Source organism: Coregonus clupeaformis, unplaced genomic scaffold (assembly GCF_020615455.1).
Source record: "Coregonus clupeaformis isolate EN_2021a unplaced genomic scaffold, ASM2061545v1 scaf0002, whole genome shotgun sequence".
NCBI classification, from domain to species: Eukaryota; Metazoa; Chordata; class Actinopteri; order Salmoniformes; family Salmonidae; genus Coregonus; species Coregonus clupeaformis.
The window spans coordinates 1,697,512-1,767,500 of NW_025533457.1; the positions used below are offsets into that span (position 1 = coordinate 1,697,512).

Sequence of the window (69,989 nt, forward strand, 5' to 3'; positions counted from 1 at the left end):
CTACACCGGGTACCCTACCACCGTACCCCAAACCATTACCCTACACCGGGTACCCTACCACCGTAAACCAAACCATTACCCTACACCGGGTACCCTACCACCGTACCCCAAACCATTACCCTAAATCGGGTACCCTACCACCGTAAACCAAACCCTTACCCTAAATCGGGTACCCCACCACCGTAAACCAAACCATTACCCTACACCGGGTACCCTACCACCGTACCCCAAACCATTACCCTAAATCGGGTACCCTACCACCGTAAACCAAACCCTTACCCTAAATCGGGTACCCCACCACCGTAAACCAAACCATTACCCTAAATCGGGTACCCTACCACCGTAAACCAAACCATTACCCTAAATCGGGTACCCTACCACCGTAAACCAAACCCTTACCCTACACCGGGTACCCTACCACCGTAAACCAAACCATTACCCTAAATCGGGTACCCTACCACCGTAAACCAAACCCTTACCCTACACCGGGTACCCTACCACCGTAAACCAAACCCTTACCCTACACCGGGTACCCTACCACCGTAAACCAAACCCTTACCCTAAACCGGGTACCCCACCACGTAAACCAAACCATTACCCTAAATCGGGTACCCTACCACCGTAAACCAAACCATTACCCTAAATCGGGTACCCTACCACCGTAAACCAAACCCTTACCCTACACCGGGTACCCTACCACCGTAAACCAAACCCTTACCCTAAACTGGGTACCCCACCACCGTAAACCAAATCCTTACCCTAAACCGGTACCCCACCACCGTAAACCAAACCCTTACCCTAAACCGGGTCCCCCACCACTGTAAACCAAACCCTTACCCTAAACCGGGTACCCTACCACCGTAAACTAAACCCTTACCCTAAACCGGGTACCCCACCACGTAAACCAAACCCTTACCCTAAACCGGGTACCCCACCACGTAAACCAAACCCTTACCCTAAACCGGGTACCCTACCACCGTAAACCAAACCATTACCCTAAACCGGGTACCCTACCACCGTAAACCAAACCCTTACCCTAAACAGGGTACCCTACCACCGTAAACTAAACCCTTACCCTAAACCGGGTACCCCACCACCGTAAACCAAACCCTTACCCTAAACCGGGTACCCTACCACCGTAAACTAAACCCTTACCCTAACCCGGGTACCCCACCACCGTAAACTAAACCTTTACCCTAAACCGGGTACCCTACCACCGTAAACCAAACCCTTACCCTAAACCGGGTCCCCCACCACTGTAAACCAAACCCTTACCCTAAACCAGGTACCCCACCACCGTAAACCAAACCCTTACCCTAAACCGGGTACCCCACCACCGTAAACCAAACCCTTACCCTAAACAGGTTATAGGCTGACACACTGTGGTTATAACCAGCAGCTTTGCGGCGCCGGGTATTGCAGGAGGTGTTAAGTGATCGCCCATAGTTACCAATCCAGTTCTGTCATTTGAAAGGAAAGCATTGTCGTTAATGTAACTCAACTAAAAAAAAAATCAACACTGTATAACTTGATAAAATGCTGTTTACAGTACTGTAATTAAACATGATTTTACACTGTTGCCTGATCCTGTTTTAGGTGGTGGATTGTTTCTTCTTTATTTCATAATATCCTGGGGTCGTCCAGTGGTCTTGTGCTGTGGTGGAATGTCTCCCCATCATGCTTGCACCAATCCAATGCTTTTTAATAGCATGAGGTGAAATGAAAGCGTGAACACTTGTGGATGCAGGGGTATCAGAACGCAGCCTATTTCTTTCCCCTCTCTCCCCGAAATCAATTTGTCCCCCCCAATCCCTCTTGCACCAACCCTGTAGTCACATGTCCCTAATTCCAATTGATGTTTGCCCTTATGAGGTGTCTTCCTACAACAACAATAACAACAACTACAACGATATACGAAATATGACATTGTAACATGGGTGTATGTAAGTGTTCCCTAGTCTTTGAACAAGAGCCTTCAGGCCTTTTGCTCTAACTGACAGGGGATTAACCTTTGCCAGCAAGACCAAAAGCCCTTGGGTCAGGGTAGTAGGAGACAGTCTTTTCATTATACTGCCCTGACACAGAGAGCCTACTGCAGGTTACAATGTCAAGCGAATGAAAAGCGCTTAAAGCGGCAATCAGCAGCAGAAACAATAAAGCATCGTCCATGTCCCTGTTTTTCGGGTAAAATGGGACGGGGCTGGAGACATGTTACCACTCTCAAATTCATAGCCAGAGCTGCGAGGACTGGCCATGCATGATATAGCTTGAGGCTATACAGTGTTTGTTTACAGTTACATGTTAGTCATTTAGCAGACGCTCTTATCCAGAGCGACTTACAGTTAGTGAATACATACATTTTCAAGGCCTAATGGATCGCGCATCACACAATATGAATGGTGTGATTGGTAAGATGTTTCCACCTTTTAACCGGGTGATTGTCGTCTAATCCGGTGCACAGTAACGTGCTAGCTGGGTACTTACTTGCATGTGCGTGCGTGTGTGTGCTGATCACGTTTTGGTGGCGTGATAGATAAACCAATCACGATCGCAAAAAAAATGATATCAACCAATGACTGCCTGAACAGTCCTCCCTTGGCATGTGAGATTGGCTAATAGGAAATGCTGAATGAGCCTCTGCGGTTTTTGGATGCTGCTCGGTGATGAAACAGAGAGAGAAGAGGCGAATCCGCATCACTGGGAATCTGATTTTACGGAGCAGGAAGCAACAGCCACTTCACAGAAAGAAACACAATCACTTTAAACATGGAAAAGAAACAGACCATCAACTTCGGTGCTGGACCTGCAAAACTACCACAGTCTGTAAGTTGACTTTTTACTGTGCATTAGAAAACCGAAGAAGTAAATGCTTGTAGCCTGTAACATGAAGAGAAACCGAAATGAATGGTATGGATGCTACTTTTTCCGTAATGCAAGTTGCAAAAGTGCAACGTTTTTTTTTTTTTTTATCTTTGATGCGTTTTATTTGATAAGAGCATGCAAGCGATTGCGCTGTTGCATCCCTTCGTCATTGAAACAGCATGATAGATTTATATTTTTAAACTGACGATTTGATCACTGTGAACAGAAACAACGTGTTTAAACATGAGGAAAAATCTTGGCGTCATGCAAGAGTAGGCTGGGAGGCGAGTCGCTTGGTGAAACTAGATGGTTGAGTTGCATCAGCCGCGTAACCGTTCATGTGGAAAATCCTTTAAATCTATGCTTCGGTGCCAAGCGATGCTATTCACCTCTGGGTGCTAGAACCACTGTCAAGTCGGGTAGGGCTCATCCAAAAGTTGTTGATTTATCCGGCTGCCACCAGTTCATTGTGTTCCCCCGGCTAACCCTGCACCTTAGAGGCTGCTGCCCTATATTCATAGACATGGAATCACTGGTCACTTTAATAATGGAACACTAGTCACTTAAATCATGTTTACATACTGCTTTACTCATCTCATATCTCTTATGTATATACTGTAATCTATTCTACTGTATTCTAGTCAATGCCACTCTGACATTGCTCGTCCTAATATTTATATATGGCTTAATTCCATTCTTTTACTTTTAGATGTGTGTATTGTTGTGAATTGTTAGATACTAATGCACTGTTGGAGCTAGGAACACAAGCATTTCGCTACACCCGCAATAACATCTGCTAAATATGTGTACGTTAACAATAAAATGTGATTTGATTTAGAATGACCTGTATTCAAACTAAAATAAATGTATTCAAGACTTGTAAGGGTTTTCATTGAAGTGAATGATTTGAATTTAAACGTGAATGTGCTGTGTCCCCAGGTGCTGTTCCAGGCGCAGAGAGAACTGCTGGACTATAATGGCAGCGGGATCAGTGTCCTGGGTTAGTGTCTCTCTCTGTCTGCTCCAGTGGGCACACACTGGTTGAATCAACATTGTTTCCATGTAATTATTATTTTATATATACAGTGGGGAAAAAAAGTATTTAGTCAGCCACCAATTGTGCAAGTTCTCCCACTTAAAAAGATGAGAGAGGCCTGTAATTTTCATCATAGGTACACGTCAACTATGACAGACAAAATGAGAAAAAAATAATCCAGAAAATCACATTGTAGGATTTTTTATGAATTTATTTGCAAATTATGGTGGAAAATAAGTATTTGGTCAATAACAAACGTTTCTCAATACTTTGTTATATACCCTTTGTTGGCAATGACACAGGTCAAACGTTTTCTGTAAGTCTTCACAAGGTTTTCACACACTGTTGCTGCTATTTTGGCCCATTCCTCCATGCAGATCTCCTCTAGAGCAGTGATGTTTTGGGGCTGTCGCTGGGCAACACAGACTTTCAACTCCCTCCAAAGATTTTCTATGGGGTTGAGATCAGGAGACTGGCTAGGCCACTCCAGGACCTTGAAATGCTTCTTACGAAGCCACTCCTTCGTTGCCCGGGCGGTGTGTTTGGGATCATTGTCATGCTGAAAGACCCAGCCACGTTTCATCTTCAATGCCCTTGCTGATGGAAGGAGGTTTTCACTCAAAATCTCACGATACATGGCCCCATTCATTCTTTCCTTTACACGGATCAGTCGTCCTGGTCCCTTTGCAGAAAAAACAGCCCCAAAGCATGATGTTTCCACCCCCATGCTTCACAGTAGGTATGGTGTTCTTTGGATGCAACTCAGCATTCTTTGTCTTCCAAACACGACGAGTTGAGTTTTTACCAAAAAGTTATATTTTGGTTTCATCTGACATTCTCCCAATCCTCTTCTGGATCATCCAAATGCACTCTAGCAAACTTCAGACAGGCCTGGACATGTACTGGCTTAAGCAGGGGGACACGTCTTGCACTGCAGGATTTGAGTCCCTGGCGGCGTAGTGTGTTACTGATGGTAGGCTTTGTTACTTTGGTCCCAGCTCTCTGCAGGTCATTCACTAGGTCCCCCTGTGTGGTTCTGGGATTTTTGTTCACCATTCTTGTGATCATTTTGACCCCACGGGGTGAGATCTTGCATGGAGCCCCAGATCAAGGGAGATTATCAGTGGTCTTGTATGTCTTCCATTTCCTAATAATTGCTCCCACAGTTGATTTCTTCAAACCAAGCTGCTTACCTATTGCAGATTCAGTCTTCCCAGCCTGGTGCAGGTCTACAATTTTGTTTCTGGTGTCCTTTGACAGCTCTTTGGTCTTGGCCATAGTGGAGTTTGGAGTGTGACTGTTTGAGGTTGTGGACAGGTGTCTTTTATACTGATAACAAGTTCAAACAGGTGCCATTAATACAGGTAACGAGTGGAGGACATAGGAGCCTCTTAAAGAAGAAGTTACAGGTCTGTGAGAGCCAGAAATCTTGCCTGTTTGTAGATGACCAAATACTTATTTTCCACCATAATTTGCAAATAAATTCATTAAAAATCCTTCAATGTGATTTTCTGGATTTTTTTTTCTCATTTTGTCTGTCATAGTTGACGTGTACCTATGATGAAAATTACAGGCCTCTCTCATCTTTTTAAGTGGGAGAACTTGCACAATTGGTGGCTGACTAAATACTTTTTTCCCCCACTGTATTTGTGTATGTATGTATGTATGAATGTATGTATATATGTGTGTATATATATATATATATACATGCATACATACATTACCAGTCAAAAGTTTGGACACACCTACTCATTCAAGGGTTTTTCTTTTTTTAAACTATTTTCTACGTTGTAGAATAATAGTGAAGACATCAAAACTATGAAATAACACATATGGAATCATGTTGTAACCAAAAAAGGGTTAAACAAATCAAAATAGATTTTAGATGTTAGATTCTTCAAATAGCCACCCTTTGCCTTGATGACAGCTTTGCACACTCTTGGCATTCTCTCAACCAGCTTCACCTGGAATGCTTTTCCAACAGTCTTGAAGGAGTTCCCACATATGCTGAGCACTTGTTGGCTGCTTTTCATTGGGTCATTGTCCTGTTGGAAAAATAAATGATAGTCCCACTAAGTCCAAACCAGATGGGATGGCGTATCGCTGCAGAATGCTGTGGTAACCATGCTGGTTAAGTGTGCCTTGAATTCTAAATAAATCACAGACAGTGTCACCAGCAAAGCACCATCACACCTCCTCCTCCATGCTTCACGGTGGGAACCACACATGCAGAGATCATCCTTTCACCTACTCCGCATCTCTGAGCCAAGTAAAGCCCCCCCGGCCAAACCCTCCCCTAACCCAGACGACGCTGGGCCAATTGTGCGCCGCCCTATGGGACTCCCGATCACGGCCGGTTGTGATACAGCCTGGGAATCGAACCCAGGTCTGTAGTGACGCCTCTAGCACTGCGATGCAGTGCCTTAGACCGCTGTGCCACTCGGGAGGCCCGTTTCCACGTAATCTCAATGAAATTAAAACCAATGTGGAATAGCCGTCTTTGCCCAGTGGGGCCTGTCTGTCATGTTTTAATGACATGGTGTCTTTATTAGCTAGCTAATTTATTTTATTGTATTTTATTCTGTCCGTGCAGAGATGAGCCATCGGTCGTCAGACTTCACCAAGATCGTGAACATCACAGAGAACCTGTTACGGGAGCTGCTGTGAGTGTACACACAATCCTACTGATTCTGATTTTCTCTGATCATCTCTTCTTCTGATCATCTCTTCTACTGATCATCTTTTCTACTGATCATCTTTTCTACTGATCATCTCTTCTTCTGATCATCTCTTCTACTGATCATCTCTTCTTCTGATCATCTCTTCTACTGATCATCTCTTCTACTGATCATCTCTTCTACTGATCATCTCTTCTACTGATCATCTCTTCTACTGATCATCTCTTCTACTGATCATCTCTTCTACTGATCATCTCTTCTACTGATCATCTCTTCTTCTGATCATCTCTTCTACTGATCATCTTTTCTACTGATCATCTCTTCTTCTGATCATCTCTTCTACTGATCATCTCTTCTTCTGATCATCTCTTCTTCTGATCATCTCTTCTACTGATCATCTCTTCTACTGATCATCCTTTCTACTGATCATCTCTTCTACTGATCATCTTTTCTACTGATCATCTCTTCTACTGATCATCTCTTCTTCCCTCTAGCTTTCTATTATTTTCTTCCTCTGCTACTGGATCATATTTCTGTTTAATTCTGGAGTGTTTAAGAAACCACTGGAGAATGTTATCAACTGTCTGGGAGAATGTGTTGGTGTCTGCATGTGTTTTAATCTGTCTGGGAGAATGTGTTGGTGTCTTTGCATGTGTTTTAATCTGTCTGGGAGAATGTGTTGGTGTCTTTGCATGTGTTTTAATCTGTCTGGGAGAATGTGTTGGTGTCTTTGCATGTGTTTTAATCTGTCTGGGAGAATGTGTTGGTGTCTTTGCATGTGTTTTAATCTGTCTGGGAGAATGTGTTGGTGTCTTTGCATGTGTTTTAATCTGTCTGGGAGAATGTGTTGGTGTCTTTGCATGTGTTTTAATCTGTCTGGTAGAATGTGTTGGTGTCTTTGCATGTGTTTTAATCTGTCTGGGAGAATGTGTTGGTGTCTTTGCATGTGTTTTAATCTTTATTTTGCTTGAACTCGTGACATTTTACCCTGGCTGCCTTTCAGACGAGTTGTGCATTCTAGAAAACCCCAGGTTATTGGCGAGGCAACAGTGTATCTTTCTAGAACACCCCACATCGTTGGCTAGGCAACATCATTGGCTGTTGAATGCAGAACTAGCTCGGCTTCGAGTCCTGGGCCCGTTTCCTGGTAGCGATGGATCTTACGCTTACAAGTGTTTTTGACAACGCATCGTTCCTATAATGGCCGAACAACTCGCATGCGTTTCCCAAAACACTGCGAAGGGAGAATTTTCACTAAGTGCATCACTGGAACATGTGTTGATACTGATAAGATGGAAGGAAAGGCAGCACTGATCTCAGATCAGCTTTCTCCATTCAACTCTTACCATAACATTATAATTATTCCATAATACTCACAATGGATCAGCTCCTAGAGAGATATCAGCCTGTCACCTACAGCGGGGGAGAACAAGTATTTGATACACTGCCGATTTTGCCGGTTTTCCTACTTACAAAGCATGTAGAGGTCTGTAATTTTTTATCATAGGTACACTTCAACTGTGAGAGACGGAATCTAAAACAAAAATCCAGAAAATCACATTGTATGATTTTTAAGTAATTCGTTTGTATTTTATTGCATGACATAAGTATTTGAAATTACAGACCTCTACATGCTTTGTAAGTAGGAAAACCTGCAAAATCGGCAGTGTATCAAATACTTGTTCTCCCCACTGTATGCACGCACCACCACCTATCTCCCCACTGTATGTATGTATGCACCACCACCTATCTCCCCACTGTATGTATGTATGCACCACCACCTATCTCCCCACTGTATGTATGTATGCACCACCACCTATCTCCCCACTGTATGTATGTATGCACCACCACCTATCTCCCCACTGTATGTATGTATGCACCACCACCTATCTCCCCACTGTATGTATGTATGCACCACCACCTATCTCCCCACTGTATGCACCACCACCTATCTCCCCACTGTATGTATGTATGCACCACCACCTATCTCCCCCACTGTATGCACCACCACCTATCTCCCCACTGTATGTATGTATGCACCACCACCTATCTCCCCCACTGTATGCACCACCACCTATCTCCCCCACTGTATGCACCACCACCTATCTCCCCCACTGTATGCACGCACCACCACCTATCTCCCCACTGTATGCACCACCACCTATCTCCCCCACTGTACACGGCTGCAAATATTGAGGCTGTTTATTCTACCGCTGTAATAATAATATAATAACGCTCTCAGTCACAGATTTAGGACGTTGTTACACTTGATGAAATATATCGAGGAACAAATTAGACTAGCCTTTAATTGGCAAAATATACTGAACAAAAATATACTGAACAAAAATATACTGAACAAAAATATACTGAACAAAAATATACTGAACAAAAATATACTGAACAAAAATATACTGAACAAAAATATACTGAACAAAAATATACTGAACAAAAATATACTGAACAAAAATATACTGAACAAAAATATACTGAACAAAAATATACTGAACAAAAATATACTGAACAAAAATATACTGAACAAAAATATACTGAACAAAAATATACTGAACAAAAATATACTGAACAAAAATATACTGAACAAAAATATACTGAACAAAAATATACTGAACAAAAATATAAAATGCAACATGTAAAGTGTTGGTTTCATGAACTGAAATAAAAGATCACAGAAATGTTCCATGTTGATAGATTCCTCAATTCTTTTCATAGATTTTTGCATTCTTCATCAAACCATTTGTCATTGTTGTTAATTTTCTTAGGTTGTCTGGTTGACATTTTTAGATTTGACTCTCTCTCTCCCTCTCTCCAGGAGTATCCCAGACAACTACAAAGTCATGTTCCTCCAGGGGGGCGGGACAGGCCAGTTTAGTGCCGTCCCCCTCAACCTGATTGGTCTAAAGGAGGACAGGTGTGCTGATTACATAGTGACGGGCACCTGGTCGTCCAATGCTGCCAAGGAAGCTGAGAAATACGGCAAGGTCAACGTGGTGCACCCCAAACTGGACACCTACACCAGTAAGTGTGTGTGTGTGTGTGTGTGTGTGTGTGTGTGTGTGTGTGTGTGTGTGTGTGTGTGTGTGTGTGTGTGTGTGTGTGTGTGTGTGTGTGTGTGTGTGTGTGTGTGTGTGTGTGTGTGTGTGTGTGTGTGTGTGTGTGTGTGTGTGTGTGTGTGTGTGTGTGTGTGTGTGTGTGTGTGTGTGTGTGTGTGTGTGTGTGTGTGTGTGTGTGTGTGTGTGTGTGTGTGTGTGTGTGTGTGTGTGTGTGTGTGTGTGTGTGTGTGTGTGTGTGTGTGTGTGTGTGTGTGTGTGTGTGTGTGTGTGTGTGTGTGTGTGTGTGTGTGTGTGTGTGTGTGTGTGTGTGTGTGTGTGTGTGTGTGTGTGTGTGTGTGTGTGTGTGTGTGTGTGTGTGTGTGTGTGTGTGTGTGTGTGTGTGTGTGTGTGTGTGTGTGTGTGTGTGTGTGTGTGTGTGTGTGTGTGTGTGTGTGTGTGTGTGTGTGTGTGTGTGTGTGTGTGTGTGTGTGTGTGTGTGTGTGTGTGTGTGTGTGTGTGTGTGTGTGTGTGTGTGTGTGTGTGTGTGTGTGTGTGTGTGTGTGTGTGTGTGTGTGTGTGTGTGTGTGTGTGTGTGTGTGTGTGTGTGTGTGTGTGTGTGTGTGTGTGTGTGTGTGTGTGTGTGTGTGTGTGTGTGTGTGTGTGTGTGTGTGTGTGTGTGTGTGTGTGTGTGTGTGTGTGTGTGTGTGTGTGTGTGTGTGTGTGTGTGTGTGTGTGTGTGTGTGTGTGTGTGTGTGTGTGTGTGTGTGTGTGTGTGTGTGTGTGTGTGTGTGTGTGTGTGTGTGTGTGTGTGTGTGTGTGTGTGTGTGTGTGTGTGTGTGTGTGTGTGTGTGTGTGTGTGTGTGTGTGTGTGTGTGTGTGTGTGTGTGTGTGTGTGTGTGTGTGTGTGTGTGTGTGTGTGTGTGTGTGTGTGTGTGTGTGTGTGTGTGTGTGTGTGTGTGTGTGTGTGTGTGTGTGTGTGTGTGTGTGTGTGTGTGTGTGTGTGTGTGTGTGTGTGTGTGTGTGTGTGTGTGTGTGTGTGTGTGTTGTGTGTACATGGTGTTCTGTGTTAACAGTTTAATGTAGCAGAATTACTCTCCTCATGTCTCCTGTTGACACTAACTATCCGCCTCACACCACAGACCTACGCTAACATCACGTGACTGATTCCCACACTAACTGATTCCCACACTGGTCCTCTGTAGCTCAGCTGGTAGAGCACGGCGCTTGTAACGCCAAGGTAGTGGGTTCGATCCCCGGGACCACCCATACACAAAAAATGTATGCACGCATGACTGTAAGTCGCTTTCGGATAAAAGCGTCTGCTAAATGGCATATTATTATTATTATTATAACAACATGACTGATTCCCACACTAACAACATGACTGATTCCCACACTAACAACATGACTGATTCCACGTTACATCCTATGGTTTAGAAAGTCATAGAATTGCGGTGCTCGACTCAATAGCTCATTATTAAAAGTATTTTTGAGTGCAGGGTTCAAAAGAAAAGCAAAACCAGCGATCACTGAAATAGTCTTTCAGTTTTCATGTTCTGTGGAAGTTTCTTTAATAGATGTGAACATGTCCTTTGTGCTGTTACTGAAAAAGAACACCACCAACTGGTGGGGGTCGCGAAAGAGGTGCCGTTTTATAAGATGGGTACAACTGTCACAGCGTCCCGGTACAACTGTCCTGGTGTCCCGGTACAACTGTCCCAGCGTCCCCGTACAACTGTCCCAGCGTCCCCGTACAACTGTCCTGGTACACCTGTCCCAGCGTCCCGGTACAACTGTCCCAGCGTCTCCGTACAACTGTCCCAGCGTCTCCGTACAACTGTCCCGGCGTCCCGGTACAACTGTCCCAGCGTCCCCGTACAACTGTCCTGGTACACCTGTCCCAGCGTCCCGGTACAACTGTCCCAGCGTCTCCGTACAACTGTCCCAGCGTCTCCGTACAACTGTCCTGGTGTCCCGGTACAACTGTCCCGGTACAACTGTCCCGGCGTCCCGGTAAGAGGACTGAAATGACCAGTAGGAGGTGAACTCATGTTTTATTACCATGCTCAAGACAGGCACACACAGCAGACAGGCAGTGGACTAGTGGAAGTGATTTCTGTAGAGAAGACAAAGCATATACAGTAGGGAGAACAAGTATTTGATACACTGCCGATTTTGCAGGTTTTCCTACTTACAAAGCATGTAGAGGTCTGTCATTTTTATCATATGTACACTTCAACTGTGAGAGACGGAATCTAAAATCAAGAAAATCACATTGTATGATTTTATATAGTAATTAATTTGCATTTTATTGCATGACATAAGTATTTGATCACCTACCAACCAGTAAGAATTCCAGCTCTCACAGACCTGTTAGTTTTTCTTTAAGAAGCCCTCCTGTTTTCCACTCATTACCTGTATTAACTGCACCTGTTTGAACTCGTTACCTGTATAAAAGACACCTGCCACACACTCAAACAGACTCCAACCTCTCCACAATGGCCAAGACCAGCGAGCTGTGTAAGGACATCAGGGATACAACTGTCCCAGCGTCCCCGTACAACTGTCCTGGTACACCTGTCCCAGCGTCCCGGTACAACTGTCCCAGCGTCTCCGTACAACTGTCCCAGCGTCAAAACTGTTCGCTGCTCTGGCACCCCAATGGTGGAACAAGCTCCCTCACGACGCCAGGACAGCGGAGTCACTCACCACCTTCCGGAGACATTTGAAACCCCACCTCTTTAAGGAATACCTGGGATAGGATAAAGTATTCCTTCTAACCCCCCCCCCCAAATTGTAAAGTGGTTATCCCACTGGCTATAGGGTGAACGCACCAATTTGTGAGTCGCTCTGGCTAAGAGCGTCTGCTAAATGACGTTAATGTGCCCTTGAGCAAGGCACTTAACCCTAATTGCTCCTGTAAGTCGCTCTGGATAAGAGCGTCTGCTAAATGACTAAAATGTAAATGTAAATGGATAAAATTGTAGACCTGCAGAAGGCTGGGATGGGGTACAGGGCAATAGGCAAGCAGCTTGGTGAGAAAATGGAAGAAGTTCAAGATGATGATCAATCACCCTCGGTCTGGGTCTCCATGCAAGATCTCACCTCGTGGGGCATCAATGATCATGAGGAAGGTGAGGGATCAGCCCAGAACTACACGGCAGGACCTGGTCAATGACCTGAAGAGAGCTGGGACCACAGTCTCAAAGAAAACCATTATTAACACACTACGCCGTCATGGATTAAAATCCTGCAGCGCACGCAAGGTCCTCCTGCTCAAGCCAGCGCATGTCCAGGCCCGTCTGATGTTTGCCAATGACCATCTGGATGATCCAGAGGAGGAATGGGAGATGGTCATGTGGTCTGATGAGACAAAAATAGAGCTTTTTGGTCTAAACTCCACTCGCCGTGTTTGGAGGAAGAAGAAGGATGAGTACAACCCCAAGAACACCATCCCAACCGTGAAGCATGGAGGTGGAAACATCATTCTTTGGGGATACTTTTCTGCAAAGGGGACAGGACGACTGCACCGTATTGAGGGGAGGATGGATGGGGCCATGTATCGCGAGATCTTGGCCAACAACCTCCTTCCCTCAGTAAGAGCATTGAAGATGGGTCGTGGCTGGGTCTTCCAGCATGACAACGACCCGAAACACACAGCCAGGGCAACTAAGGAGTGGCTCCGTAAGAAGCATCTCAAGGTCCTGGAGTGGCCTAGCCAGTCTCCAGACCTGAACCGAATAGAACATCTTTGGAGGGAGCTGAAAGTCCGTATTGTCCTTCTCCGTGGCCGACGTGATTAAGACATTTAAGCATGTTAATCCCTGCACGGCTGCCGGCCCAGACGGCATCCCTAGCCGCGTCCTCAGAGCATGCGCAGACCAGCTGGCTGGTGTGTTTATGGACATATTCAATCTCTCCCTTTCTGCTGTTCCCACATGCTTCAAAATGGCCACCATTGTTCCTGTACCCAAGAAAGCAAAGGTAACTGAACTAAATGACTATTGCCCTGTAGCACTCACCTCTGTCATCATGAAGTGCTTTGAGAGACTAGTCAAGGATCATATCACCTCTACCTTACCTGTCACCCTAGACCCATTTCAATTTGCTTACCGCCCCAATAGATCCACAGACGATGCAATCGCCATCACACTGCACACTGCCCTATCCCATCTGGACAAGAGGAATACCTATGTAAGAATGCTGTTCATTGACTATAGCTCAGCATTCAACACCATAGTACCCTCCAAGCTCATCATTAAGCTCGAGGCCCTGGGTCTGAACCCCGCCCTGTGCAACTGGGTCCTGGACTTCCTGACGGGCCGCCCCCAGGTGGTGAAGGTAGGAAACAACATCTCCACTTCGCTGATCCTCAACACTGGGGCCTCACAAGGGTGCGTGCTCAGCCCCCTCCTGTACTCCCTGTTCACCCATGACTACGTGGCCAAGCACGCCTCCAACTCAAACATTAAGTTTGCAGACGACACAGCAGTAGTAGGCTTGATTACCAACAATGACGAGACCGCGTACAGGGAGGAGGTGAGGGCTCTGGGAGTGTGGTGCCAGGAAAATAACCTCTCACTCAACGTCAACAAAACAAAGGAGATGATCGTGGACTTCAGGAAACAGCAGAGGGTCCACCCCCTATCCACATTGACGGGACCGCAGTGGAGAAGGTGGAAAGCTTCAAGTTCCTTGGCATACACATCACCGACAAACGCAGACAGTGTGGTGAAGAAGGCGCAACAGAGCCTCTTCAAACTCAGGAGGCTGAAGAAATTCGGCATGGCACCTAAAACCCTCACAAACTTTTACAGATGCTTAGGGTCATTGTCCTGCTGGAAGGTGAACCTCCATCCCAGTTTCAAATCTCTGGAAGACTGAAACAGGTTCCCCTCAAGAATTTCCCTGTATTTAGAGCCATCCATCATTCCTTCAATTCTGACCAGTTTCCCAGTCCCTGCCGATGGAAAAACATCCCCACAGTATGATGCTGCCACCACCATGCGTCACTGTGGGGATGGTGTTCTCGGGGTGATGAGAGGTGTTGGGTTAGCGTTTTCTTTGATGGCTAAAAAGCTTAATTTTAGTCTCATCGGACCAGAGTACCTTCTTCCATATGTTTGGGGAGTCTCCCACATGCCTTTTGGCGAACACCAAACATTTACTTATTTTTTGTGGCCACTCTTCCGTAAAGCCCAGCTCTGTGGAGTGTACGGCTTAAAGTGGTCCTATGGACAGATACTCCAATCTCCGCTGTGGAGCTTTGCAGCTCCTTCAGGGTTATCTTTGGTCTCTTTGTTGCCTCTGATTTAATGCCCTCCTTGCCTGGTCCGTGAGTTTTGGTGGGCGGCCATCTCTTGCCAGGTTTGTTGTGGTGTCATATTCTTTCGATTTTGTAATAATGGATTTAATGGTGCTCTGTGGGATGTTGAACGTTTCTGATTTTTTGTATAACCCAACCCTGAGTTTCACTTAACCTTTCACACACATTGGAATTGAATGTTTCTTACAGAACAAATATTAAATGCATAACCATGGTAGCAATTGAAAGGGAACAGTTTGGAGATCATGGGGAAATTATTAGACCAAAGGCGAGGACACAACAGTTCACCTGACAAGACTGAATCCAAACATTACACTTGATTGTATTTACATTTTCTGTACTTTTGGCCGCATTTGTTGATAACAAAATCTAAATAAACTCTGGATACATTCAGTAACATGATAAGAATATTCCTTTTAAATGTGGTGTAGGTGCAACATAAGACAAAAAGAAGCATCAGAATTGAAGGAATTATGGATGGAGCTAAATACAGGGAAATTCTTGAGGGAAACCTGTTTCAGTCTTCCAGAGATTTGACACTGGGACAGAGGTTCACCTTCCAGCAGGACAATGACCCTAAGCATACTGCTAAAGCAACACTCGAGTGGTTTAAGGGGAAACATTTAAATGTCTTGGAATGGCCTAGTCAAAGCCCAGACCTCAATCCAATTGAGAATCTGTGGTATGACATAAAGATTGCTGTACACCAGTGGAACCCATCCAACTTGAAGGAGCTGGAGCAGTTTTGCCTTGAAGAATGGGCAAAAATCCCAGTGGCTAGATGTGCCAAGCTTATAGAGACATACTCCAAGAGACTTGCAGCTGTAATTGCTGCAAAAGGTGGCTCTACAAAGTATTGACCTTGTGGGGGTGACTAGTTATGCACGCTCAAGACGTCCGTTTTTTTTTGTTATTTCTTGTTTGTTTCACCAGAAAAAATATTTTGCATCTTCAAAGTGGTAGGCATGTTGTGTAAATCAAATGATACAAACCCCCCCAAAATCCATTTTAATTCCAGGTTGTAAGGCACCAAAATAGGAAAGATGCCAAGGGGGGTGAATACTTTCGCAAGCCACTGTATATCGACTGAATGGGTGCCGCTTTGTTCGGTATTTCAAAACGTTTGGTGGTGATAAATACAAACAATTAAACTGTTCTTTAGTTTAAAAAGCCTGTGGTGTTTAAGAGGGGCCACTACCTACGGTACCTAGGGATCAACACTTCTTCAGGTGGGTGAGGCGGTTTTGGGAGGGGTATTTATTGGTAGGAAAAAAACAACCGTTTGTATTGCTATATAGTATATTAAATCAATGGCAAAAATGTAGGCTATTTTTGGGCATAATTAATATATCATGAATCTACTTTAAATTATTAGGTGTATCACTTTTTGTGTCATCATCACGGGGCCCCGTGTAGCTCAGTTCGTTTCCCATGGGGGGCCAGTATGAAAATGTATGCACTCACTAACTGTAAGTTGCTCTGGATAAGAGCGTCTGCTAAAATGACTCAAATGTAAAACTGTAAATGCATTATGTCCACGTGGTTGCATTGTGTTTTTTAAATTGGCAAATAAATCAAATTAAAATCACAACAAAATGCAAGGTATTTATAGAAACAACAGAAACAGCTTGTAGCCTTTGGCTGGCTGTGGTTAGCTGGAAGGTGGCAGGCCCAATTTGAGAAATTCCTTGCTATTGTGTTTCAAATTAGCTCATGGCTAGATGGCTTGCCAAGGGCTTATAGCGGTCCAATGAGTGGAGGCTACCCGCCAGAGATGCAAATCATGTCTTGAATGGCAAACTCCATTCGCCTGCTGGCGGTATGAATTTATAGTCTTGGGTGTAAGGAAGGTGACAAACAGCAGGTGGGAAGACATGTTTTGCTATCTGGGAGGTGGACCCTGCAGACCTACTGTGGTTGTGAGTCTACTGTTGTTCAGACTCTGTGGACGCCTTGTTGTAGTTTTTGTTTGCCCCGTCTGGTCGTGCTTCGGTTGGGATTCCATATTTATTGGGGACCATATGTTCATATTGTGGTTGTTATGACTGGACGGTGGTTGTATTGTTTTGACCTTGTGGTCCTCCTGTCGTTCTGATTCTAGTGTTTTGACCTTGTGGTCCTCCGGTAGTTGTGATTCTAGTGTTTTGACCCTGTGGTCCTCCTGTAGTTGTGATTCTAGTGTTTTGACCTTGTGGTCCTCCGGTAGTTGTGATTCTAGTGTTGTTTTGACCTTGTGGTCCTCCTGTAGTTGTGATTCCAGTGTTGTTTTGACCCTGTGGTCCTCCTGTAGTTGTGATTCTAGTGTTTTGACCCTGTGGTCCTCCGGTAGTCGTGATTCTAGTGTTGTTTTGACCTTGTGGTCGAATGATTCTGACTGTGTGGTCTAATGATTCTGACTGTCCTCCTGCGGTCCTCCAGAGATCCCTGACCCCAGCAGCTGGTCGTTGACCCCTGGAGCGTCCTACGTGTATTACTGCTGCAACGAGACAGTGCACGGCGTGGAGTACAACTTCACCCCGGACACCCACGGAGCCGTCCTGGTCTCTGACATGTCCTCTAACTTCCTGTCCCGACCCGTCGATGTTTCCAAGGTAAGGATGAGCATTTCACTTGGTTCCAACGACACAACCATGCTGCAAAGTCAAAATTGGCTACATCATTAAAATGTATGAGCATGGAAATTAGCTTTGAGGTGTTGATTATACAGTACCAGTCAAAAGTTTGGACACCTACTCATTCCACCTACTCACTATTATTCTACATAGTATTTTCTACATTGTAGAATAATAGTGAAGACATCAAAACTATGAAATAACACATATGGAATCATTTTCAAATAGCCACTCTTTGCCTTGATGACAGCTTTGCACACTCTTGGCATTCTCTCAACCAGCTTCATGAGGTAGTCACCTGGAATGCATTTCAATTAACAGGTGTGCCTTGTTAATTTGTGGAATTTCTTTCCTTCTTAATGCGTTTGAGCCAATCAGTTGTGTTGTGACAAGGTAGGGTTGGTATAAAGAAGATAGCCCTATTTGGTAAAAGACCAAGTCAATATTATGGCAAGAACAGCTCAAATAAGCAAAGAGAAACGACAGTCCATCATTACTTTAAGACATGAAGGTCAGTCAATATGGAACATTTCAAGAACTTTGAAAGTTTCCTCAAGTGCAGTTGCAGAAACCATCAAGCGCTATGATGAAACTGGCTCTCATGAGGACTGCCACAGGAATGGAAGGCCCAGAGTTACCTCTGCTGCAGAGGATAAGTTCATTAGAGTTAAGTGCACTTCAAATTGCAGCCCAAATAAATGCTTCACAGAGTTCAAGGAACAGACTCATCTCAACATCAACTGTTCAGAGGAGACTGCGTGAATCAGGCCTTCATGTCGAATTGCTGCAAAGAAACCACTACTAAAGGACACCATTAAGAAGAAGAGACTTGCTTGTGCCAAGAAACACGAGCAATGGACATTAGACCGGTGGAAATCTGTCCTTTTGGTCTGATGAGTCCAAAGTTTAGATTTTTGGTTCCAACCTCCGTGTCTTTGTGAGACGCAGAGTAGGTGAACAGATGATCTCTGCATGTGTGGTTCCCACAATAAAGCATGGAGAAGGAGGTGTGATGGTGTGGGGGTGCTTTGCTGGTGACACGGTCTGTGATTTATTTAGAATTCAAGGCACACTTAACCAGCATGGCTACCACAGCATTCTGCAGCGATACGCCATCCCATCTGGTTTGGGCTTAGTGGGACTATCATTTGTTTTTCAACATGACAATGACCCAACACACCTCCAGGCTGAGTAAGGGCTATTTTACCAAGAAGGAGAGTGATGAAGTGCTGCATCAGATGACCTGGCCTCCACAATCACCCGACCTCAACCCAATTGAGATGGTTTGGGATGAGTCGGACGGCAGAGTGAAGGAAAAGCAGCCAACAAGTGCTCAGCATATGTGGGAACTCCTTCAAGACTGTTGGAAAAGCATTCCTCATGAAGCTGGTTAAGAGAATGCCAAGAGTGTGCAAAGCTGTCAAGGCAAAGGGTGGCTACTTTGAAGAATCAAAATATAAAATATATTTTGATTTGTTTAACACTTTCTTTGGTTACTACATGATGCCATATGTGTTATTTCATAGTTTTGATGTCTTCGCTATTATTCTACAATGTAGAAAATAGTCAAAAAATAAAGAAAAACCCTTGAATGAGTAGGTGTGTCCAAACTTTTGACTGGTACTGTAGGTTATGGTTATGCAGCATAAGGTAAATGAAAGTTTACCAACTACTGCATGCTTTTCTTTGTTAGCACTTTATAACCCAGTTATAACTTCCTGTATGTTGGTGTTTATTCAATGTGTTGTTTATAGTTTGGGCTGATCTTCGCTGGGGCTCAGAAGAACGTGGGCTGTGCTGGTGTTACTGTGGTGATCGTGAGAGAGGATCTCATTGGCCGTGCCCTGACGGAGTGTCCCATTGTCCTTGACTACCAAGTGCAGGCTAGGAACAACTCTATGTACAACACACCACCCTGCTTCAGGTAACATTTTTTCATTTTAGTCATTTAGCAGACGCTCTTATCCAGAGCGACTTAAAGGAGCAATTAGGGTTAAGTGCCTTGCTCAAGGGCACATCGACAGATTTTTCACCTAGTCGGCTCGGGGATTAGAACCAGCGACCTTTCGGTTACTGGCACAACGCTCTTAACCACTAAGCTACCTGCCGCCCAAAAAAGGTAACACACAGTGCCTTGCTTCAGGTGACACACAGTGCCTTGCTTCAGGTAACACACAGTGCCTTGCTTCAATTACAGACAAGCTTTTACAGCAGGTTTGGGTGTGCAGGCTTTTGTTCCAACCAAGCATTACAGCTCTCTCTCTCGCTCTCTATGGCCAGGCTGTCCTTTCATTTGGACATTTTAGTCATTTAGCAGACGCTCTTATCCAGAGCGACTTACAGTAGTGAGTGCATACATTTTTCATACTGGTCCCCCGTGGGAATCGAACCCACCACCCTGGCATTGCAAGCGCCATGCTCTCCCAACTGAGCCACATGAGAGTGGTCCTCACTGGGCAGCCAGGTTTGCCTGTGATGACCGGTCTCTATGGCCAGACTGTGCTCACTGAGTCTGTACCTAGTCAGTGTTTTCCTCAGTTTTCTGTCAGTCACAGTGGTCAGATAGTCTGCCACCATGTACTGTCTGTTTAGAGACAAAGCATTGAAGTTTTACTTTGATTTTTTGTGGCGTCTTTCCAATAGGTGATATATCTTTCTTTTTGCTTTGTGATGATTTGGTTGGGCCATATTTTCTGAGTGCTGTCCTGAGGCTTTGTTGGGTTGGTTTGGGTTAGTGAACTGAGCCTCAGAACCAGCTGGCTGAGGGGACTCTTCTCTATGGTCACCTCTTGGCATTTGAGGGTATTGTAATGGTAGGACTCGGGGTCACTAAATTATTATACAATTTGGTGGCTCTTTTTGGGATATGAATCAGAAGAGGGAATTGTCTTAATTCTGCTCTGCATGCGTTTGGAGTTTTTCTCTTACAGAATTCCGCAGGGTTTCAGTTGGGCCTTTGTCCCATTTGTCCAGCTCTGTAAGCTCTGCCATAGAGTGCTATTGGTTCTATTATTGATTAGAATATTTAGAGCCAGATCCTAATTGGTATGTCTAATTTAATAGATTGTTTAATGGAATAGAAAGCCCTGCTTGTTTTGTCTTTCAGTTCATTCACAGCCAGGTTGAAGTTCTCAGTGGAGCTCATGTTTAGTCCCATTATGTGTAGGAGTGTGTGTTCTATATGAGTGGAGCCCAGTAAAAAAGGAGATTAGTTTCCCTGACATCTGGACCTTTTCTGGAATATCAAAGACTAGGGAGGTTTCCAATGCCTCGCAAAGAAGGGCACCTATTGGTAGAAGGGTAAAAAATGAAAACCAGCAGACATTGAATATCCCTTTGAGCATGGTGAAGTTATTAATTACACTTTGGATGGTGTATCAATACACCCAGTCACTACAAAGATACAGGCGTCCTTCCTAACTCAGTTGCCGGAGAGGAAAGAAACCGCTCAGTGATTTCACCATGAGGCCAATGGTGACTTTAAAACAGTTACAGAGTTTAATGGCTGTGATAGGAGAAAACTGAGGATGGATCAACAACATTGTAGTTACTCCACAATACTAACTTAATTGACAGAGTGAAAATAAGGAAGCCTGTACTAAAACTATAACTAACTGTCATCCTCACCATTACGTCAGTACTACAACTACCATCATCATTACATTTTACATTTACATTTTAGTCATTTAGCAGACGCTCTTATCCAGAGCGACTTACAGTTAGATTACTACTACTACTACTACCACCACCATCATTAAACTGCCATCATTACCATCACCCCTACTACCATCATCATTACTACTACTACTACTACCACCATCATTAAACTGATATCATTACCATCACCCCTACTACCATCATCATTACTACTACTACTACTACCACCATTAAACTGCTATCATTACCATCACCCCTACTACCATCATCATTACTACTACTACTACCACCACCATCACTAAACTGCTATCATTACCATCACCCCTACTACCATCATCATTACTACTACTACTACTACCACCATCATTAAACTGCTATCATTACCATCACCCCTACTACCATCATCATTACTACTACTACTACCACCACCATCACTAAACTGCTATCATTACCATCACCCCTACTACCATCATCATTACTACTACTACCACCACCATCACTAAACTGCTATCATTACCATCACCCCTACTACCATCATCATTACTACTACTACCACCACCATCACTAAACTGCTATCATTACCATCACCCCTACTACCATCATCATTACTACTACCACCACCATCACTAAACTGCTATCATTACCATCACCCCTACTACCATCATCATTACTACTACTACTACCACCACCATCATTAAACTGCTATCATTACCATCACCCCTACTACCATCATCATTACTACTACTACTACTACCACCATCACTAAACTGCTATCATTACCATCACCCCTACTACCATCATCATTACTACTACTACCACCACCATCACTAAACTGCTATCATTACCATCACCCCTACTACCATCATCATTACTACTACTACTACCACCACCATCATTAAACTGCTATCATTACCATCACCCCTACTACCATCATCATTACTACTACTACTACTACCACCATCACTAAACTGCTATCATTACCATCACCCCTACTACCATCATCATTACTACTACTACCACCACCATCACTAAACTGCTATCATTACCATCACCCCTACTACCATCATCATTACTACTACTACCACCACCATCACTAAACTGCTATCATTACCATCACCCCTACTACCATCATCATTACTACTACCACCACCATCACTAAACTGCTATCATTACCATCACCCCTACTACCATCATCATTACTACTACTACTACCACCACCATCATTAAACTGCTATCATTACCATCACCCCTACTACCATCATCATTACTACTACTACTACTACCACCATCACTAAACTGCTATCATTACCATCACCCCTACTACCATCATCATTACTACTACTACCACCACCATCACTAAACTGCTATCATTACCATCACCCCTACTACCATCATCATTACTACTACTACCACCACCATCACTAAACTGCTATCATTACCATCACCCCTACTACCATCATCATTACTACTACTACTACTACCACCATCATTAAACTGCTATCATTACCATCACCCCTACTACCATCATCATTACTACTACTACACTACCACCATCATTAAACTGCTATCATTACCATCACCCCTACTACCATCATCATTACTACTACTACCACCACCATCACTAAACTGCTATCATTACCATCACCCCTACTACCATCATCATTACTACTACTACCTACCACCATCACTAAACTGCTATCATTACCATCACCCCTACTACCATCATCATTACTACTACTACCACCACCACCATTAAACTGCTATCATTACCATCACCCCTACTACCATCATCATTACTACTACTACCACCACCACCATCACTAAACTGCTATCATTACCATCACCCCTACTACCATCATCATTACACTACTACTACTACCACCATCACTAAACTGCTATCATTACCATCACCCCTACTACCATCATCATTACTACTACTACCTACCACCATCACTAAACTGCTATCATTACCATCACCCCTACTCAGCCATCATCATTACTACTACTACCACCACCATCACTAACTGATATTACTCTACTACCATCATCATTACTACTACTACTACTAATCACCCACCATCATCACTAAACTGCTATCATTACCATCACCCCACTACATCATCATTACTACTATACTACACCACCATCACTAACATCATACTACTATACCATCCCCTACTACCATCATCATTACTACTACTACTACTACCACCATCACTAAACTGCTATCATTACCATCACCCCCTACTACCCGTACCACTACTATTTGGAATAATAATCACAACAATAATAATAATAATAATAAGTAAGTTACTGGTTACTATGCAGATGTTGTTGTTGTTATTCAGTGTCCCTCAGGCTATGGCTCCATCGCCCATTAGTATTTTTTGTTTTTCCTTCATTTTACATTTACATTTTAGTCATTTAGTAGACGCTCTTATCCAGAGCGACTTACAGTTAGTGAATACATTTTTTTTATTTTTTTATACTGGCCCCCCGTGGGAAACGAACCCACAACCCTGGCGTTGCAAACGCCATGCTCTATCAACTGAGCTATATCCCTGCCGGCCATTCCCTCCCCTACCCTGGACGACCCTGGGCCAATTGTGCGCCGCCCATGAGTCTCCCGGTCGCGGCCGGCTGCGACAGAGCCTGGATTCGAACCAGGATCTCTAGTGGCACAGTTAGCACTGCGATGCAGTGCCTTAGACCACTGCGCCACTCAGTTACAGTTAGTGAGTGCATACATAAAAATAAAAAAATCATACTGGCCCCCCGTGGGAATCGAACCCACAACCCTGGCGTTGCAAGCGCCATGCTCTACCAACTGAGCTACACGGGACCTTCGGGTTTAATAAGTTAACATTTGGAATAGATGTAGCAATAATGAATCTCTTAGTGAGGAATATTTCTCACAGTAGAAGCGAAAGCGCATTTCTGTTTCTACCTCCCTGTTGTGGAGTGACCACATAGACGCTCCTCTTTGGGTAGCCATGTCTTTTTACGTCTGTTGTTTTCTATTGCCAATTGGTGTTCACTCAGCCTGTACTTGGTAAGGATCTGTCTCTGGTTCGTATCTCTGACAGAGTAGAGATAATCAGCCAATTCATATTCTCTGTTTAGGGCCAGATAGCTATTTAGTCGGCTTTGACATTTTGTTTCGTTTTTCCAGTGTTTTAATTATGAGTCCTTTGATTGGTTCATGATTTTGTTTATTTGGATTCTTTCTTTTGAAGCAGTGCTGGTGTCAGCTTGGTTGGTTAGGTCCAACACCAGCTGACTGAGAGGGCTCGTTTCTGGGCTCATCACCTGGGTTTGAAGTGCTTTAAATTGGAGGCTTGAATTTAGGTATAGCCAAAATGTTAATGATCTTTTTTTGTATTGTATTTTCATTGCCAATGGAAAGCGGTCTAATATTGCCCTACATGCATTAGCTGGCGTATTTCTTTGGACTTGTAGAATAGTCCGACAGAATTCTGCATGTAGGGCTTCAATTGGATGTTTCTCACATATTTTAAAGTCCAGTTTATTGCGTGGCCCCCAAACCACACTTCTGTAAAGAGCAATAGGTAGGATTACGCTGTCAACTATTTTGGTCCAAATTCTAATTGGGATGTTGTTTTTTAAATAATGTAATTTTTATTACATAAAATGCTCTGCAGGTTTTTTCTTTGAGTTCATTCACTGCCATATTAAAGTTTACCGATGCAGATATGGTCAGACCAAGGTTTGAGTCATTTTTTGTTTGTTCAATTATGGTGTTCAAGGTGTATTTATATTTGTGTTCCTAATATCTGGGGGTTTTCTGGAAAATCATGATTTTTTTTTTTTTTTATTATTTACTGCCAGGGCCCAGCTATGGCAATCAATTATGCCAATATTGCTCTAGAATGTTATGGTTCTGTTGAATACCTTTTTTTGTTTTGTTATTTTATTTGTTATTTAATTTAAATAAATAAAAAATGTGTCATTTAGCAGACGCTCTTATCCAGAACGACTTACAGTTAGTGATTGCATAAATTTTTCATACTGGCCCCCGTGGGAATCGAACCCACAATCCTGGCGTTGCAAGCGCCACACTCTACCAACTGAGCAACAGGAGGCCTTCTTTTGTTGGTGATAGAAGAACCAAATCATCAGCATATTTTACATTGACATTTACATCATTTAGCAGACGCTCTAATCCAGAGCAGGTATTTTACCTACGTCTCAAATAGTGTGAGTCCTGAGCCTGCAAAATGGTCCAACATGTCTGCTAATTCATTGATATTAATGTTGAATAGGTTTGGACTCAAACTGCAGCCTTGTCTCACACCTCAAACTTCCGATTTTTTTGTGTATTTTTTTTTGGTTTTAGATTTTTATTGCACACTTGTTTTCTGTTGTCACGATCGTTGACGAACGGGACGGACCAAGGCGCAGCGTGATATGCATACATGTTTATTTACGAATAAACACAACGACAAAACAATAAACAAACGATACGTGAAGTCCAAGGCAGCACAACACAACATACCTTAACATGGAACAAGATCCCACCACCCACTAGTGCCAATAGGCTGCCTAAGTATGGACCCCAATCAGAGACAACGAGCGACAGCTGCCTCTGATTGGGAACCACACAGGCCAACATAGATCTAGACATACTAGAATCTCAACATAGAAATATAAAACATAGAACATACACACCCTGACTCAACATATACAAGTCCCCTGAGTCAGGGCGTGACATCTGTGTACATACATTTTATTAAGTCATAAGCCTACTTTGTAAAATTCTGAAGAATAGACCTTTGAGCCAAATAGAATCTAATGCTTTTTAAGTAAATAAAGCAAGCAAAGATTTTGACCTCTTTTTTTGGGGGTTGACGTGTTTATTAATTAGTGTGTATACTATATATGGTCAGTAGTGCGATGGTTAGGGAGAAAGCCAATTTGATATTTACTTATTAAATTTTTTTATTGAAAAGTTTGGATTCTTGAATTCAAAATGCTACAGAAAACCTTTCCCAAGTTGCTGTTTACGCAAATTCCCCTGTAATTATTGGGGTCTGATTTGTCTCCACTTTTGTGGATAGGGGAGATGAGCCCCTGGTTCCAGACATCAGGAAAGCAGCCAGAAGTTAGTACCATATTGAACAATTTAACCACAGCATTTTGCAACTCAGGTGTGCTGTTTTTCAGCATCTCATTTCTGATGTTATCTATAGATTTTGAGCTTTTCATGTAGTTCTTGTTGGGTTATTGGGTAATCTAATGGATTTCGGTTGTTTTTTAATGACATTCAAGGATGTTACATTTTTGTTGAATTTCTAATTGTTTATGTTATGCTACTTTGTGTAATTTATCTTTCGAAACCATTTTTCAGAAACGTTTTATTTTTTGTTTCTGATGTTGCATTTCTTTAGTTTTCCCAGATTTTCTGAATTGACACCTTTTTTTTATTGTTTTGGTATTGTGAGTTTATTGAAGACCTGTATAGAGTTTCATCCTTTCATTTGAGTTCAGTGTTTCAATGAATTTCTCTGCGCTGTTTGAAGCCCATCTGTACTATTGGTTCATGTTGTTTTATTTATTTATTTTATTTCACCTTTATTTAACCAGGTAAACCAGTTGAGAACAAGTTCTCATTTACAACTGCGACCTGGCCAAGATAAAGCAAAGCAGTGCGATAAAAACAACAACACAGAGTTACATATGGGGTAAAACAAAACAAAGTCAAAAATACAACAGAAATACAATTAATATACAGTGTGCAAATTTAGCAAGTTATGGAGGTAAGGCAATAAAATAGGCTATAGTGCAAAATAATTACAATTTAGTATTAACACTGGAATGATGTGCAAGAGATGATGTGCAAATAGAGATACTGGGGTACAAATGAGCTAAATAAATAACAATATAGGGATGAGGTAGTTGGGCGGGCTAATTTCAGATGGGCTGTGTACAGGTGCAGTGATCGGTAAGGTGCTCTGACAACTGATGCTTAAAGTTAGTGAGGGAGATAAGTGTCTCCAGCTTCAGAGATTTTTGCAATTTGTTCCAGTCATTGGCAGCAGAGAACTGGAAGGAATTGCGGCCAAAGGAGGTGTTGGCTTTGGGGATGACCAGTGAGATATACCCGCTGGAGCGCAGACTACGGGTGGGTGTTGCTATGGTGACCAATGAGCTAAGATAAGGCGGGATTTGCCTAGCAGTGATTTATAGATGGCCTGGAGCCAGTGGGTTTGGCGACGAATATGTAGTGAGGACCAGCCAACAAGAGCGTACAGGTCACAGTGGTGGGTATTATATGGGGCTTTGGAGACAAAACGGATGGCACTGTGATAGACAACATCCAATTTGCTGAGTAGAGTGTTGGAGGCTATTTTGTAAATGACATCGCCGAAGTCAAGGATCGGTAGGATAGTCAGTTTTACGAGGGCATGTTTGGCAGCATGAGTGAAGGAGGCTTTGTTGCGAAATAGGAAACCGATTCTAGATTTCACTTTGGATTGGAGATTCTTAATGTGAGTCTGGAAGGAGAGTTTACAGTCTAACCAGACACCTAGATATTTGTAGTTGTCCACATACTCTAGGTCAGACCCGTCTAGAGTAGTGATTCTAGTCGGGTGGGCGGGTGCAAGCAGCGTTCGGTTGAAGAGCATGCATTTAGTTTTACTAGTGTTTAAGAGCAGTTGGAGGCTACTGAAGGAGTGTTGTATGGAATTGAAGCTCGTTTGGAGGTTTGTTAACACAGTGTCCAATGAAGGGCCAGATGTATACAAAATGGTGTCGTCTGCATAGAGGTGGATCTGAGAGTCACCAGCAGCAAGAGCGACGTCATTGATATACACAGAGAAAAGAGTTGGCCCAAGAATTGAACCCTGTGGCACCCCCATAGAGACTGCCATAGGTCCAGACAACAGGCCCTCCGATTTGACACATTGAACTCTATCTGAGAAGTAGTTGGTGAACCAGGCGAGGCAGTCATTTGAGAAACCAAGGCTATTTAGTCTGCCAATAAGAATGCGGTGGTTGACAGAGTCGAAAGCCTTGGCCAGGTCAATGAAAACGGCTGCACAGTACTGTCTATTATCGATCGCGGTTATAATATCATTTAGGACCTTGAGCGTGGCTGAAGTGCACCCATGACCAGCTCGGAAACCGGATTGCATAGCGGAGAAGGTACGGTGGGATTCGGAAATGGTCGGTGATCTGTTTGTTGACTTGGCTTTCAAAAACTTTTGAAAGGCAGGGCAGGATGGATATGGGTCTGTAACAGTTTGGATCTAGAGTGTCACCCCCTTTGAAGAGGGGGGATGACCGCGGCAACTTTCCAATCTCTGGGGATCTCAGACGTTACGAAAGAGAGGTTGAACAGGCTAGTAATAGGGGTTGCGACAATTTCGGCGGCTAGTTTTAGAAAAAAAGGGTCCAGATTGTCTAGCCCAGATGATTTGTAGGGGTCCAGATTTTGCAGCTCTTTTAGAACATCAGCTGTCTGGATTTGTGTGAAGGAGAAGCGGGGGGGCATGGGCAAGTTGCAGCGGAGGGTGCAGAGCTGGTGGCCGGGGTAGTGGTAGCCAGGTGGAAAGCATGGCCAGCCGTAGCAAAATGCTTGTTGAAATTCTCGATTATTGTAGATGTATCGGTGGTGATAGTGTTTCCTAGCCTCAGTGCAGTGGGCAGCTGGGAGGAAGTGCTCTTATTTTCCATGGACTTTACAGTGTCACAAAACGTTTTGGAGTTAGTGCTACAGGATGCACATTTCTGTTTGAAAAAGTTAGCCTTTGCTTTCCTAACTGCTTGTGTATATTGGTTCCTAACTTCCCTGAAAAGTTGCATATCACGGGGGCTATTTGATGCTAATGCAGTACGCCACAGGATGTTTTTGTGCTGGTCAAGGGCAGTCAAGTCTGAGGAGAACCAGGGGCTATATCTGTTCTTAGTTTTGTATTTTTTGAATGGGGCATGTCTATTTAAGATTGAGAGGAAATTACTTTTAAAGAAGAACCAGGCATCCTCTACTGACGGAATGAGATCTATATCCATCCAGGATACCTGGGCCAGGTCAATTAGGAAGGCCTGCTTGCTGAAGTGTTTTTGGGAGCGTTTGACAGTGATGAGGGGTGGTCGTTTGACCGCGGACCCGTTACGGACGCAGGCAATAAGGCAGTGATCGCTGAGATCCTGGTTGAAGACAGCGGAGGTGTATTTAGAGGGTAAGTTAGTCAGGATGATATCTATGAGGGTACCCATGTTTACGGATTTAGGGTTGTACCTGGTAGGTTCGTTGATAATTTGCGTGAGGTTGAGGGCATCTAGTTTAGATTGTAGGATGGCCGGGGTGTTAAGCATATCCCAATTTAGGTCACCAAGCAGTACGAACTCTGAGGATAGATGGGGGGCAATCAATTCACATATGGTGTCCAGGGCACAGCTGGGGGCTGAGGGGGGTCTGTAGCAAGCGGCAACAGTGAGAGATTTATTTCTGGAAAGGTGGATTTTTAGAAGTAGAAGCTCAAACTGTTTGGGCACAGACCTGGATAGTATGATGGAGCTCTGCAGGCTATCTCTACAGTAGATTGCAACTCCACCCCCTTTGGCAGTTCTATCTAGACGGAAAATGTTATAGTTGGGGATGGAAATTTCAGAATTTTTGTAGAGTTTGTAGAGTTTGTTGGGCTGTATTTTTGAATGAGTATTGCTGGTTAATTTCTTCAGAAACACGTTGATCTGACAATGGTGTCTGTGGTCTGACAGTGAATGCACTAATGGAGGAAGGGTCGATGTCAGTGATGGCATAATCGACTCCACTTGTCCCAAGAGCTGAGCAATAAGTAAACTGACCTAAAGAGTCCCCTCTGATTCTACCATTAAGCATGTACAGGCCTAAGGCTCGACAGAGATGCACTAACTCCTTCCCGTTTTGGTTCAGTATTTGGTCAGGACTGTTTCTATTATTTATAATAGGGCTACTGTACAAGGAGGGGTGTCCAAATATGTGGTGGTTACCTCCCGCATCAGTGTAGTCAGGCTCAGAACCTGTTCTCGCAATGAAATCTCCACAAAGAAGCACTTTGCCCTCTGCCTGAAATTGAATGAGTTCTGTATAGAGATTGTAAAAAATCTGATCATCATAATATGATGAATCTGGAGGAGCATAAGCTGCACATATGTATACATCATTATCACAATAGATTGTCCCTTTGTTAAGTTTTATCCAAATGTGGTTAGTATCTTTTTTCATTTAATTCAATTCATGCTTATGCCCGTTTAACGTTTTTATGTTTGATTGATGGTAGTAAACTTTCTCTATAGCCTGAGGGACACTGAGTATCAATGTCTCCACGACGCCATGTTTCCAGTAGGATTATGATGTCCTGTCCCTTGGTGTTTTTAACAAATTCTGGATATGTTGTTTTAGAACCAAAATACGAAGAGTACAGGGCCCTATAATACGAAATCATTAGGAACAGCTCTTTCCCTGACAGACTGTCCAGGTGAATCCAGGTGAAAGCTATGATCCCTTATTGATGTCACTTGTTAAATCCACTTCAATCAGTGTAGATGTAACCGTGTTGCTTCCGTCCCTCTCCTCACCTGGGCTTGCAACTCAATATTAGGTGTTCCTAATGTTTTGTGCGCTCAGTGTATATTTCTCTCTCTCTCTCTCTCTCTCTCTCCTCTAGTATCTACATCATGAGTCTGGTTCTGGAGTGGATAAAAAGCAACGGAGGTGTTGACGCCATAGAAACGCTCAACAAGAGGAAGTCCAGTATGATCTATGATATCATCAACTCCTCCAACCACTTCTACGCGTTAGTATCCTTTCAGATGGAGGGACGGAGGGAGGGATTCTGAACAGAAAATAACATTTAGTAGGAATAGGCTCAATCCGGGTTTTGGAAAGTGTTACAAAGTGTTTGGTTTAAAGTGTATACCTGTGTAACATGTTGTGAGCATGCCTGTCTCCATGGTAACTGGCGTGTTGTGTGTGTGTGTGTTACGTGGTCAGGTGTCCGGTGGACGTGGCGTGTCGTAGTCGTATGAACGTTCCGTTCCGCGTGGGGAAGAAACAGGGAGACGAAACTCTGGAGAAGATGTTCCTGGATGGAGCCTCCAAACTGGGCATGATCTCACTGAAGGGACACAGGTACACACACACACACACACACACACACACACACACACACACCCAGTGTCTATGTGTGCCTGGTGGTTAAGAGGGGTCTTCCGTCTGTGTCTGTCTGCCCGTCTGTGTCTGTCTGCCCAAGGTGTGTGTGTGTAGGGCGGTAATTGAATAACCATGTAACTGATGGTTATGGATGAAGACCATCATGAAAATACAATAAAAACCTCCCAAAACGTTTAAATAGGCCTACATTCATTTTAGGATTTGTAAAAAAACATTTATTTACTTTATTTTCATGTAGATAAACTTGACCTAATAGCGGGAGTGTTTACTAATTAAAAGCAATTGTTTTGCTAACTTAGTCTGTCTATTAAACTGTCTACATCTCCTCTTCTTTCCAACTGATGATGCACGGGGGTGTAGAGTGCTATAGGCTAACGTTGTATATCTCCTCTTCTTTCCAACTGATGATGCATGGGGGTGTAGAGTGCTATAGGCTAACGTTGTATATCTCCTCTTCTTTCCAACTGATGATGCACGGGGGTGTAGAGTGCTATAGGCTAACGTTGTATATCTCCTCTTCTTTCCAACTGATGATGAATGGGGGTGTAGAGTGCTATAGGCTAACGTTGTATATCTCCTCTTCTTTCCAACTGATGATGCACGGGGGTGTAGAGTGCTATAGGCTAACGTTGTATATCTCCTCTTCTTTCCAACTGATGATGCACGGGGGTGTAGAGTGCTATAGGCTAACGTTGTATATCTCCTCTTCTTTCCAACTGATGATGCACGGGGGTGTAGAGTGCTATAGGCTAACGTTGTATATCTCCTCTTCTTTCCAACTGATGATGCATGGGGGTGTAGAGTGCTATAGGTTAACGTTCTATATCTCCTCTTCTTTCCAACTGATGATGCACGGGGGTGTAGAGTGCTATAGGCTAACGTTGTATATCTCCTCTTCTTTCCAACTGATGATGCACGGGGGTGTAGAGTGCTATAGGCTAACGTTGTATATCTCCTCTTCTTTCCAACTGATGATGCACGGGGGTGTAGAGTGCTATAGGCTAACGTTGTATATCTCCTCTTCTTTCCAACTGATGATGCACGGGGGTGTAGAGTGCTATAGGCTATGGCACTTCAGTAAAAAAAATAGTTTGATGTGTGGACTTTCTTTAAAATAATGCACATTTTCATTGCTAGCTAGTAAATAAATAAATCTGTTGGATGTGTCTGACTATTGGTTAATTATTCAACAGCAACGTTGTTCTGGCTCTGAGGCTTATGCGCTAATTTTGGGTCAAATGGACCAATCCTGTCCAACCTGGCATGGTATAATTTGATACAGAATCTTTTCTTAATTTATAGACCAGTCAACACTAATCATGCCCGGTCCTGGGCTCCCTGGTGGCGCAGCAGTCTGGGCTCCCTGGTGGCGCAGCAGTCTGGGCTCCCTGGTGGCGCAGCGGTCTAAGGCACTGCATCTCAGTGCTTGAGGCGTCACTACAGACCCCCTGGTTCGATTCCAGGCTGTATCACAACCGGACGTGATTGGGAGTCCCATAGGGTGGCGCACAATTGGCCCAGCGTCGTCCGGGTTTGGCCGGTGTAGGCCGTCATTGTAAATAAGAATTTGTTCTTAACTGACTTGCCTAGTTAAATAAAGGTTAAATAAATAAAATAAAATATGCCGCCCTAGGCGAGACAAAAACATTTGCTGCCCTCCTATCCCCGCAAAGTAGAATATTAGCCTAGGCTATAGTGTCGGCCCGCAATGCACTTTAATGAATGCCCACGTGGTAACCTACCGTTTATAAAAACAGGCAATTTACCGTTAATCCCTGTCATTTGGTAATAATATATAGTTCCTCACAGTAAATTGAAAAATCATTCCAACACACTCTCCATCTATAATCAGCGTGTATTTGTTTCTATTTTTAATGCTAGTCTTTTTCATCTTCATACTACATAGCTGTCCCCTTCAGACTTTCATTCTCAATTCATTATCTTATAGCCTACTTTCAGAAAGCCTAAGGTAGGCCTAGGTTTCTTTATACCTTTTAAGGGAAAGGAGAAATATTAGATGTTGTGTCTGACACCTACTCATTCAAGGATTTGTCTTTATTTTTACAATTTTTTTACATTGTAGAATAATAGTGAAGACATCAAAACTATGAAATAACACATATGGAATCATGTAGTAACCAAAAAAGTGTTAAACAAATCAAAATATATTTGATATTCTTCAAATAGCCACCCTTTGCCTTGATGACAGCTTTGCACACTTTTGGCATTCTCTCAACCAGCTTCACCTGGAATGCTTTTCCAACAGTCTTGGAGGAGTTCCCACATATGCTGAGCACTTTTTGGCTGCTTTTCCTTCTCTCCGCGGTCCGAATCATCCCAAATCATTTCAATTAGCTAACATTAGGCTATAACTAGCAATGCAAATGGCTCTGCGATACGAATAATATTACTACACAGATCATACACGTAACGTTAGCTAGGTAGCCAGCCGGCTAACTTTAGCTAGCTAGCTAACAGTACGCTTTAACTTGAAATGAAAACGACTTTCTGACAAAATTAGAAACGTATAATATCTGGAAATGTAGCTAGCTAGACTATCATACCCGTATACATGGATGGACGCTTCTCCCTCTCTGTCACGGATGCCATGGTTGCCCTTAGTTTGAAGATGTAATCCAGAGACAGGTGTTTTATACAACAGCCTTCTGTGTGTTCTCTTTTCGACTCCGTCTGCATATTTGCAATCAAACGCCAGAATTTTCTCCATCTCCTTAGCTATCGTACTCTAATTCCACTGATTTCAAAACTCGGTCCTCCAGAAAGTGGAGAGCAACACTTATGAAGTTGTACTACGTGAAATCTTTCTAAGATCTGCGTTAGAAAGGATTACCTACACATACTGAGCAGCTCATGTTATAGACAGAAGCATGCTACGTGGCAGACCAATCCGAACTCATCTCTCGGCATGTCCAGCCCATCCATTATATCAGCCAATCATGGCTAGCGGGAAGGTTCCTGTCTTTTTCTGTGGCTAAACCACCTAGGCTCGTAATTTAACCATTTTATTTGTATTTACAGATGGCATACACGTTTGTTATTAAGGCACATGAAAGTTCACATGTTCCAGAAGGCATTTCTGCCAAAAAAAACGCATTTTGATTTTTAAAAATAGTTTACGTTCAAATGGCTCTCCTGTGAAGTAGTGAAGCGCGTCATACGTCTAGTTTCCTGAAACGAGTCACAAAAGTCCATTCATAAAGTTTCCTAACGTAGAATCAAATGCTCCTGTCATGATTTATTCTTGTAAAGGGCCTGTTTTCAGTAGTTTAGGCAACATTATTTCTCTCATTACGACGTCCTCTCTTTGAAGAACGGTCGAATGACCGCAGCAGGGTTTGTGATGTTATGTGAATATTTCGGGAAAAGTCGGTGAAAACACACCGGACTTCGTTTGAATGGTTTTGTGCGTTGAAATAGGGTCTGTATTTAAAAAAAATGATATGCAGGAAAGCCAACAGACAAGGACAAGGAAGAGGCATATCTTTATTCTGACTCTGTTAATGTCGTGTCACTATGAAAATGTAACGGACCCTCTCCAACCTGGCATTTCTTAATTTGTTGATTTTAATATTTATAAGTAATAACCTGAGTAATATTAATGAAATGCCATTATAATAACGAAGTGTAGTGGGTTGTTTCAAATAAATACGTTTTATTAAGAAGCATATCCAGGTCAACAAGTGAACTAACAGAATTGTAACCGCCCCTTTTTTTGACCCTGAACAGGTCTGTCTGTCTCTGTCAGTGGGAGGTATACGTCTGTCTGTATCTGTCTGTCTGTCCATCTGCTCATGGTGTTTGTCTCCCCCTACAGGTCAGTGGGAGGTATACGTCTGTCTGTATCTGTCTGTCTGTCCATCTGCTCATGGTGTTTGTCTCCCCCTACAGGTCAGTGGGAGGTATACGTCCATCTGCTCATGGTGTTTGTCTCCCCCTACAGGTCAGTGGGAGGTATACGTCTGTCTGCTCATGGTGTTTGTCTCCCCCTACAGGTCAGTGGGAGGTATACGTCCATCTGCTCATGGTGTTTGTCTCCCCCTACAGGTCAGTCGGAGGTATACGTCTGTCTGCTCATGGTGTTTGTCTCCCCCTACAGGTCAGTGGGAGGTATACGTCTGTCTGCTCATGGTGTTTGTCTCCCCCTACAGGTCAGTGGGAGGTATACGTCCATCTGCTCATGGTGTTTGTGTCTCCCCCTACAGGTCAGTGGGAGGTATACGTCCATCTGCTCATGGTGTTTGTGTCTCCCCCTACAGGTCAGTGGGAGGTATACGTCCATCTGCTCATGGTGTTTGTGTCTCCCCCTACAGGTCAGTGGGAGGTATACGTCCATCTGCTCATGGTGTTGTGTCCCCCTACAGGTCAGTGGGAGGTATACGTCTGTCTGCTCATGGTGTTTGTCTCCCCCTACAGGTCAGTGGGAGGTATACGTCCGTCTGCTCATGGTGTTTGTCTCCCCTACAGGTCAGTGGGAGGTATACGTCCATCTGCTCATGGTGTTTGTCTCCCCCTACAGGTCAGTGGGAGGTATACGTCCATCTGCTCATGGTGTTTGTCTCCCCTACAGGTCAGTGGGAGGTATACGTCCATCTGCTCATGGTGTGTGTCTCCCCTACAGGTCAGTGGGAGGTATACGTCCGTCTGCTCATGGTGTTTGTCTCCCCCTACAGGTCAGTGGGAGGTATACGTCCATCTGCTCATGGTGTTTGTCTCCCCCTACAGGTCAGTGGGAGGTATACGTCCATCTGCTCATGGTGTTTGTGTCTCCCCCTACAGGTCAGTGGGAGGTATACGTCCATCTGCTCATGGTGTTTGTCTCCCCCTACAGGTCAGTGGGAGGTATACGTCCCATCTGCTCATGGTGTTTGTCTCCCCCTACAGGTCAGTGGGAGGTATACGTCCATCTGCTCATGGTGTTTGTCTCCCCCTACAGGTCAGTGGGAGGTATACGTCCATCTGCTCATGGTGTTTGTCTCCCCCTACAGGTCAGTGGGAGGTATACGTCCATCTGCTCATGGTGTTTGTCTCCCCTACAGGTCAGTGGGAGGTATACGTCCATCTGCTCATGGTGTTTGTCTCCCCTACAGGTCAGTGGGAGGTATACGTCCATCTGCTCATGGTGTTTGTCTCCCCCTACAGGTCAGTGGGAGGTATACGTCCATCTGCTCATGGTGTTTGTCTACCCCTACAGGTCAGTGGGAGGTATACGTCCATCTGCTCATGGTGTTTGTCTCCCCCTACAGGTCAGTGGGAGGTATACGTCCATCTGCTCATGGTGTTTGTCTCCCCCTACAGGTCAGTGGGAGGTATACGTCCATCTGCTCATGGTGTTTGTCTCCCCCTACAGGTCAGTGGGAGGTATACGTCCATCTGCTCATGGTGTTTGTCTCCCCCTACAGGTCAGTGGGAGGTATACGTCCGTCTGCTCATGGTGTTTGTCTCCCCCTACAGGTCAGTGGGAGGTATACGTCCGTCTGCTCATGGTGTTTGTCTCCCCCTACAGGTCAGTGGGAGGTATACGTCCATCTGCTCATGGTGTTTGTCTCCCCCTACAGGTCAGTGGGAGGTATACGTCCATCTGCTCATGGTGTTTGTCTCCCCCTACAGGTCAGTGGGAGGTATACGTCCATCTGCTCATGGTGTTTGTCTCCCCCTACAGGTCAGTGGGAGGTATACGTCCATCTGCTCATGGTGTTTGTCTCCCCTACAGGTCAGTGGGAGGTATACGTCCATCTGCTCATGGTGTTTGTCTCCCCTACAGGTCAGTGGGAGGTATACGTCCATCTGCTCATGGTGTTTGTCTCCCCCTACAGGTCAGTGGGAGGTATACGTCCATCTGCTCATGGTGTTTGTCTCCCCCTACAGGTCAGTGGGAGGTATACGTGCGTCTCTCTACAACGCCGTGACAGTGGAAGACGCTCAGGCTCTGGCCAATTACATGGAGGAGTTCCTCAAGGAGCACCAATAGGAGAAGGCCATACAGCATGCTGGACCAATCAGAGCAGGCCATGCTGCTGGGTCTATGGGACCAGGGTTCAGTAAGGTGAAACATTCATAACGTTACAGATAGAAATATACTGAATAGAGCTGACACGATTCCCTATTGTACCTGACAGCCAATCATATCTGTTCTATTGTACCTGACAGCCAATCACATATGTTCTATATGATACATTTCTGACTGTTTTGTAACGTTGAACTTTCCTGAACATGACCCCACACTGATCCCAGACCACATGCTGTATCAACTCAACACACTGACCCCAGGCTACGTGCTGTATCAACTCAACACACTGACCCCAGGCTACATGTTGTATCAACTCAACATACTGACCCCAGGCTACATGTTGTATCAACTCAACACACTGACCCCAGGCTACGTGTTGTATCAACTCAACACAATGACCCCAGGCTACATGTTGTATCATCTCAACACACTGACCCTAGGCTACATGTTGTATCATCTCAACACGCTGACCCCAGGCTACATGTTGTATCAACTCAACACACTGACCCCAGGCTACGTGCTGTATCAACTCAACACGCTGACCCCAGGCTACATGCTGTATCAACTCAACACGCTGACCCCAGGCTACGTGCTGTATCAACTCAACACGCTGACCCCAGGCTACGTGCTGTATCAACTCAACACACTGACCCCAGGCTACGTGCTGTATCAACTCAACACGCTGACCCCAGGCTACGTGTTGTATCAACTCAACACGCTGACCCCAGGCTACACGCTGTTTAAACTACTGGCCAGTCAGTCGTAGATCATCTCCAATCTCTCCAGACCTTTTAACCTCTCCCTGTGATACCAGTAGTAGAGTCCATGGGTTCAGCAGAGCTTCTGGTCAGTAGTAGTATACTATCTAAGGAATAGGGGGGCTTTTTTTGGGATGGACACTATAGTGGATGTAGCGGTGGTGAGGTGCACCTTTTGCAAGAGTGTAGGAAAGGCAGTGTTACAATGCCTTAACCACTTTTATATTGTCTCCCTCTCGCTCGTTAACTCTAGCTGTATCGAGTTAGTGATTTTGCGTAGATGATCAGTGCTTTTATTTACATAGATAAATGTTTAATCTGTTTATCTGTCTTAAAGTGTAATTGACATTCCATTAAATAAAAACGAACTCAGCAACTTGCATGTTATTCCTCTCTTCTCTTTATGTTGTGTTCTGTGCACCGTAGATGGCCACTAGGTGGAGCCACTGACATGGCCACAGTCATTTAGCAGACGCTCTTATCCAGAGCGATTTACAGTTAGTGAGTGCATACATTTTTATACTGGCCCCCCGTGGGAATCGAACCCACAACCCTAGCGTTGCAAACGCCATGATCTACCAGCTGAGCTACATCCCTGCCGGCCATTCCCTCCCCTACCCTGGACGACGCTGGGCCAATTGCGCGCCGCCCCATGGGTCTCCCGGTCGCGGCCGGCTACGACAGAGCCTGGATTCGAACCAGGATCTCTAGTGGCACAGCTAGCACTGCGATGCAGTGCCTTAGAACACTGCGCCACTCGGGACCCCATGAATCCACGTTACGAAAAGAGGCTCCTGTTGTGGCAGGGTTCACATGATGTTCCATTCCGACTAGAGGTCTTCACGGGTCCAACAGAACCGAGATCCGACCCGTGACCCGAGCGGGTCCGGGTCCTAAATTCTGACTTTTATCTCGGATCTGGGTCGGGTCTGATATAATTGCCAGGACCTGGACCCGCTCGGGTCACGGGTCGGATCTCGGTTCTGTTGTACCCGTGAAGACCTCTAGTCGGAACAGAGTTATGTAAATGTACTGTAAAATGTATTTACCGACTGAACCCGATTGGACCCGTCCTCTGTTAATTGAATATGTGTGAGGTGAAGAGAACTGCTGAGCTTGTTATCTGTTTCAGCTAATTACAACTCAATAAAACGTATAGTTTATGTCCAGCTGAAACTGGTTCCGGCTGCTCACCTCACGTGCACCTGCCGCTGAGGGAGGGAGAGAGCGAGTGAAAGGAGCCTTGGCCTTCCTGGAGGATCCTTTAGGAGTTCTTCTAATTGAAACTGTGGGGCAACCCTTATAAGTTCTTCAAAGAACCCCTTTTAATGGATCCTCAAAGAACCTTTTGGGGTTAATTTTTTAACTCCCGCATAACAATAACAATATTTTAGTTGTCTGTTTTATTATGATTTGAGTGGCAAAGCAGAATAAACAAATCTAAATATGAGGTAAACTCCCAGCAGAGCCCCAAGTGCTATGGGTATATCCTCTGGCCTGTTGATGTTAATGTGTTGATGTTCTCCGTATCCATAGCCAGTGGGTATATCCTCTGGCCTGTTGATGTTAATGTGTTGATGTTCTCCGTATCCATAGCCAATGGGTATATCCTCTGGCCTGTTGATGTTCTCCGTATCCATAGCCAGAATGATTTTGCAGTGCATGGTGATCGAACAGGTTTCCTGTTATATTCATCAGAGGTGTAGGGAGGGGGAAGTCTGTGAATCCAAACAATAGTAATTATATAGATGATTAACAAAACATGCACACAACAATATTCAGACCTTGGTTTTTGTGGTGAATGTGAATGAATGGTTTTCATACACATACCTTGTCCATAATGTAGAGGCCTTTGGGATTTTCATTGAAGAGGTAAAGGAGGAGGATGGTACCTGTGATCTGCATAACATACCAATACCAATTGACATACCTTTGTATGCCTCCTCGTCTGTAAACCTACAGACACAGACACAAATTATACCATTCTTGGAAGAACCCTTTGGGGGCAGTTTTCAGTGCCGAGAACCCTAAGGTTCTTCGAAGAACTTTTGAGGATCTTAGAAGAACCCTTGTTGAACCCCTAATTGGTAGCGTGTAGGCTAAAGGTTAATTGTGAAGATGAAGTGTTTTTTTCATTGAAGTAAAACGAAAGCTAGAGGAGAGTACATTGAAAAGAAACTGACAAGGGGACAAGTTTTAATATTGCAGTGGACAAAGATGAGAGGAACGTTGGCGCGGCCAAATGGACTGTGTGCAACTCAGTATTCAGGTTGGATGCCATTTTCTAACTGTATTTTTTCGTATTCATCATTTGTTTGATCATTTATCATTATTATTATTGTTTATTGCCTATTTAAGAATATAAACCAGTTCTTTTGAATATGCAAAAAAGTGTTTTGTTTCATTTTGTGAGACATTTTCGCTGGCAAAATTTAAGTTCAAACTGTCGCCGTATATAGTTTAAGAGTAGGTCTGTTGTAAAATAAATAGAATTAGTCTGTTGCTGTCATTTGTTTGGTACGGTAGGCACTTACCTTTAGTCATTGCTGCTTAGCCTGTTCAAAACTTTTGTTAAGGTTTAAACCAGTTCTTTTAAATAAAACAAGTGTTTTGTTTCTTTCTGTGTTTGCCTCAATACAATACAATAGCCGGTAGGTCATAGGTCAACTATAGGGCTACTCGCACTCAAACCATGAAAAGGAAAACAGAGAGGGTGAAATGCTTAATTAAATTAAACTTAATTTAATGCAGCAATATAATAACCTGTTCGTAATTTCCGTATAAACAAATAACTTCAAAATATTCAATAATATAATAATACTTTAGGCACATTTTTTTATTTTCAATTCACAATCTGTAGAAACAATGAGAATAGAAAGGTTCAGAACTTTTGTAAGACATCACAGTACAGTTGAAATATATACAGTGGGGAAAAAAAGTATTTAGTCAGCCACCAATTGTGCAACTTCTCCCACTTAAAAAGATGAGAGTGGCCTGTAATTTTCATCATAGGTACATGTCAACTATGACAGACAAAATGAGAAAAGAAATTCCAGAAAATCACATTGTAGGATTTTTTATGAATTTATTTGCAAATTATGGTGGAAAATAAGTATTTGGTCAATAACAAAAGTTTCTCAACACTTTGTTATATACCCCTTGTTGGCAATGACACAGGTCAAACGTTTTCTGTAAGTCTTCACAAGGTTTTCACACACTGTTGCTGGTATTTTGGCCCATTCCTCCATGCAGTTCTCCTCTAGAGCAGTGATGTTTTGGGGCTGTCGCTGGGCAACACGGACTTTCAACTCCCTCCAAAGATTTTCTATGGGGTTGAGATCTGGAGACTGGCTAGGCCACTCCAGGACCTTGAAATGCTTCTTACGAAGCCACTCCTTCGTTGCCCGGGAGGTGTGTTTGGGATCATTGTCATGCTAAAAGACCCAGCCACATTTCATCTTCAATGCCCTTGCTGATGGAAGGAGGTTTTCACTCAAAATATCACGATACATGGCCCCATTCATTCTTTCCTTTACACGGATCAGTCGTCCTGGTCCCTTTGCAGAAAACGGCCCCAAAGCATGATGTTTCCACCCCCATGCTTCACAGTAGGTATGGTGTTCTTTGGATGCAACTCAGCATTCTTTGTCCTCCAAACACGATGAGTTGAGTTTTTACCAAAAAGTTATCTTTTGGTTTCATCTGACCATATGACATTCTCCCAATCCTCTTCTGGATCATCCAAATGCACTCTAGCAAACTTCAGACGGGCCTGGACATGTACTGGCTTAAGCAGGGGGACACGTCTGGCAATGCAGGATTTGAGTCCCTGGCGGAGTAGTGTGTTACTGATGGTAGGCTTTGTTACTTTGGTCCCAGCTCTCTGCAGGTCATTCACTAGGTCCCCCGTGTGGTTCTGGGATTTTTGCTCACTGTTCTTGTGATCATTTTGACCCTCACGGGGTGAGATCTTGCGTGGAGCCCCAGATCGAGGGAGATTATCAGTGGTCTTGTATGTCTTCCATTTCCTAATAATTGCTCCCACAGTTGATTTCTTCAAACCAAGCTGCTTACCTATTGCAGATTCAGTCTTCCCAGCCTGGTGCAGGTCTACAATTTTGTTTCTGGTGTCCTTTGACAGCTCTTTGGTCTTGGCCATAGTGGAGTTTGGAGTGTGACTGTTTGAGGTTGTGGACAGGTGTCTTTTATACTGATAACAAGTTCAAACAGGTGCCATTAATACAGGTAACGAGTGGAGGACAGAGGAGCCTCTTAAAGAAGAAGTTACAGGTCTGTGAGAGCCAGAAATCTTGCTTGTTTGTAGGTGACCAAATACTTATTTTCCACCATAATTTGCAAATAAATTCATTAAAAATCCTACAATGTGATTTTCTGGATTTTTTTTTCTCAATTTGTCTGTCATAGTTGACGTGTACCTATGATGAAAATGACAGGCCTCTCTCATCTTTTTAAGTGGGAGAACTTGCACAATTGGTGGCTGACTAAATACTTTTTTTCCCCACTGTATATATATGGCAAATAGAACTCCTCATACCATCATGGCCACCTGATCATCCCCAATAGAACTCCTCCTACCATCATGGCCACCTGATCATCCCCAATAGAACTCCTCCTACCATCATGGCCACCTGATCATCCCCAATAGAACTCCTCCTACCATCATGGCCACCTGATCATCCCCAATAGAACTCCTCCTACCATCATGGCCACCTGATCATCCCCAATATAACTCCTCCTACCATCATGGCCACCTGATCATCCCCAATAGAACTTCTCCTACCATCATGGCCACCTGATCATCCCCAATAGAACTCCTCCTACCATCATGGCCACCTGATCATCCCCAATAGAACTCCTCCTACCATCATGGCCACCTGATCATCCCCAATAGAACTCCTCCTACCATCATGGCCACCTGATCATCCCCAGCTTCCAATTGGCTCATTCATCCCCTGTGACTATTAACCCAGGTCGTTGCTGTAAATGAGAATGTGTTCTCAGTCAACTTACCTGGTAAAATAAGGGTTAAAAAAAAATTTATTAGCTAAATGTAGTAATGAATACATTTCTTTAAATTGACAATTCTGTAAACTGTCTTGTGCAAGTTTTAAATTGACACAATAACGGTTAGCAAAGGTGTCAGCTAGAGATGACGTGCAAGAGCTTGCAGGGATTTTCAGTGGGGTTTATCGGAGGTTGGCATCCAACGTTATGGTGCATTACTGCCACCTACTGTACTGGAGTGTGGGCCAGAGACAGGGATAAACTAAATCCTACCTGCCAACCCCGTTTCTCTTAAAAAAGATAACAAAATATTTGAGACTATATCTAATGACGTTCTACTCTTTAAACTAATTTCCTGTATCCCCTTCTCCCTCACACTAGATCTCATCCTCTCTCTTTCCCTCTGATACTGCCCACACTGTACCAATACATACTCCACGGTCTCTGTCTCCTGGCAATAATCACACTTTCCTGATGGATGCTTTCCTATCACGTTTAATGTCTTATTCCATTAACAAATAACGACCTCCCAATATCCGGCCGTACCTGAGAGTAAACATCATCGATCATGATTGAGAACAACAGAGGACTAATCACGCTCCCCTGCGGTGTACCGTTATCCACCAAGTAGCTGCCTGATAGAGACTTCCCCACCCTCACCTGGATAGACCTTCCAAACAGGAAATCCTTTATCCAGTTGTACGTTCTTCCTCCTACCCCCATAATATCAAGCTTGATTAACAACCCCTCCTTCCACATCATATCATACGCCTTCTCCACATCAAAAAGACAGCTACAACAGTCTCCTTGTTCCCCTGAGCCTTCCTGACCTCTGTTTCTAAGCAGAGCACTGGGTCCATAGTTCTCCTACCCTTCCTGACCTCTGCTTCTAAGCAGAGCACTGGATCCATAGTTCCCCTACCCTTCCTGACCTCTGCTTCTAAGCAGAGCACTGGATCCATAGTTCCCCTACCCTTCCTGACCTCTGCTTCTAAGCAGAGCACTGGATCCATAGTTCCCCTACCCTTCCTGACCTCTGCTTCTAAGCAGAGCACTGGATCCATAGTTCCCCTACCCTTCCTGACCTCTGCTTCTAAGCAGAGCACTGGATCCATAGTTCCCCTACCCTTCCTGACCTCTGCTTCTAAGCAGAGCACTGGATCCATAGTTCCCCTACCCTTCCTGACCTCTGCTTCTAAGCAGAGCACTGGATCCATAGTTCCCCTACCCTTCCTGACCTCTGCTTCTAAGCAGAGCACTGGATCCATAGTTCCCCTACCCTTCCTGACCTCTGCTTCTAAGCAGAGCACTGGATCCATAGTTCCCCTACCCTTCCTGACCTCTGCTTCTAAGCAGAGCACTGGATCCATAGTTCCCCTACCCTTCCTGACCTCTGCTTCTAAGCAGAGCACTGGATCCATAGTTCCCCTACCCTTCCTGACCTCTGCTTCTAAGCAGAGTACTGGATCCATAGTTCCCCTACCCTTCCTGACCTCTGCTTCTAAGCAGAGCACTGGATCCATAGTTCCCCTACCCTTCCTGACCTCTGCTTCTAAGCAGAGCACTGGATCCATAGTTCCCCTACCCTTCCTGACCTCTGCTTCTAAGCAGAGCACCGGATCCATAGTTCCCCTACCCTTCCTGACCTCTGCTTCTAAGCAGAGCACCGGATCCATAGTCCCCCTACCCTTCCTGACCTCTGCTTCTAAGCAGAGCACCGGATCCATAGTTCCCCTACCCTTCCTGACCTCTGCTTCTAAGCAGAGCACCGGATCCATAGTTCCCCTACCCTTCCTGACCTCTGCTTCTAAGCAGAGCACCGGATCCATAGTTCCCCTACCCTTCCTGACCTCTGCTTCTAAGCAGAGCACCGGATCCATAGTTCCCCTACCCTTCCTGACCTCTGCTTCTAAGCAGAGCACCGGATCCATAGTTCCCCTACCCTTCCTGACCTCTGCTTCTAAGCAGAGCACCGGATCCATAGTTCCCCTACCCTTCCTGACCTCTGCTTCTAAGCAGAGCACCGGATCCATAGTTCCCCTACCCTTCCTGACCTCTGCTTCTAAGCAGAGCACTGGATCCATAGTCCCCCTACCCTTCCTGACCTCTGCTTCTAAGCAGAGCACTGGATCCATAGTTCCCCCTACCCTTCCTGACCTCTGCTTCTAAGCAGAGCACTGGATCCATAGTTCCCCTACCCTTCCTGACCTCTGCTTCTAAGCAGAGCACTGGATCCATAGTTCCCCTACCCTTCCTGACCTCTGCTTCTAAGCAGAGCACTGGATCCATAGTTCCCCTACCCTTCCTGACCTCTGCTTCTAAGCAGAGCACTGGATCCATAGTTCCCCTACCCTTCCTGACCTCTGCTTCTAAGCAGAGCACTGGATCCATAGTTCCCCTACCCTTCCTGACCTCTGCTTCTAAGCAGAGCACTGGATCCATAGTTCCCCTACCCTTCCTGACCTCTGCTTCTAAGCAGAGCACTGGATCCATAGTTCCCCTACCCTTCCTGACCTCTGCTTCTAAGCAGAGCACTGGATCCATAGTTCCCCTACCCTTCCTGACCTCTGCTTCTAAGCAGAGCACTGGATCCATAGTTCCCCTACCCTTCCTGACCTCTGCTTCTAAGCAGAGCACTGGATCCATAGTTCCCCTACCCTTCCTGACCTCTGCTTCTAAGCAGAGCACTGGATCCATAGTTCCCCTACCCTTCCTGACCTCTGCTTCTAAGCAGAGCACTGGATCCATAGTTCCCCTACCCTTCCTGACCTCTGCTTCTAAGCAGAGCACTGGATCCATAGTCCCCCTACCCTTCCTGACCTCTGCTTCTAAGCAGAGCACTGGATCCATAGTCCCCCTACCCTTCCTGACCTCTGCTTCTAAGCAGAGCACTGGATCCATAGTTCCCCTACCCTTCCTGACCTCTGCTTCTAAGCAGAGCACTGGATCCATAGTCCCCCTCCCCTTCCTGAACCCACTCTGATGTGGTGTTACGAGCCCTCTGCTCTCCAGGAAGTAAGATAGCCTCTCCGTAATCATACGTTCCATAATCTTACATACATTTTATCGCACTGCTTTGCTTTATCTTGGCCAAGTCGCAGTTGTAAATGAGAACTTGTTCTCAACTGGTTTACCTGGTTAAATAAAGGTGAAATTAAAATAAAAAATAAAAATAAATAAAAATGTGATGTTAAAGCTATTGGCCGATAGCTTGTTGGCTTCGTTGGATCCTTCCCTGGTTTCCGGATCGGTACCACTACTGCCTCCTTCCAACTGCCTGGTAGTTTCCCCTCTTCCCACACTCTGTTGTACAACACCAATACCTTATCCAGTGCCTCATCACTAAGATGGGACAACATAACATAGCACACCTCATCTTTCCCAGGTGAAGTTAACCCTCCCTTACCTATTGCTCTTTTCACCTCTGCCCTGGTAAATGGTGCATTTAACACATCATTTACATCCTCCCTCCTTTCCAGCGCTCCAGGATGCTCCTCTCTCGTGCTCTCTCTCCCCCTCTGCCCCTCCTCTGACAGATTTGCGGAGCTATGCACTTGGACAAATGCTTTGGCCATCATCTCTGCTTTCTCCTCATCTGTTACTGCCACATCCTCCCCACTCGTCAACACTGGATAATCCCACTCCCTTCTGATCCCACTCATCCTCTTAATCACCCCCAACACTTCTCCCACAGGTGTCGCCCTTCCAATGGTGTCACAGAACCGATGCCAACATGACCTCTTTGCCTGACGGATATAGTTCTCCTCACCATGGCCTGGACCTGCCGGATAGTTCTCCTCACCAGGGCCTGGGCCTGACGGATAGTTCTCCTCACCATGGCCTGGGCCTGATGGATAGTTCTCCTCACCAGGGCCTGGGCCTGCCGGATAGTTCTCCTCACCAGGGCCTGGGCCTGATGGATAGTGCTCCTCACCATGGCCTGGGCCTGATGGATAGTTCTCCTCACCCCGGCCTGGGCCTGATGGATAGTTCTCCTCACCACCAGGGCCTGGGCCTGATGGATAGTTCTCCTCACCAGGGCCTGGGCCTGCCGGATAGTTCTCCTCACCAGGGCCTGGGCCTGCTTATACTGAATCAGATGTTGGAAGTTATGCGTCCTTTTCAGTCCTCTAAATGCCCTGTTCCTGCTCCTCACCATCGCCCCACATTCCTCCGTCCACCATGGAACTGCTTTCCTCCTCCTCCACCCTGAACTCTTAGGTATAGCCTCAGTAGCTGCCCCAACTAACGCTGTTCTCCCCCAGTTATTCATACTATCCACATCCCCTCTCATATCCACCCGAGCCATCACCTGCTCACTCAGCTCCTGAAACTGATCCCACTTTGCCCTTCCAAACCCCCACCTGCCTGCTCCCTCCACTGACACCTCCTCCTCCCTCCGGCCTACTGTGCATACCATGGGGTAATGATCACTCCCTACTGTGCATACTATGGGGTAATGATCACTCCCTACTGTGCATACTATGGGGTAATGATCACTTCCTACTGTGCATACCATGGGGTAATGATCACTCCCTACTGTGCATACCATGGGGTAATGACCACTTCCTACTGTGCACACCATGGGGTAATGATCACTTCCTACTGTGCATACCATGGGGTAATGATCACTTCCTACTGTGCATACTATGGGGTAATGACCACTCCCTACTGTGCATACCATGGGGTAATGATCACTTCCTACTGTGCATGCCATGGGGTAATGATCACTTCCTACTGTGCATACCATGGGGTAATGATCACTTCCTACTGTGCATACCATGGGGTAATGATCACTCCCTACTGTGCATACCATGGGGTAATGATCACTTCCTACTGTGCACACCATGGGGTAATGATCACTCCCTACTGTGCATACTATGGGGTAATGACCACTCCCTACTGTGCATACCATGGGGTAATGATCACTCCCTACTGTGCATACTATGGGGTAATGACCACTTCCTACTGTGCATACCATGGGGTAATGATCACGTCCTACTGTGCATACTATGGGGTAATGACCACTCCCTACTGTGCATACCATGGGGTAATGACCACTCCCTACTGTGCATACCATGGGGTAATGATCACTCCCTACTGTGCATACCATGGGGTAATGATCACTCCCTACTGTGCATACTATGGGGTAATGATCACTCCCTACTGTGCATACCATGGGGTAATGATCACTTCCTACTGTGCATACCATGGGGTAATGATCACTTCCTACTGTGCATACTATGGGGTAATGATCACTCCCTACTGTGCATACCATGGGGTAATGATCACTTCCTACTGTGCATACCATGGGGTAATGATCACTCCCTACTGTGCATACTATGGGGTAATGATCACTCCCTACTGTGCATACCATGGGGTAATGATCACTCCCTACTGTGCATACTATGGGGTAATGATCACTTCCTACTGTACATACTATGGGGTAATGATCACTCCCTACTGTGCATACCATGGGGTAATGATCACTCCCTACTGTGCATACCATGGGGTAATGATCACTTCCTACTGTGCATACTATGGGGTAATGATACCTCCCTACTGTGCATACCATGGGGTAATGATCACTCCCTACTGTGCATACCATGGGGTAATGATCACTTCCTACTGTGCATACTATGGGGTAATGATCACTCCCTACTGTGCATACCATGGGGTAATGATCACTTCCTACTGTGCATACCATGGGGTAATGATCACTCCCTACTGTGCATACCATGGGGTAATGATCACTTCCTACTGTGCATACCATGGGGTAATGATCACTTCCTACTGTGCATACCATGGGGTAATGATCACTCCCTACTGTGCATACTATAGGGTAATGATCACTCCCTACTGTCGACTCCTCCCATACCTCCCACTCACAGCTTCCTGCCATCGCTCTAGATACCAGAGTGAGGTCCAAGGCAGACTCTTTCCCTGTGGCTACATCAATCCTGGTCCCTCCGCCATCATTCAGGCACACCGGATCTTTATTTTCTATCAAATTTCCCACCATAACTAAGACCCAGTAATACATGACTCCACCATCGGCTGATTGAGGTCATCTCCAACCTCTTCCCATGTCAACCCTGTCATACTCAAATGTCTCCCAGCAGCTTTCACTATTAGTTTAATCCTCTCCGTTTTAGACTCTACTTTATCAGTGCTATTGATAGCTCCTGCTATAAACGTCACCAGCTTTCTCTTTTCTATGTATACCATATCACTGCCCACCTTCCCCGTAATCCCCGGATGCTCCTACCCATCTCTCCCTTGAACCTGTATCTCCCTGGACCTGGACCACCCTCACTGCCTCAGCACATGACACCCTTCTCTCCTGGACCACCCTCACTGCCTCAGCATTTGACACCCTTCTCTCCTGGACCACCCTCACTGCCTCAGCATATGACACCCTTCTCTCCGCTCTCAATTGCTGCACCTCCACAGCCTTCTTCATATCCTCACACCCACCATATGCCACACTATGAGCACCCCCACAGTTGCAGCACTTTGGTTGTACACCATCTCCACACTTCCCATACTCATGCTCCCCTCCACACCTGGCACACCTCTTTTCCTCTTTACAGACTGTTGCCACATGCCCAAACCTCTGGCAGTTATAACATCTTAAAGGCTTCGGTACATAAGCCCTCACATAATAACTCATATATCCTATTGTTACCTTATTTGGCATTACCCGGTCTTTGAAATGTAACAGAATAGACGTGCTATCTACCCTATCTCCACCCATTGTTGCTTGCAATCTTTGTGCATTCACTAGAACGCCTCCTCTCAAATTGTCCCTTACCTCTTTAATGCTAACACTCACAGGCACTCCTGTTATCAGCCATTTACTCCACTGCTTGATCAGTCCAGCTGCTTGACTCCACCTTACACTTCCCTATTTGATTCACTCCGAGAGCGTTTTCCCTCTGCACCATGTCCTTACAGCACACCAACAATCTCTCATCTCTTAACACTTTAGCATTAACAACTTCACCAATCAACTATTTTATCACAGCCGTCCACCTTATCGGACTCATCGCCCCAACTCCCCCTTCCTCCCTAAAACTTCATAATCACTTTATGCTCCTCCTCACCTCCATGTTCCTCTCGTGTCTTATCTTGCCCTTCCTCTGCACTTTCTACCTCCGAACATCCGCTAGCGTTGGAAGCTTGGTTGCTCTCCTCGCTCCCCTCCTCCCTTTCTCTCCCACTTTCTTTTTCTCTTTCTTACTCCCTCCTCTATTTGTACCACTATGTTCCATACTTGCTTCACTTTCCTCTCCATCACTATCTCATTTTTACATTTAAAATGTTTAGTCATTTAGCAGACGCTCTTATCCAGAGCGACTTACAGTTAGTGAGTGCATAATTTTTTTCATACTGGCCCCCCGTGGGAAACGAACCCACAACCCTGGCGTTGCAAGCGCCATACTCTACTGATATGATGTTTTTATGGTATAGTGATGTCATGTCATAGTGTTGTGAGGAAGAGTTACGAGATGAGTGGTTTGGGGCCATGAAGTCTACATTCCATTATGTCAAGGTAGATTAGTGATGTTTTAGGATAGCATGAGTGATGTTTAGGATAGTGACTTGGGGTAAAGAGTGATGAACATCAAAGACAGGGAGTGCCCATGGAGACCAGATGTATGCCAGGAAGATGGTAATAAAGGGTATATAAGATAGTGTCTTCTTTGTTCAAGTTAGTTCAACTGACGAAGGGCAAAGCCATGTCCGTTTGTTAGATAAACCCACGAGCTTGTGATTCAATAAATACTTGGTATGAAATGTCCACAGAATGTCTAAGTATATCCTTGCAACCTTGATTCTTTGATACCCGAGAAACTCATCATAACACTCGGGGCCCTGTAGCTATCGTCACCATCATCATCATCACCTACCATCTCTGACCCATTCACAGCACGGCCGTGCCGAACCTCCGCCACACCGAGTAAAGTTTTTGTTTTTCAAAGATTTTAAAATCCCTCTCGATTCACAATAGTCTGTTGGGTTCGTCCGCCAAAAAACGGCCCACCCTCCTTGTGCTCCTGCTCCAAAGCAAACCCGTTTTGCATGATGTCTACTTTGATGCTAATTAGCATTTTCTAATCAGAGTAAATAGAGCCGAATATATATTGATAAATCACCTTGTCCGAGAGACATTTACATTGTTATCAAAACGTCACGCCAGGGTAAGCCTACACGAAACACATAACTTATTTTAACTGTTTCTAAAATCCCCTATGGGGAAAAAAAATGAATGGTGGAAAAACGATTGGAACCATTTCCCTGTTGACTGCTAGGTTTTATGGGTAGACATACCCTGGCAGTATGAAAAATGTATGCACTCACTAACTGTAAATCGCTCTGGATAAGAGCTTCTGCTAAATGATGTAAATGTATTATGACACCTCCACTGTGGGGCTCTATACCAGTGCATTCTTATCAACCTTGTCATTACGAAAATTATATTCTATCAAATAAGCCTCATGTAGCAAATTAGCAACTCACTCTCTCATTGACCTCCATACAAAAATTTCCCACTTCGTGGGTTTATTTTCGTGGACAGATTTTGGCCTGTGTAAAATGTCTTGCTTCCCGTTTTTCTCTCTGCTTTTGGGCACTAGAGTCAAAGATTTGTATAACTAAACCAAGATAGGCTGTTGTCTGTCGTTTCCAATGACAACACATGAGTAATAGAGCTAGCGAGATCCCTTTGGCGCGTTCTAGCATGCATCTGCATTTTCCCTTTAGGGAACAGTCAATAGGCCCTTTTCACGATGACGTCATCTAACTTCCGCCTTTCCGCGTAGCAGGAAAACTTCACTTCCGTTCGCCCGTAACCTGAGACTTCTCAACGAAAATACAACTGTTGACCACTAACTAGCAAGCTAGCTACTTGAAGAAATTCCAAAAGGTACGTTTAAGTTAAATTAGTAAAGTTAAGAGTAATAATGTTTACGTATATGCAATGGTTTGTAACTTGCTAACGTTATTGTTAATTCATAATTGTTCACTGCCTTAGTTACTTAAAAGTGGGCTAACGTTAGCTAACAACAACTTAGTACCAGATACCGATAACGTTAAAGGTAGCGTTACATTGCTGCCTGGCTGTAATGTAACAAGTTTACTTAGCTAGCTATCTAACCCTTTGTTAGGCAGTTAGTTTATTCATGAATGTATAGTAACTCACCTATTCAAATACTGTTGTGCATGATAGCTAGATAAATATTGATTCCTGGTCAAAGCTGAATGTTAAAAAAAATCTCCTCAGCTCAGCAGGGAGGACACTCTTAAGACCCAGGCCATCGCCCGGCTGAGGATTTTAGTCGAGAGGGCCATACGGGAGGGTGAAGGAGTACCATATCTGGGATGGGCTTGTTCCTCTTTCCACAGTGGGTTCAGTGAATCAGCTGTGGGCCATCTGCTGCCTCATGTCGAACTATCAGGGACCTCTTGACATTAAAGGAGACAAACCAGTCTGATGTTTTTGTCAACTGGAAGTTGTATATTTCCTGAGTAAGCTAGATGGGCTGTAAATAGAAGTACTTTTATATTACTGTATTGTATGTACAAAAAAATGTAAATATGAATTAACTTTGTTGGTAATTTAATTGATCTAATGTTATACTGTATGTTTTTGTTAAGGGTAATAACTTTTTCATAGCTATTAATGAACCTAATGTGATATATTGTAAAAATATCCAACTATTAACCATGTTATGTGCTTATGTGTCATGGCACTGATGGAACTATTAAATATATGTTTGCAAGCAACTGCTTCCAATCCTTTTTGATTTTGGTAAGAGCATTTACAACATCGCAATCCTTTTCAAGATTTGTATTTCAATACATAGATATACAGTATATAACACAATTAAGTTCATTTGCAGTTAAAGAAAAACATGTCGACATTTACATCACAATCCTTTTCAAAATGTGTGTTTCAGTACATAGGAGATATACAGTATATGACAAGTTAATTTGCAGTAAAAAAAAAAAAAATGTCAAAGGTTCACCTTCCACATTTACCTTAACACTATTTACACATAAAATTCTGCCTTATGTTTTATAACTTAAGAAGACATCCATGTAGATGTTATAATAGAAATGATCAAGCTTCTGTCGCATTGAGTGGATAATCTCCTCATCCCTAAAGATTCTCTCAACTGTGAAGTCAGTGCGGGTATCTGTAATGAAGTCACACCACTGAAGTCCGCTTAAGGCGAGTTGGCCTTGAACCTGATAGTAGTATTTGTGGCTCTTCTTAAGGCAGGCCTGGCCTTTAACTGTGATCAGGTGTTTAACTTGGGTAACATTTTCAACATCGCAACTCTTAACCTCAGCAAGACCAAATGGTGGTGCTTCTGTTGGGCAGAAGACTTTAGCATCCGGGCTGGCTGCAAGGTGAGGTGAATCAGGGTGGATGATGACCCCCGCATTGTTTCAGAGAGACATCACAAAAATCAGAATATTGCCTCAGTATCTCAGGTTCCAGATCCAACCCTCTTCTCATAGCAGCTGTCTGAGGAGTTCCTCTCAGAATGCGGGTTGCCAAAGCCTTGGCAGACAACTCCCCACGAACATGGCATATTTCACGGAATCTGCTGGCTGTCAGTCGGGGTTTGCGTACCTGGCTCCACAGCTGGCATTCTGACTGCATTCTTGTTTCTGCTTCAATAGCAGCAGACATCTCCTCTGACACAATCAGGCTGTCCAAATGACATTGTTGTATGTAGTTGGGCTCAAAATCAATGGGAAATTTAAAGTTGTAACCTTCAATAGGCAACTGAGGAAACTCACTGGCACCAGGGTGTTTAATAATATCTCTACTTAATTCTAGAGGGCACTGGTAAGAAAGCACAGACCCAAATGGCACAGGGCCAAATTTAGAGTCCACCAAATTAAGGCCCTCAAGCCCGTGCAGCAATTTGCAAATCCCTGGTTGTGGACGGATGTCTTTCAGTTTCTCAGCACTGGCCATGACGTGAGGATCCGGAATAGGCCCTGGCATGAAAGTGAGATATGTCAAGTTTAGATTTCATTAAATGCCACCTTATCTTTTTCACTAAAAAAGACAACCACACTCATCCAGTCTCGTACATGCTTCTAATACAAATAAAAAAATATCCACTGAAAGTCTATATAAAAAGTAACAAATAATAATCACTTTTATGTTTGTATTATTTTAGAAATGCACTAAAGTCTTTGTGCTATAGTACAGGCGGGGCTCATTCAGACTCACCATCATAGGCTCGGTACAGTGTGCACTTACACCAGCTCTGACACTTGTTTTTTTCTTAGCCGCTGGTTTACACACCGCCATATCATTGGTGGCCTCTGGTACAATTCCCTGTGATATAATAATGATGAACAATACATTGTCAAAAGTCAATACAAACTGCAAAGTTCTGCATCAGTGTAACAAATAATGTCTGACCTGTGTCCTAGGCCGGTGCCAGGTCTGCAGTGCGCTGGTGCATGACAGAGGCAATGGCACTGTCTTAAAGCCCATGGTAACATAGTGAGCACTTTGAAAAGAAGTGCTACTATGTGATTACATAGTGCTTTCCCAGCAGAGCAGGAACATGACATGTGATTGAGTACCACAGGAACCTCTGCAGAGTCTAGTGTAACCTGTTCATAGAGACATAACAATTAGTGCTGTACTTACAAAACATTTTTTCTGCGTTTCATTATAAACTACTGTACACAATTTTCAAAACCCAATTTCTTTTTTTAATTAAGAAAAATTGGCTGTTCTGAAACCTTTGACAAGTAGTGCCAACACTTATCGAAAATTTGAACATTTTGAGTTATCACAGAATCTTTCCCAGTCTTTATTGCCGTCAACAACCCACATCGGTTTGTAAGAATTTCGTTGTGTATTAAGTTTAATGATACAAAATCAGAGCTCAGACTGAGAAACAAACTGATCCACAGTGGAACTTTGTGGAATCATTCTTATTAAATCTGCAACCGCAGCAAAACACAACAAAAAGAAAACTTATCTATATTAACCTATCTTATCATAATGTTAGAGAACTGTTTATCTGAGAAACCTGAAGCCGATGAGCCTCCTCATTTTTCTTCATGGACCTGTAACATCGCCCTCTCACTGTCACCTCACCGTTAACTACACTTGAGACTGTTTCAATACAGTGATTGGGAGAAAGGGGCGCAGCATTAGCCATTAATACATTACTGACTCTTATCTTACGGTCGATACAAACAGCAGTAATATTAAAAGAGGCTGCAAAACAGAAACTCGTCAGCTCATAACCTTCGCTAGCATAGGGCTAATTTAAGCTAAATAAAGATAAACACGTACCTTCATAATCAAACAGGTAACCTTCAACGAAGAACTTGTAGCCTTTATCAAGCTTCGATCTTGAAGTAAGGGACCACTTGTCAGCAAGTCGTTCTACGTCGTTAAGTCGTATTGGTGGCAGATGTGAAAGGGACTGGGTGAACTCCATAATGATGTGCTACTAGCTAAGCGTTCCTAAGCGACACCGGATGTAAACATAACCTGCATCGCGGCAGAACGGAAGTTGTCTGACGTCACGTGAAAAGGGCCTATTCGCCTTTGCACTCCAAAACAACGCGATTTTAAAAAACTTTTGCAAAGGGTAAAATCTACAAAACCTAGTTCACTCTATTCATAACAGATTCTACTTTTGGTAACAAACTGTATTGAGATGAAATGTTTCATTGATGAGAAATGTTGCAGAATTTATTCCAAAATCCACCTTTTTCCATCTTCTCCCACTGCCGGCCATTGGGCTTCCTCTCATTACCATATTTGGTAGTGAGTGGAAACACCAAGCGGATGCTTCACATTTATACATCCGGTAAAATATCTGTCTCATTGTTCTATCTGTGCTAGAGTCCTCTTTTTATCTCTATGGTACTTCCGCAACTCGCATACAATTCAAAACTTCCGGTTTAATCAAACGACGAAGTCTATTTTGGCTAGCTAGCGAGCTAGTTTATGAAACAAGTTTAATAGTAATTTATTGACACCGCAATCAAAATGGGGAAGCGTCAACATCAGAAGGATAAAATGTAAGTTCTGAGCATAATGTTTTCAAGTATATAATAATGTCAAAAAGCTTGACAAAGTACTAGCGTAGCTAGCTAGCCAGCCAACGACACTAGCTAACCTTTAACGTTAGCTAACTAGCTAGTAACCGAGAGCGAAGAAACAGGTTAGCTACTAGGTATACATCTGCGCTAACAGAGAGGAAGATGCGAAGCGAGAAGATTTACTCCTCCCAAAATATATGTCCGCGTGAGATGTGCTCTTTTTGTGTGGAGGTCCATGCCGCTGTCGAATTACGTGGGGCTTATTTGATCGAAGATAAGTTTCGTAGTTAACGTGTAGGCTGTTTATAAATGTACTGATGTAAGTGGACGCACGTGGCATTCCGGCAACTGAGGAAAAACTACTTAGCTGTGCCTGTTGTTCTCTCAAGCCCCCTTTCCATGGACACTTTGAAGTCATGCCGGGTTGGGCTGGCCCTTGGTGGGCTAGCTCGAATTGCGTTTCCACTGCCTCCAGAAACGATGTTATGTTGCCAGGTAGCCAATATGTGACTGTACAGCTGGCTTCGCTAATGTTGCTGGCTAACTAGCAAGATGTTGAAGAATTGTATTCACCCTCACCATGTTGTATCTAACGTTACCCCATACTCCTGCCAGTGCCAGACAGACTCAGAGCCTTGTATTTAGCTTGCTAACGTAACGTTAGCTATCTAAACGATTAGCATCGTCGCTGGCATAACAGGCTAACTAGCGTAATTCCTACCATGCCAATATATAGGCTATTAGCTAACCAAGCAAACCAGACGACATGTTTGATATGATGTAGCTATCTAGCTTTCAATACGACATGGCCAGCTACAATTTATGCTAGCTCACGTTAGCTAGCTAGCTGGTAAGCTTGTTTCAACTCTGATTTGCTAGCTAACGTTCGAGGGCAGACTGTAATCATAAAAGTGTATTGTGCAAAAATGAATGAAGTATCCGGTGGTAATTCGTGTCATGTCTGCCTACTGCAGTACTTCTTTTTCCATGTGCTAGCTAACAGCAACAAGCTAGCTAGCTAAACATGGTGCCAGCATCCAGCAGTGATCAGCTGGTGGTTGCGTAGTAACGGCGTCACCAGCTCGAATTTGACCCTTCAATCTTTGAGGACATGTTTTATTTCGAGAACTTAATAATAATAATATGCCATTTAGCAGACTTCAACAGCGTTTTGTAGCTTTAGCCTGTGTATTCAAGCCATGCCGGATCTTTTAGTAAAAATGTTTTCTTTCTGAGAATTTTGTCATCCAACCAAGTTTTCCAATTGCGTTTGATAGTGACATCTTTACTATTTTACCCTGCTTCTAAACTTCAAGGGCTGTGTCACAGTTTTTTTTCTTTTTGTCTCCAGGTACATCACATGTGCTGAGTACACCCATTTCTATGGCGGAAAAAGATCAGGTAATGTTCTTTTGATATTGTCCCTTAAGAGGAGGAGTAGAACCCAATTGTTCATTACAATACGTACAATACTGAATCATGCTGATTATTTGAAAGAGTTCTTCAGTAACAATGTTAATTCTTTCGGTCTTTTTATTTTAATTTTTTAATCTCTTTTAAGAAATTCCAAAGTCAAATTTTCGACGTCTTCCATTTGACCACTGCAGGTAAGAAATTATTTCACCAGCCCAGAGCAAAAGTACAGTTCGCAAGAGGCAAAATACCGTAGCGACCTTAGTGTTGTCATTCGAATCTAAGGTCTTAGCAGTGGTGCTACATTTTAAATGTGTGTGTGCTCAATCTTGCCCTGTCCCATTTCAGTTTGTCTCTGCAGCCGTTTGAGTACCCCATGTGCACTCCTGAGGGAATCGTCTTTGACCTGCTGTGAGTAGAGATCTATATGAAATATAATGGAAGGTTGTCTACTGATGTTAAAGTGAAGCTGAAATCTGTAATTGCACTGTCATTTTCAGCCTGGTTTATACCCAACGTACGTATAAACAATTGGCCCAGCGTCGTCCGGGTTTGGCCGGTGTAGTCTGTCATTGTAAATAAGAATTTGTTCTTAACGGACTTGCCTAGTGTTGGTGAAACCATACAGGAGAGGAAGTACAGAACCAACGACGCTAGACGGAGAGGAATATGTTTAAGCAAAAGGCAGTTTATTAAACAACAGAGATAGCTGGTACTGCTCAAGCTACATGCATGGACCCATTCAGTTGCCTCTTATCGAGACAGTTGAAAGGGATCAAAAACAGAGTTTTCAGCATTACTTTATACAATGCAACACAAAGGAAGGGGTCCTTCTTCTAGTCCCTTGATTGGTTCCCGAGGCGTAGGAGGCGGGTCTGCTCTGTCCAGAGTAGAAGCCCCATTCTGACCAGTAGAAGGAAGTGCAGTGTGTGTGTGTGCGTAACTCGTGAGGCATGAGGATGAGTGTGCGTATGCATGGAGATGTGTGTGTGAATGTGTGTATGTTCTCAAAGGAAAGTCTCGTGGGGAGCAACCAGATTGTGGCCTGTGGCGTGGGAGTTGTCCTTGAGAAGATATTGGCTCTGTCCATTGTTCTTGCATAGGAACAGCATTGATTGAAAACAAGCTCCTAACATTAAAATGGGTCATGCACAAGATTTTAGTCAGACCAAGCTATAACATTTTAATATTTACTACGACACTAGTTACATAAATTATTAATAATAATAAAAAAAAAGGACTACAAGTTGCGTAGCAAAACTATGCAGACGTGTGCAGCCCCTCAATTCATAACTCAAGGCAGGATCGCCATTTTGTTGAGCATTCTTGCTTTGTATAAGTAGAGTAGGTATAAACCAGCCTGTAGCGTTGACCAAACCCCTCTATGTCCTGTGCTTTAGGAGCATCGTTCCTTGGATAAAGAAGTTTGGCACCAATCCCATCTCTGGAGAGGTAAGTAGTCAGCCAACCACAACAGGATTGTTCCTGGCACTTCTTAAGAAATGGTTTATTATAAGCATGACAGTACCTTTCTCAGCCACTGGAGGGAGTCAACCTCCACAGCATGTTGAGGCTGTCATCCGAGTCAGAGATCTGTATATAATGATGAGATGCTCATGTCTCCATCCCAACAATGGGAGTCGTCCCAAATGCGGGAAGGCAGGCGTCAAGCTTAGGTCCAAAAATAAGCCTATCATAGTAACGCATTGGACTTATTTTAGACAGATTTAGGTGAGACTGAAAACTCTCTGGCTTGGCCTCTTCCTCTCTGGCTGAGTGCATGTCTTCCCTACGTCCATGCTTACCTGTTCCCCTGTGGACTTTACAGGTAAGCCCCCTAGTACACCAACTGCCATTCTTTCCTCTGGTAAAGTAACAGAGATTAAACTAGGTGGATAAAACGTATGTCCAGATCACGCCGTGACAGTTTCACATGTCCACGAACTGATAGGTGAGACGTGCTCGTATCAGCGTGTGTGAGTAAGAGAGACTTAATGTGTGTCCTTCCAGCTGGATCCTGCAGCCAGTCAGGATTGATTAGTCTGGCTGCAGAGAGATCCTTCTAGAACAGGGGAAGGCAACCCGGGTCCTGGAGGGCTGCAGGCGCTTAACGTTTTTGGTTTAACCGACCTGGAAGACCAGGTGTGTTGAATTTTGTCAATCACTGATCTGATCAATTAGCTCAGTTGGTCAGGTGTGGTGCCTAGTTGGAACCAAATCCTGCAGTACCTGCGGCACTCCAGGAACAGGGTTACCTACCCCTGTTCTAGACATGTCTGGACTAGTCCTGCTGCTGGGGTACACACACACACACACACACACACACACACACACACACACATACATACATACATACATGTCTGGACTAGTCCAGCTGTGGGTCTCTCGCTCTCCACTTGTGAAGGACTAACACTGGGGTTGTTCCACCTCAACACTAGAAAGAGGATTTCGACACCCACCGTCTGAGATTGTTCTGAAATCGTTTCTGCAGTTAGTAACAGATATTATTATAAATCCTGAAACATTATTTTGTTGAAATAAAATGTGATCTCTGACAAATTAAGCTAATTGATTGCACCCAAATAGGCAATTTTTTTTTTTAATTATAGGATTTGGATAGTATTCAATATAGGACCCAACATCCAATTTGGACCAAACTTCTTCCTTCCAAGGAGTAAGACGTGTTAAATGGACACACCAATCCCACCCCAACAGCCAGTATACAGTATCAGTTCTTTGTTTGTGGAGTAGTATGGAGCTGCAGCTTGGAGTATTGCTTCTCCATTCTGTTGAATTTATTCCCTGTTTAATCTAGTGAATATATATAATAGTGTGGCACTATACTAGGGAGAGCGGCATCTAGTGGTCAAAACCTGGTACTTTCACACTACTTAATGGTAAATAATGCAAGCGACTTCAATGACAAATTTATCTGAGATTATTATTATTTACCATAAAGTAGTGTGAAAGTTCCAGGTTTTGACCACTAGATGCCGCTGTTCCTGGTATAGCGTCACACTATTATCCATTTTGCTGGTCTCTTGTGTTTATTAAATATATCACAACATTGCCTCTGCGACTTTGGGTAGAAAACCAATTGCTTTGGCTCATTATGAAAATAAATTGTGGTCATCCTCACAATTCAAGCCAGTTCTCCATGAAAGCAGTTCCGTTTGACCTTCTTTTACAAGCATTTCATGGCAAAGTCTACACCATTTGATTTGGACCAAATCAGATGTTGGGTACTATAATTATTGAATATAAATTAAAATGTCCAATTTTGGTGCAATCAATTAGCTTAATTTGTCTGAGAATTACATTTAAACAAAATAATGGTTCAGGAATGTTTCTAACTACAGAACATTCAGAACAATCTGAGATGGTGTGTGTCATGGTTTACTGAAATGACATGGAATCACTATCAGCATGTATGGCTTAGGGCAGGAGGGGGGAGATCATAGTGCTTAGGGCAGGAGGGGGGAGATCATAGTGCTTAGGGCAGGAGGGGGGAGATCATAGTGCTTAGGGCAGGAGGGGGGAGATCATAGTGCTTAGGGCAGGAGGGGGGAGATCATAGTGGATCAAAGGAGATTCAGCAGCATTAGCCCTGCCGTCTGTCTGTACCTGCCGTGCTGCCGTCTGTCTGTACCTGCCGTGCTGCCGTCTGTCTGTACCTGCCGTCTGTCTGTACCTGCCGTGCTGCCGTCTGTCTGTACCTGCCGTCTGTCTGTACCTGCCGTGCTGCCGTCTGTCTGTACCTGCCGTCTGTCTGTACTGTGCTGTGTTTATATTGTATGGTCTCTGATGCACTAAGTCTGTACATTATAAAGATGTATTACAGTAGTCTGACTAACCTGAACACTAAGTCTGTACATTATAGAGAGCTGCTATATAGAGATGTATCATTTATTCCTAAGCATTGCCTCATTAATAGTCCAGACTGCCCATGCACTCTCCCTCCACGTCTCTCTCCCTCCACCTCTCTGTGTCAGTCTCTCTCCCTCCACCTCTCTGTGTCAGTCTCTCTCCCTCCACCTCTCTCTGTCAGTCTCTCTCCCTCCACCTCTCTGTGTCAGTCTCTCTCCCTCCACGTCTCTCTCCCTCTCTCCCTCCACCTCTCTCTGTCTCTCTCCCTCCACGTCTCTCTCCCTCCACGTCTCTCTGTCAGTCTCTCTCCCTCCCTCCACCTCTCTCTGTCAGTCTCTCTCCCTCCCTCCACCTCTCTCTGTCAGTCTCTCTCCCTCCCTCCACCTCTCTCTGTCAGTCTCTCTCCCTCCCTCCACCTCTCTCTGTCAGTCTCTCTCCCTCCCTCCACCTCTCTCTGTCAGTCTCTCTCCCTCCCTCCACCTCTCTCTGTCAGTCTCTCTCCCTCCCTCCACCTCTCTCTGTCAGTCTCTCTCCCTCCCTCCACCTCTCTCTGTCAGTCTCTCTCCCTCCCTCCACCTCTCTCTGTCAGTCTCTCTCCCTCCCTCCACCTCTCTCTGTCAGTCTCTCTCCCTCCCTCCACCTCTCTCTGTCAGTCTCTCTCCCTCCCTCCACCTCTCTCTGTCAGTCTCTCTCCCTCCCTCCACCTCTCTCTGTCAGTCTCTCTCCCTCCCTCCACCTCTCTCTGTCAGTCTCTCTCCCTCCCTCCACCTCTCTCTGTCAGTCTCTCTCCTCCCTCCACCTCTCTCTGTCAGTCTCTCTCCCTCCCTCCACCTCTCTCTGTCAGTCTCTCTCCCTCCCTCCACCTCTCTCTGTCAGTCTCTCTCCCTCCCTCCACCTCTCTCTGTCAGTCTCTCTCCCTCCCTCCACCTCTCTCTGTCAGTCTCTCCCTCCACCTCTCTCTGTCTCTCTCCCGCCACCTCTCTCTGTCTCTCTGTCAGTCTCTCTCCCTCCACCTCTCTCTCTCCACCTCTCTCTGTCTCTCTCCCTCCACCTCTCTCTGTCAGTCTCTCTCCCTCCACCTCTCTGTGTCAGTCTCTCTCCCTCCACCTCTCTGTGTCAGTCTCTCTCCCTCCATGTCTCTCTCTCTCTCCCTCCACCTCTCTCTCTCTCTCTCTCTCTCCCTCCACCTCTCTGTGTCAGTCTCTCTCCCTCCACCTCTCTCTCTCTCTCTCTCTCCACCCCTCTCTCTCTCCCTCCACCTCTCTCTCCTCCACCTCTCTGTCAGTCTCTCTCCCTCCACCTCTCTGTGTCTGTCTCTCTCCTCCACCTCTCTCTCTCTCTCTCCCTCCACCTCTCTGTGTCAGTCTCTCTCCCTCCACCTCTCTCTCTCTCTCTCCCTCCACCTCTCTGTGTCTGTCTCTCTCCTCCACCTCTCTCTCTCTCTCTCCCTCCACCTCTCTGTGTCAGTCTCTCTCCCTCCACCTCTCTCTGTCTCTCTCCCGCCACCTCTCTCTGTCTCTCTGTCAGTCTCTCTCCTCTACCTCTCTGTCAGTCTCTCTCCTCCACCTCTCTGTCAGTCTCTCTCCTCCACCTCTCTCTCTCCACCTCTCTCTGTCTCTCTCCCTCCACCTCTCTCTGTCAGTCTCTCTCCTCCACCTCTCTGTCAGTCTCTCCCTCCACCTCTCTCTCTCCACCTCTCTCTGTCAGTCTCTCTCCTCCACCTCTCTGTCAGTCTCTCTCTCTCCACCTCTCTCTGTCTCTCTCCCTCCACCTCTCTCTCCTCCACCTCTCTGTCAGTCTCTCTCCCTCCACCTCTCTGTGTCAGTCTCTCTCCCTCCACCTCTCTCTCTCTCTCTCCCTCCATGTCTCTCTCTCTCTCCCTCCACCTCTCTGTCAGTCTCTCTCCCTCCACCTCTCTCTCTCTCTCCCTCCACCTCTCTCTCTCTCCCTCCACCTCTCTGTGTCAGTCTCTCTCCCTCCACCTCTCTCTCTCTTTCTCCACCCCTCTCTCTCTCCCTCCACCTCTCTCTCCTCCACCTCTCTGTCAGTCTCTCTCCCTCCACCTCTCTGTGTCTGTCTCTCTCCTCCACCTCTCTCTCTCTCTCTCCCTCCACCTCTCTGTGTCTGTCTCTCTCCCTCCACCTCTCTGTCTCTCTCCCTCCACCTCTCTGTCTCTCTCCCTCCACCTCTCTCTCTCTCTCTCCCTCCACCTCTCTGTGTCAGTCTCTCTCCCTCCACCTCTCTCTCTCTCTCTCTCCCTCCACTCTCTCTCTCTCTCTCCCTCCACCTCTCTCTCTCTCTCTCCCTCCACCTCTCTGTGTCAGTCTCTCTCCCTCCACCTCTCTGTCTCTCTCTCTCTCCCTCCACCTCTCTGTGTCAGTCTCTCTCCCTCCACCTCTCTCTCTCTCTCTCCCTCCACCTCTCTGTGTCAGTCTCTCTCCCTCCACATCTCTCTCTCTCTCTCTCTCTCTCTCCCTCCACTCTCTCTCTCTCTCTCTCTCTCTCTCTCTCTCTCTCTCTCTCTCTCTCTCTCTCTCTCTCTCTCTCTCTCTCTCTCTCTCTCTCCTCCACCTCTCTGTCAGTCTCTCTCCCTCTCCCTCCACCTCTCTCTCTCTCTCTCTCTCTCTCTCTCTCCCTCCCCCTCTCTCTCTCTCTTCCTCCACCTCTCTGTCAGTCTCTCTCCCTCCACCTCTCTCTCTCTCTCTCTCCCTCCACCTCTCTCTCTCCCTCCCCCTCTCTCTCTCTCTCTCCCTCCACCTCTCTCTCTCTCTCTCTCCCTCCACCCTCTCTCTCTCTCTCTCTCTCTCTCTTCCTCCACCTCTCTGTCAGTCTCTCTCCCTCTCCCTCCACCTCTCTCTCTCTCTCTCTCTCTCCCTCCACCTCTCTCTCTCTCTCCCTCCACCTCTCTGTGTCAGTCTCTCTCCCTCCACCTCTCTGTCTCTCTCTCTCTCCTCCACCTCTCTGTGTCAGTCTCTCTCCTCCACCTCTCTCTCTCTCTCTCTCTCTCTCTCTCTCTCTCTCTCACCTCTCTCTCTCTCTCTCTCTCTCTCTCTCTCTCTCTCTCTCTCTCTCTCTCTCTCTCTCTCTCTCTCTCTCTCTCTCTCTCTCCTCTCTCTCTCTCTCTCTCCACCTCTCTCTCTCTTCTCTCTCTCTGTCCTTCTCTCTCTCCCTCCACCTCTCTCTCTCTCTTCCTCCACCTCTCTGTCAGTCTCTCTCCCTCCACCTCTCTCTCTCTCTCTCTCTCCCCCTCTCTCTCTCCCTCCACCTCTCTCTCTCCCTCCACCTCTCTCTGTCTCTCTCCCTCTCTCCTCCACCTCTCTGTCAGTCTCTCTCCCTCCACCTCTCTGTGTCAGTCTCTCTCCCTCCACCTCTCTCTCTCTCTCTCCCTCCATGTCTCTCTCTCTCTCCCTCCATGTCTCTCTCTCTCTCCCTCCACCTCTCTGTCAGTCTCTCTCCCTCCACCTCTCTCTCTCTCTCCCTCCACCTCTCTGTGTCAGTCTCTCTCCCTCCACCTCTCTCTCTCTTTCTCCACCCCTCTCTCTCTCCCTCCACCTCTCTCTCCTCCACCTCTCTGTCAGTCTCTCTCCCTCCACCTCTCTGTGTCTGTCTCTCTCCTCCACCTCTCTCTCTCCCTCCACCTCTCTGTGTCAGTCTCTCTCCCTCCACCTCTCTGTCTCTCTCCCTCCACCTCTCTGTCTCTCTCCCTCCACCTCTCTCTCTCTCTCTCCCTCCACCTCTCTGTGTCAGTCTCTCTCCCTCCACCTCTCTCTCTCTCTCTCTCTCTTCCTCCACCTCTCTGTCAGTCTCTCTCCCTCTCCCTCCACCTCTCTCTCTCTCTCTCTCTCTCTCCACCTCTCTCTGTCTCCCTCCCTCCCTCTTCACCCCCCCACCAGACACACACATTCACATGCATTCTCTTCCCTCCAGAAACTGGAAGCTAAGTCCCTCATCAAGCTAAACTTCGCCAAGAACAATGATGGTAGGTTTTTCAGTGAATTTCAAAGCGTTCCGAACGACCATCATTCCCAACGTAAGTCTCTGAAGGCTTTCTGTAACTAACTACACAACCATCATCGTAGGACAGACTATTAACTAACTACAGAACCATCATCGTAGGACAGACTACTAACTAACTACAGAACCATCATCGTAGGACAGACTACTAACTAACTACAGAACCATCATCGTAGGACAGACTACTAACTAACTACAGAACCATCATCGTAGGACAGACTACTAACTAACTACAGAACCATCATCGTAGGACAGACTACTAACTAACTACAGAACCATCATCGTAGGACAGACTACTAACTAACTACAGAACCATCATGGTAGGACAGACTACTAACTAACTACGGAACCGTCATCATAGGACAGACTACTAACTACGGAACCATCATCGTAGGACAGACTACTAACTAACTACAGAACCATCATCGTAGGACAGACTACTAACTAACTACGGAACCATCATCATAGGACAGACTACTAACTACGGAACCATCATCGTAGGACAGACTACTAACTAACTACAGAACCATCATCGTAGGACAGACTACTAACTACGGAACCGTCATCGTAGGACAGACTACTAACTAACTACAGAACCGTCATCGTAGGACAGACTACTAACTACGGAACCGTCATCGTAGGACAGACTACTAACTAACTACAGAACCATCATCGTAGGACAGACTACTAACTAACTACGGAACCATCATCATAGGACAGACTACTAACTACGGAACCATCATCGTAGGACAGACTACTAACTAACTACAGAACCATCATCGTAGGACAGACTACTAACTACGGAACCGTCATCGTAGGACAGACTACTAACTAACTACAGAACCATCATATCGTAGGACAGACTACTAACTAACTACAGAACCATCATCATAGGACAGACTACTAACTACGGAACCATCATCGTAGGACAGACTACTAACTAACTACAGAACCATCATCGTAGGACAGACTACTAACTAACTACGGAACCATCATCATAGGACAGACTACTAACTACGGAACCATCATCGTAGGACAGACTACTAACTAACTACAGAACCATCATCGTAGGACAGACTACTAACTAACTACGGAACCATCATCGTAGGACAGACTACTAACTAACTACAGAACCATCATATCGTAGGACAGACTACTAACTAACTACGGAACCATCATCGTAGGACAGACTACTAACTACGGAACCATCATCATAGGACAGACTACTAACTACGGAACCATCATCGTAGGACAGACTACTAACTAACTACAGAACCATCATCGTAGGACAGACTACTAACTAACTACGGAACCATCATCGTAGGACAGACTACTAACTAACTACAGAACCATCATCGTAGGACAGACTACTAACTAACTACGGAACCATCATCGTAGGACAGACTACTAACTAACTACAGAACCATCATCGTAGGACAGACTACTAACTAACTACAGAACCATCATCGTAGGACAGACTACTAACTAACTACAGAACCATCATCGTAGGACAGACTACTAACTACAGAACCATCATCATAGGACAGACTACTAACTACGGAACCATCATCGTAGGACAGACTACTAACTAACTACAGAACCATCATCGTAGGACAGACTACTAACTAACTACAGAACCATCATCGTAGGACAGACTACTAACTAACTACAGAACCATCATCGTAGGACAGACTACTAACTAACTACGGAACCATCATCGTAGGACAGACTACTAACTAACTACGGAACCATCATCATAGGACAGACTACTAACTAACTACAGAACCATCATCGTAGGACAGACTACTAACTAACTACAGAACCATCATCGTAGGACAGACTACTAACTAACTAACTACAGAACCATCATCGTAGGACAGACTACTAACTAACTACAGAACCATCATCATAGGACAGACTACTAACTAACTACAGAACCATCATCGTAGGACAGACTACTAACTAACTACGGAACCATCATCGTAGGACAGACTACTAACTACAGAACCATCATCGTAGGACAGACTACTAACTAACTACAGAACCATCATCATAGGACAGACTACTAACTAACTACAGAACCATCATCGTAGGACAGACTACTAACTAACTACGGAACCATCATCGTAGGACAGACTACTAACTAACTACAGAACCATCATCGTAGGACAGACTACTAACTAACTACAGAACCATCATCGTAGGACAGACTACTAACTAACTACGGAACCATCATCGTAGGACAGACTACTAACTACAGAACCATCATCGTAGGACAGACTACTAACTAACTACAGAACCATCATCATAGGACAGACTACTAACTAACTACAGAACCATCATCGTAGGACAGACTACTAACTAACTACGGAACCATCATCATAGGACAGACTACTAACTACGGAACCATCATCGTAGGACAGACTACTAACTAACTACAGAACCATCATCGTAGGACAGACTACTAACTAACTACGGAACCATCATCGTAGGACAGACTACTAACTAACTACAGAACCATCATATCGTAGGACAGACTACTAACTAACTACGGAACCATCATCGTAGGACAGACTACTAACTACGGAACCATCATCGTAGGACAGACTACTAACTAACTACAGAACCATCATATCGTAGGACAGACTACTAACTAACTACGGAACCATCATCATAGGACAGACTACTAACTACGGAACCATCATCGTAGGACAGACTACTAACTAACTACAGAACCATCATCTTAGGACAGACTACTAACTAACTACGGAACCATCATCGTAGGACAGACTACTAACTAACTACAGAACCATCATCGTAGGACAGACTACTAACTAACTACGGAACCATCATCGTAGGACAGACTACTAACTAACTACAGAACCATCATCGTAGGGACAGACTACTAACTAACTACAGAACCATCATCGTAGGACAGACTACTAACTAACTACAGAACCATCATCGTAGGACAGACTACTAACTACAGAACCATCATCATAGGACAGACTACTAACTACGGAACCATCATCGTAGGACAGACTACTAACTAACTACAGAACCATCATCGTAGGACAGACTACTAACTAACTACAGAACCATCATCGTAGGACAGACTACTAACTAACTACAGAACCATCATCGTAGGACAGACTACTAACTAACTACGGAACCATCATCGTAGGACAGACTACTAACTAACTACGGAACCATCATCATAGGACAGACTACTAACTAACTACAGAACCATCATCGTAGGGACAGACTACTAACTAACTACAGAACCATCATCGTAGGACAGACTACTAACTAACTAACTACAGAACCATCATCGTAGGACAGACTACTAACTAACTACAGAACCATCATCATAGGACAGACTACTAACTAACTACAGAACCATCATCGTAGGACAGACTACTAACTAACTACGGAACCATCATCGTAGGACAGACTACTAACTAACTACAGAACCATCATCGTAGGACAGACTACTAACTAACTACAGAACCATCATCGTAGGACAGACTACTAACTAACTACAGAACCATCATCGTAGGACAGACTACTAACTAACTACAGAACCATCATCGTCGGACAGACTACTAACTAACTACGGAACCATCATCGTAGGACAGACTACTAACTAACTACAGAACCATCATCGTAGGACAGACTACTAACTAACTACGGAACCATCATCGTAGGACAGACTACTAACTAACTACAGAACCATCATCGTAGGACAGACTACTAACTAACTACAGAACCATCATCGTAGGACAGACTACTAACTAACTACAGAACCATCATAGGATAGACTACTAACTAACTACGGAACCATCATCATAGGACAGACTACTAACTAACTACAGAACCATCATCGTAGGACAGACTACTAACTAACTACAGAACCATCATCGTAGGACAGACTACTAACTAACTACGGAACCATCATCGTAGGACAGACTACTAACTACAGAACCATCATCGTAGGACAGACTACTAACTAACTACAGAACCATCATCGTAGGACAGACTACTAACTAACTACAGAACCATCATCGTAGGACAGACTACTAACTAACTACAGAACCATCATCGTAGGACAGACTACTAACTAACTACGGAACCATCATCGTAGGACAGACTACTAACTAACTACAGAACCATCATCGTAGGACAGACTACTAACTAACTACAGAACCATCATTGTAGGACAGACTACTAACTAACTACAGAACCATCATCGTAGGACAGACTACTAACTAACTACGGAACCATCATGGTAACTACACTATTTGGGTTTTTATTTGGCCAGGTAAATACCACTGTCCCGTCCTGTACACAGTCTTCACTAACAACTCCCATATCGTCACCAACAA

General features: G+C 44.7%; 2 protein-coding genes across 3 annotated transcripts in view; both read left to right on the forward strand.

Annotated features, from left to right (window-relative positions):
* Positions 1–2,636: 2,636 nt before the first annotated feature.
* psat1 (phosphoserine aminotransferase 1) lies at positions 2,637–38,564 on the forward strand. 2 transcript variants are annotated; one of them, XR_005994059.2, is made up of 10 exons: positions 2,637–2,823; positions 3,802–3,862; positions 6,492–6,561; positions 9,404–9,609; positions 17,368–17,540; positions 19,316–19,485; positions 30,893–31,021; positions 31,219–31,356; positions 37,285–37,462; positions 37,651–38,564. XR_005994059.2 is itself a non-coding variant. In XM_041835954.2 (9 exons), the coding sequence occupies exons 1-9, from the start codon at positions 2,767–2,769 to the stop codon at positions 37,385–37,387; spliced, it is 1,107 nt and encodes a 368-aa protein (XP_041691888.1). In that variant the 5' UTR covers positions 2,637–2,766; the 3' UTR covers positions 37,388–38,564. The 2 variants fall into 2 exon arrangements, 1 of the variants encoding a protein (XP_041691888.1); XM_041835954.2 differs by having other exon boundaries at positions 37,285–38,564.
* A 17,581-nt stretch (positions 38,565–56,145) lies between these two features.
* Positions 56,146–69,989, forward strand: part of ppil2 (peptidylprolyl isomerase (cyclophilin)-like 2) — a 60,928-nt gene continuing 47,084 nt past the window's right edge. The window contains exons 1-7 of the mRNA XM_045212259.1: positions 56,146–56,289; positions 57,662–57,711; positions 57,872–57,917; positions 58,072–58,134; positions 59,124–59,175; positions 65,518–65,569; positions 69,926–69,989. The exon at positions 69,926–69,989 is cut by the window's right edge and continues 28 nt beyond it. Coding sequence (XP_045068194.1) covers positions 56,258–56,289; positions 57,662–57,711; positions 57,872–57,917; positions 58,072–58,134; positions 59,124–59,175; positions 65,518–65,569; positions 69,926–69,989 — 359 coding nt within the window. The 5' untranslated portion in view covers positions 56,146–56,257. The remainder of the gene's footprint in view (positions 56,290–57,661; positions 57,712–57,871; positions 57,918–58,071; positions 58,135–59,123; positions 59,176–65,517; positions 65,570–69,925) is intronic.

What these genes read in the sequence shown, in the direction of transcription:
- psat1 (XM_041835954.2), top strand. Translation starts at nt 2,767, where the DNA reads ATGGAAAAGAAACAGACCATCAACTTCGGTGCTGGACCTGCAAAACTA. An exon ending in AACCTGTTACGGGAGCTGCT is followed by an intron (nt 6,562 to 9,403) that starts GTGAGTGTACAC and finishes CCCTCTCTCCAG; the next exon opens with GAGTATCCCAGACAACTACA. An exon ending in GACCCGTCGATGTTTCCAAG is followed by an intron (nt 17,541 to 19,315) that starts GTAAGGATGAGC and finishes TGTTGTTTATAG; the next exon opens with TTTGGGCTGATCTTCGCTGG.